Source organism: Ruditapes philippinarum, unplaced genomic scaffold (assembly GCF_026571515.1).
Source record: "Ruditapes philippinarum isolate M1 unplaced genomic scaffold, ASM2657151v2 ctg733_1_1_1_1, whole genome shotgun sequence".
In the NCBI taxonomy this organism is placed as follows: Eukaryota; Metazoa; Mollusca; class Bivalvia; order Venerida; family Veneridae; genus Ruditapes; species Ruditapes philippinarum.
In genome coordinates this window covers 676-72764 of record NW_026856433.1, presented here as the reverse complement: position 1 = coordinate 72764, position 72089 = coordinate 676, and the positions used below count along the sequence as shown (strand labels likewise).

Here is a 72089-nt window from a genome sequence, read left to right as displayed (position 1 = left end):
AATTTTGGTTAAAGTTTTTTGTAAAGTCAAATATCTCAATTATTGCTTGAGATATTCAACTGAAACTTACAATACTTATTTATAGTAACAAGGTACATCAGATTGACAAGTTGGATAACTCTGCCTACAATATTGACAGAATTATGCCCCTTTTTAACTTAGAAATTTTGGTTAAAGTTTTTTTTAAAGTCAAATATCTCAATTATTGCTTGAGATATTCAATTGAAACTTACAATACTTATTTATAGTAACAAGGTACATCAGATTGACAAGTTGGATAACTCTGCCTACAATATTGACAGAATTATGCCCCTTTGGAACTTAGAAATTTTGGTTAAAGTTTTTTTGTAAAGTCAAATATCTCAATTATTGCTTGAGATATTCAATTGAAACTTACAATACTTATTTATAGTAACAAGGTACATCAGATTGACAAGTTGGATAACTCTGCCTGCAATATTTGCAGAATTATTTTCCCCTTTGAAACTTAGAAATTTTGGTTAAAGGTTAAAGGTCTTCAAAGATATTTACTTGAAATTTTACACATGCACGTAGGGTCATAATTGGAGGGTCATAATTGTATGTCACTGACCAAGTTCCATAACTCTATCTTGCATTAAGGCTGATTCATATCCCCTTTTCTACTTAGTCTCTTGGTTAATGTTTACATGCAAGTTTTACATATCTCAATAACTATTAAAGATATTTATTTAAAACTTCACGTATGCATTTAGAGTCATAATTGTAGGTCACTGACAAAGATCCATAATTCTATCTTGCATTTAGGCTGATTTTTCTCCCCTTTTTCAACTTAGAAATTCATGGTAAAGTTTTGCTTGTAAGCTGTTATCTCAATAACTACTGAAGGGTTTGTGCCTTTTTTGGGACAATTTAAGCATTAATAATAATAAAGCTGTGATTTACTTGATAAAACATCTTAATAACAAGCCTTTGTACCTTTTCTGTCAAATTTATGTATTCATAGGTAATTAGTATTATTATACTCAATAAAACACCCTTGTGACATTACCTTCCGAATAGTCAAGCCAATACTGTATAATTAGACTCTCTCCAAGGCCTATAACTTGAATTTATAAAAAAAAATTAGCCCTTTTGTGAACTTAAAAAATTTAACATTATCAAAGCTCTTTTACTATCAAGCACTTAGAATAGTCGAGCGTGCTGTCCTTCCGACAGCTCTTGTTATTATTTAGCATTGATTTTTAATTAAAGCTTATGAATTTACAACTTCATTCTTAATGTAATAATGTCATCCTATAAAGTTGGAAAATTAGCATGATTTGAGGCATGCTATTATATTATTCAGCATCAGTAAATAGATAATCCAGTCTTAAATGCAAGAAAAATGTTTCTGTTGAAGAGGCTTTTGTGGATTGGGTTTCTGACTTAGAACCACTTGCCATTCATGTCTGAATCTTTGAATCCTACCAGGGATTTTTTTTTCTTGTTAGGAAAGCTTTCTAGGTGCCTCACGATGGGTCAGTGGTTTTACCTGCAAACCTGCTTGGTCAAAATTTGACAGTGGTTTTACCTGCAAACCAGCTGACCAACAAAGGGTTAGTGGTTCTACCTATGGACATGTTGACTAACAAAGGGACAGTGGTTCTACCGTCAAACCAGATGACTAACAAAGGGTCAGTGGTTCTACCTATGGACATGTTGACTAACAAAGAGACAGTGGTTCTACCGTCAAACCAGATGACTAACAAAGGGTCAGTGGTTCTACCTATGGACATGTTGACTAACAAAGAGACAGTGGTTCTACCGTCAAACCAGAATGACTAACAAAGGGTCAGTGGTTCTACCTATGGACATGTTGACTAACAAAGAGACAGTGGTTCTACCGTCAAACCAGATGACTAACAAAGGGTCAGTGGTTCTACCTATGGACATGTTGACTAACAAAGGGACAGTGGTTCTACCTATGGACATTGTTGACTAACAAAGAGACAGTGGTTCTACCGTCAAACCAGATGACTAACAAAGGGTCAGTGGTTCTACCTATGGACATGTTGACTAACAAAGAGACAGTGGTTCTACCGTCAAACCAGATGACTAACAAAGGGTCAGTGGTTCTACCTATGGACATGTTGACTAACAAAGAGACAGTGGTTCTACCGTCAAACCAGATGACTAACAAAGGGTCAGTGGTTCTACCTATGGACATGTTGACTAACAAAGGGACAGTGGTTCTACCTACGGACATGTTGACTAACAAAGAGACAGTGGTTCTACCGTCAAACCAGATGACTAACAAAGGGTCAGTGGTTCTACCTATGGACATGTTGACTAACAAAGAGACAGTGGTTCTACCGTCAAACCAGATGACTAACAAAGGGTCAGTGGTTCTACCTACGGACATGATGACCAACAAAGGGACAGTGGTTCTACCTACGGACATGTTGACTAACAAAGGGTCAGTGGTTCTACCTACGGACATGTTGACCAACAAAGGGACAGTGGTTCTACCCTACGGACATGTTGACTAACAAAGGGACAGTTGTTCTATACCGTCAAACCAGATGACTAACAAAGGGACAGTGGTTCTACCTACGGACATGATGACCAACAAGGGACAGTGGTTCTACCTACGGACATGTTGACTAACAAAGGGTCAGTGGTTCTACCTACGGACATGTTGACTAACAAAGGGACAGTGGTTCTACCTACGGACATGATGACCAACAAAGGGACAGTGGTTCTACCTACGGGCATGTTGACTAACAAAGGGACAGTTGTTCTACCGTCAAACCAGATGACCAACAAGGGACAGTGGTTCTACTACGGACATGTTGACTAACAAAGGGACAGTGGTTCTACCGTCAAACCAGATGACCAACAAAGGGTCAGTGGTTCTACCTACGGACATGTTGACTAACCAAAGAGACAGTGGTTCTACGTCAATCAGATGACTAACAAAGGGTCAGTGGTTCTACCTACGGACATGATGACCAACAAAGGGACAGTGGTTCTACCTACGGACATGTTGACTAACAAAGGGTCAGTGGTTCTACCTACGGACATGTTGACTAACAAAGGGACAGTGGTTCTACCTACGGACATGTTGACTAACAAAGGGTCAGTGGTTCTACCTACGGACATGTTGACTAACAAAGGGACAGTTGTTCTACCGTCAAACCAGATGACCAACAAAGGGACAGTGGTTCTACCAACGTACCCTTTGACTTACAAAGGATCAGTGGTTCTGCCTACAAACCAGCTGGCTAATGATGTGTCATAAGTGTTCCTACCTATGTAACTTCTGCTAGAAATACACAGAAGTGCACCTGAAGTCTTCCATCATTGTTAATGACTGAAACAGTAAATGTATTTTTAAAAAAAAACTGAAAAAAATAATGCCTTAATAGTTAAGAAGGAATATTTTACACAATATATTTGTATGTATGGTTTCAGTATATTATTACCACGAGGTTCTACAATTGTTCAAGACAGAGTGCTGTGATATGATTGTCATGCAAAGTGAGAAAGTAGACAGCGGGGAGAAATATATCCTTTCATTTCAGTCTACCGAGAAGTCCGGTGTTAGTCTTCCAGAAAATACAACCAGAGTAAAGGTATTTATTCATTATACTATAGAATGATGAAAATATTAAACAGTGTTATATATTATGCTGAAAGTTTCTTGATGCTTTTTTCTACTTTTCTGTTAAGATGTTTAGTATACATGATTTCTAACATTTACCCCGATGAAGTTTTCCTGGTTTTTGCCCAGCTTCAACTTTTTGAATTTTTCTAGTTGATAATTCGAAATAAGTAGTCAACTGTTTATAACCTGTTAAGAAACAAGGCATTTATTTTAATATTTTATCCCTGAACTTTATTAATTACTTATTGTCCCCCGCCTTTTCGAAGAAAAAAGGGGATATAGAAATAGGCTCTGTCCGTCCGTCTGTCCGTACGAACCCAGAGGTTCTTGTGTGACTTGGAGAACAATGGGTAACAGTATATTCTCTTTGATCCTCTGTCCGTCCGTCTGTCCGTACGAACCCAGAGGTACTTGTGTGACTTGGAGAACAATGGGTAACAGTATATTCTCTTTGATCCTATTCATTCCGTTTTTACTTTTGTGTCTTTTTTTAAGCCTTGTGTGACTAAAAATGGCCAAAAAGATCAAAGGAAAAGTCACATAAGTACTTTGTGAGTACGTCCGTCCGTCACACTTTCGTGTCCGGTCCTTAACTTTGTCATTTATCAAAGGAATCTGAAATAACTTGGCACAAATCTTTGTTATAATAAGACGATGTGTCATGCTCAACAACCAGACCCTTACCTTCAGGGTCAAGGTCGCACTTGCTCATTCAAAGTCAACATTGTCTATTTGAGGGTATATATTGTGTCCGGTCCATAACTTCCTTATCATTGAAGGGATTTTGTAAATATTTGCCACAATTGTTCATAGTAATGAGACCATGTGTCATGCGCAACAACCGGTCACCTACCTCCAAGGTCAAGGTCACACTTGGAGGTCAAAGATTAACATAGTCTGTTACAGGGTATATTTTGTGTCCGGTCCATAACTTTGTCATTTATCAAAGGAATTTGTAAATACTTGCCACAAATAGTCACAAAAATAAGATGATATGTCAAGTACAACACCTGCATCCATTCCTCCAAGGTCAAGGTCACACTTAGAGGTCAAAGGTTAACAGAGTCTGTTATATGGTGTTTTTGTGTCCGTCCATAACTTCTTCATAGATCAAAGGATTTTGAAAATACCTGGCACTTATAGTTAAAATGATAAGATAATAATGTCAGGCGCAAAACATGGGTCCCTACCTCCAAGGTCACACTTAGAGGTCAAAGATTAACATAGACTTTTATAGGGTATAGTTTATGTCCGAAATTTAACTTCTTCATAGTTCAAGGGATTTTGAAAATACTTGGCACAAAAAGTAACAATAATAAGACGATATGTCATGCACAACACCTGCACCCCTACCTCCAAGGTCAAGGTCACACTTAGAGGTCAAAGCTTAACATGATAGATTTTTAAATTCCTTGTTTCATTTTATTTCTTTGATAAATTTATTGTTGCATTTGCAGATATAGTATTGATCATAATCTTGGACTGAAAGCCCTGAGATCCATATCTCAATTTTTTGAAATAGCACAATTTTATGCCTTATATAAAACTCTGTTACAAATTCTTGTTAATTATTGTAATACATTTGCCCTTTCTGAACAGTTCATTTGAAAATCAAGGGATTTCAATAACAAAACACCCAAAAAATTGAGCTAGCAACAGTATAGAGCCTGGTAACACTGTACAGATGTGTAGGCTGGCCTGACTCAATACTGATGGCAAATGCTTATTACTTTCAATACCAGCAGGTCAGTGGTGAAGATGTTTCATCACCATATTTATATGCTTTGTTAAAAGGATAATTTTATGTAACAATTTCATAATTTTAATACATGTAATAAAATAAATGATATTAGTTAGTAATTATTCATCTTTTTTTCTTATCTGATATATTTACTTATATATTTACAGGTATTACCAAGTGGATGGATTTTAGAGCCCGTCAGTAAAGACAAGAAGATATTCACCATGGTTACCTACATAATGCAGGTATGTTAGCTGAAATATTCCGGCAGTCCAGTAGTCACATTGTCATACAACACATCCAGGGGGGGTTGCAAGCTCGATCCCCCCAGTACTTGAACTTATAATTGCTCTTAGTTTTAAAGCAGCACACCTCCAGATTCCTGCTAATTTTCATGAAAATTATGAAAATATATTGAAAAGTAAAATACTGTGAAGTGAACAAAGAAAATAAATTACATTTTGCAAACAAGACTTGCAATCCACGTCAATTGCCTAAAAGGATGTCAAAATAAGCAAAGATAGCCCTTACTGCATTATTAACACAGTAAAAATATGGTAATAGATACTGCAAAATCAGTCCTTAATCACACACATAACTTGTTAATTATTACTTGGCTCTTAAATCATTTTACTTTTCTTAAATTTTATATTTTTCTCAAGTTTAATTTTCTCAGAATATTTTAAATAAATTGGAGGCATGAAGCTTTAAGGATGAAAAATGTTAAACTAAGATAGTGGATTATCCCTTCACAATGAAAAACTAGTTGTTCCTTATAGACCTGAAAAATCTTATGGGCTTAATTATTCTCTAAAGATAACCATTTTTGTCTTGAAAAAATATCAAATGAAGTACAGTAAAAACTCGCTAATGAGACCAATGAAGGGACTTTACAAATCTGGTCTTAATAGCGGGTTGGTCTCATTAATGAGTTTGGTCAAACAGAAAACCAGGCAATATATTAAGGGATACCATGTACTGTACACATGTTTAATTCTGGGCTAACCTATTTCAAATGAGAATATATTAAGCATACACTATTATTTTTTTATTTTCATTTATTTTCTTTTACTTTTTAACATTATAGAATTTTTCTTGTCAAGAAACCTTGACCTTTGCCGTAAATTGGATGTCGTAAAATGTCGTAAAACTAGGACATCTGTTGTTTACAATACGTGTCAGAAAGATTTCAGCAATATACATGCATGTCAATATCAAGGTGAGAAAGTGTCCGCGGTCGTATTTATGGGTTTCCAAATGTACAGAATTTACGAAATGGGACTTAATTTACTGGTCGTATTACGGAATAACGGGGTGGTCTCAAAATCGGGGTTAGCGACCATTAAAATAAAGAATAAAAAAATCGGGTCTTTGAAAAATCGTTCGTATTAGCGGGTTGGTCTCGAAAACGGGGTGGTCTTAAAGCGGGTTTTTACTGTATCTCCAAAAAAGATAGTATACTGATTCTGATAGAATAATCAATTAGTGAAATGTTTGTTTTTATTCAAGTAATTTATCAACAAGTTATAGAAGATTATACTAACCAGACATTGATTGTGTAACTTCTTCAATACATGCACGCATATATATATTTATATTACAACTTTTATAAATCAATATACTTTAAAAATTAAATATTGGTCTCAGGGGTGTTTATTGGCTATTTAACACCTTTTTGAAGTTTTGATGTGGAATATGGATGTTGAGGAATTGACAACGAAGACGTTGGCCTGAGTGATTAATTTTTTAACATCAAAACAACAAATCCGGTGTTAAATAGCTGATAAATATCGCTCAGACTGATTTCTTAAAAAACATTTAATTTATAATAGTGTTAGGATAAGAATTCAACTATTTATCCAATTTATTCTTGCCTGGGAATTAATTCTAAATCCCGACAGGGACTTTAGATTCTCACTAACCAGATAGAAAAATCCTTAAATGTTACTAAAAATAGCGGTGTTGGAAAATCTTATCTCACATGGGCTTATCTCACACTCAACGTGCAGCACTTCTAAATAATACGCGATTCACTCCTATTTTAATAAAAATGAAACGTCAGAAGGTCAAAATGTATTAAATATTTGTGTGCTAATCTATTAAATTGTCTACGGAATCAAAATAGATTGATATTAACTTTCACACTGCAATGAGTCCTACTCAACCTAGATCCGCCCTTTTCAATAACGATCTGTTACTAAAAATAGCACACTTTAAAATATCGGAACATTCTTCGTAAAATCGGATATTATGACACTTTGCCTGAAAAACATTCATGTTTTTTGTTATGATAACGATGCTTCTTGATGACGAATCTCATTTTGATATATTTTAATTGAATATTCGGCCAAAATAACCGAAAAAGTAGAAAAATCTTTGCAAACGGTAAACGCTTTTTTGTCAACCATTGAAGTATGGACTGAAGTCCTTATAAACACTACTATTATGGCACTTTCTGTTTTTAATATCGATGTGTTTTATCATGATAACCTTGCTTTTTGATGAGGGATCTTATATGAATTTATTCTCATTAAATTTTTAACACATAAACTTGGTCAGAAGAATTTTTTGCGGACGTACACAATGCTTTTTAATCCTAAGCCCCGCCCCCTTTTCAAAACTACGCGTAGCAAGTAGATTCACTGATATTTGTGTGTCCAGGTGAGTGAGAAAAATAATCAACCATTGGGTTAGCTAGAGGATAGGGAAATCCCAACCCTCGGGCAATCGGTTCCATCGGGAACTCGCCAAGGCTCGTTCCCGATGGAACCGATCACCCTCGGGTTGGGATTTCTCTATCCTCTATCAAACCCAATGATAGATTCTATTATTCTTTCATGTGAGGTAGCTATCCAGCTAGCTTACAGAAGGTTGGTAGTTCTACTGAGATTCAAGCTTGTGCTTGAAATAATGCATGAAGTCGCACCTCAGATCACACTGGTAAAGCCTGAAAGTGTTCATATTTTCACATTGATGCAGTAACAGGTTAACTTACTACTACTAAATTTAGACAGAGTTAATCCATTCCCTAAGGTGATGGTATGACCTTCACAGTGTTGGTGTGACTTAAAATCCAACAAAATAAATAAACAAACTAGAAGGTAGATTGGTGTATAGGAGGAGCATTGAATGCTTTATACAGAAGCTGTTTGTATTAATCTCAGTTGCCAGATTCCCATTTAACAACCACAATTTACACTGGTCCAATAAAATGTTTCAACTGGTGTGATTACATGTTTCAACTGGTGTGATTACTTGTTTCAACTGGTGTGATTACATTGTTTCAACTGGTGCAATTACTTGTTTCAACTGGTGCAATTACTTGTTTCAACTTGTTACAACTGGTGCAATTACTTGTTTCAACTGGTGCAATTACAAACTGGTGCAATTACTTGTTTCAACTTGTTACAACTGGTGCAATTACTTGTTTCAACTTGTTACAACTGGTGCAATTACTTGTTTCAACTTGTTACAACTGGTGCAATTACTTGTTTCAACTTGTTACAACTGGTGCAATTACTTGTTTCAACTTGTTACAACTGGTGCAATTACTTGTTACAACTGATGCAATTACTTGTTTTGATACCCAGGAAGCAATTATCTGGCCTGACGTAAAGAGCAGGTCTTCAGTCCCTAAATATGTTTATACATTCATGATACAACAAACAAAATTATCATAATATTTTATTTCTCTTTTTTATCTAGATTGATTTTGGAGATATGCCAATGAGAGCTGACCGGTCTCCATATGAAGATCTCATCTCAAAACAGCCAATGAGCATAGCCTATCTTCGCCAGTACCTACGTGGCTGTGTGTACCCTAAGTGATAGTTGTTTACCACATAAGATTATTTTACATGTTGATCTTCAGTTAAAACTGTAAATGTTTACCACAAATAAACAATGAAATACATGTTAACTCTTGGTTAAATGGTGTTTATGTTTACCCTTGAGTAAAACATTGTACATGTGTACATGATTACCATAAATAAACATTATGATATATGTTTACCACAAATGTTCATTGTAAATGTTTACCACAAAATTTAGAAATGTGAGCATGTTTACCCCGAGTCAAAAATTGTTCATGATTTGTGTCACTTAAGTGCAATAACTGATTAACTTCTTTAAAATTTAGAAGGACTTAACCCGTTACTGCTCTATTGTGACAAAATTTATTGTGTTTACTGCAAGAATTCATAAAATCTTTCTTCAACATCAAAATCACAGATCATCACATTGGTGCAGTAATGGGTTAACTCCTTATATGAATTTAATAGGAGGTAACCCTTTACTGCACTGAGGTGATGAGACTATAGGTTATCGTATGATTGTGTGCCTTCTGTCAGTTTCTATTTCTTGCCACTTGTAGTGGTCATTTAATATTTATTGAATTGTGACACAGAGTTCCTATTGCCTTATTTGCCAGTATTTGCAGAAAGTTTTTGACCTTGCCTATCTTAAGATAAAACATTTAGTGATCTGTAACCTCTTGCCTATATTAGATACTACATTTAGTGATCTGTAACCTCTTGTATATATGAAATTGAAATTGATTAAACATGTATCAATACCTCCACATGTTGAATTTTAAATTATTTTATTAAAGTACATGGACTAATAACCAGATATCTTTTATGTACAGTCACAATATGTATTTTAATGCCGAAACAGCTTTGCATAAAGCTTAGCCTATATGCTGTTGTCAACCTCATGTATATTTACTCTTTCTTGATGATAAGTGTTCAGAATTTATGAGGAAGATGTTTTTAATTTTAGTTTTTACCACTTTTCACATATCTTTTGTAATTTTTGAAATAACTATATAGAGAAAAACGTCAGACAAGAGGAATACATAACATTTATAATGAATCCTATATTTAAAATAGTATCTCTAATATTTTTCTAACATGAAAGATATTTTTAACATTATGTTACTTTAAAGGCACATTGTAATATTTTTCTTCTTTAGAATGGGCAAGCATTTGTTATATTAAGGTTTTTAATATTTTATCTTTCAAACAAGTTAGATGCAGATCTCTTGTAGAAAGTATTTTAAAAATGGTGTTTTTATTTCCATTCAAAATACTATGTCACTATAAATGTACTTTTTTCTATGGACAGTAGAAACAAAAGATGTGTCATCTTTATGGCTTATGAGTTGTAAGAATTTATTTAACTGTAAGAGGACTCCAAAAATAAGAAGCTTTTGAGAAATAAAAATACTAGCATTTTCTAGGCCTACTGGGCATTAATACATGCAACATTATAAGGTAACATAACGCCCAGTCTTGTCATGTACATAGGTTTTAGTAACAAACATAAAGTTTAATATCTTTGCTTTCTGAAAGTGAACGATTTTTTTAAGGCCAGTATTTTATGCGGCATTCCTGCAAAGCTTTTTGTCATTGTTGATTATTAAACTCTTGTATTGTTGATAATGTTTAGAGGTGCATTTTAACATGTTACTGGTGATGTTGTATATAAGAGACTTTCATTATGTTAATCTCATGCTAATCAATGAAAAACTGTGTCAGTGAGATATGATATATATTACTCACTGTTAACTTTCTACTTCAAAAACTGATATGAGCCGTGTCATGACAAAACCAACATAGTGGGTTTGCGACCAGCATGGATCCAGACCAGTCTGCGCATCCACGCAGTCTGATCAGGATCCATGCTGTTTGCTATCAGTTTCTGTACTTCAAATAGGGTTTGTAAGCGAACAGCCTGGATACTGATCAGACTCGCGGCGCAGATTCGCAGGTTGGTCTGGATAAAAAACGCACTATGTTGATTTTGTCATGACACGGCACATATCAGCTTTTAAGAAATATAAAATTATCCAATTGTTTTTCATGAAAGCAAAGAAAACAAACATGATTTTATAATTTTCATATTACATCCATGTAGTATGTCAGATATACCATATTTATTCATTACAAACAGATATTTTATATACACTTACAACAAACAGATATCCAATATTCACTCATAGTATTATTCACTTTGATAAAATGATTATGGGGCATTAACTAACAAACAAATATCCCAAAGTCACTCATAACCAACAAATATCCTGCATTCACTCATAACAAACAAATATCCTGCATTCATTCATAACAAACAAATATCCTGCATTCACTCATAACAAACAAATATCCTACATTCACTCATAACAAACAAATATCTTGCATTCACTCATAACAAAACAAATTTCTTGCATTCACTCATAACAAACAAATATCCCATTTCACTCATAACAAATATCCCACATTCACTCATAACAAAGAAATATACCACATTCACTCATAACATAACAATTATCCTCTAAATGTGGAATACAGGGTTCATGTTTGGTAGCCTATTTTACAGATTTTATGATGGTTGGTTTATACTATAAATTTTACATTTCTTTTTATCGCTGTGCTGGTTGTATTATGTAGACACAAATACAGTCATGTAGATGTTCATATATGGTGTCAGAAATAAATATAAAATAGTTCTTCCATAATAAATGTCTTTAATTAGACATACAAATATATACATTTTTATAGTGGTTTGCTTATATGTTGAGAACTTTAATATACATGTATGCATCTATGTGACAAAAGCTACAAAAATCTTGCCATTTAAAAGCTTCATAAGTAAGTATTTGTTATGCCATTGACAAAGTTGGTCAGAGTTAAAATAACATCTTATTGGATGGAAAATAATATTTAGTAAGTTTGACCATACATTGTGATTTGTAATGAGATATTGAAAATATCAATGAAATATAAATCATATCTCACTGTTAGGACCCGAGGATGATATATTGAAGTTTGATTCTATACATTCAAATATATATATAATGAAGATTGTTTTACAGACAAAGATTTTCATTACATCATGGATATGATATGCAACATCTGACTATCTAAAGGGAAAAACTAAATGAGCCGCATCACGACAAAACCAACATAATGGGTTAGCGACCAGCATAGATCCAGACCAGCCTGCGCATCCGCGCAGTCTGATCAGGATCCATGCTGTTTGCTATCAGTTTCTCTACTTGTTATAGGGTTTGTAAGCAAACAGCATGGATCCTGATCGGACTGCGCAAATGCGCAGGCTGGTCTGGATCCATGCTGGTCGCAAACCCATTATGTTGGTTTTGCCGTGACGCGGCTCAAATAATGTGATGTAAGTTACAAATTTGATTCATTTTAGTGAATATGGCATAAATCTCACAATTTTTTAAAAAAAATATTTTTCCTCACTATTCTTTTAAACAAATCTCTTTTGTTAGTGAGATAGTCCATATATTGACAAACAAATAAATATCTCCGAGTATATATTCATCATTCCAAGATTAAACACTAAATATTGTGTAATATTATACACATGCACAAGAAATATCATCTGAAACAAGATATAATATATTATGTATGTAAATATCAGCAAAATTTGACAGATTTGTACATTGCCCTACTACAATATAAGACATTCTTCACTAAATCATTATAAGTGTATATGCTTATTTTCCATGATCAACAGTAATATTTTTGTATGTATTTGTAATTTCATACATAGGCTAAGATCATTCAGTATGTTTTGATAAAGTTATGCTCATATGCTTGTGTAAGCTAAGAGACTTGGTGACGTGAAATTGTAAACAGTTGAATGACATTGCTTTTGCTTTTATTATTATTTATTTTTTAGCTCACCTGAGCATGCTCAGGGTGAGCTTTTAGGATCGATGATTGTGCTATTATTTCAATGTTACCTAAATTTTAGTTTATCAACATAAGGTATCAGTAGTTTTATAGAGGTGATGTATTTGATAATGCTTTGAATACATTGCATAAATGACTGATGAACTCATTTCTGCCCAGAAATAGATTGTAACAATTGATTTTTGGCTCAGGCCCTTGTCAGGGTGGCTGACTTAAAACCACTCCCATATTGTGTCTGTGAATTCTATTAAGGTATTACTAAAGCTTCTAGCAGGTTAATGATTATACTAAGGTGCAAGATGTGCCTGAAAAGAAACACCAAGAAACACCAACAAGCAATATTTTAGATATCATCATAATAAAATTTTGACATTACTTATTAATGAAATTCTTTTGAGCAAATTCTTTCTTAAGAAGATTACTTTAAATGATGGCAGTAGCTGATAAGTAATGATTGAGCATGTCTATATACTGCCTCAAAATGAAATAGTCAGCATTTCTTCAGTATCCATATTAGGTCACGCTTATAAGACACAGTCTCTACTTTGAAGCAAATTCAGGATGGCCAAAAATGCGTCTTATGATTGAGAATGAACATTACCTTTTTAGTTTAATTAAAACTACTTTTTACATTTTACGGTTAGGATATTAAACAAGATTTTTGCTTAATTTATGCTTTTAAATATTAGTCCAATATTTTTTACTTTTGTTGATGTAAAGGTGCTAGTTATTTTTTTTTCTTTATTTTTGTATTTGTTCAATAGTAAACATTGCATATGCCTTAGTGTAAACTGCTTAATATTGTGTTCAAATTTGTATATGACAATTGTTCAAAAAATGATTCCCTTTTCAACACTTTGATGACTTTAATTCTGATGTATTAAAGCATAATATGTTCCATATTTAACCACAATTAAGACAAAATGGTTAAAAGACATACATAGTCTATGTTTTCTTTTCAAATATGCAGGGGCTAATATTTCGGATAGCATATTAGTTGTTTAACAGTGTCTTTAGGAGAAATCATTGTTGACATTAATTTAGCCGCGCAGTCTGATCAGGATCCATGCTGTTTGCTTACCAACTCTATTACAAGTAGAGAAACTGATAGTGAACAGCATTGATCCTGATCAGACTGCGCGGATGCACAGGCTAGTCTGGATCCATGCTGGTCACAAATGCACTATGTTGGTTTTGTTGTGATGCGGCTCAATAATTTTTCTTCCATTTTCAGTTGGAAAAAATAAGTTTAAACAAAAAACATTGTATTGTTGATTTATTTCTTAGCTAATAATAAGTACGGAAATGTACAATATTGCAAATGTCAATGACTTATTGCCTAAAGGTCATTGTTTTATAAAATCAATAATACAAAGTTGAAACAGAGTTTACAAAAAAACACATTACAATTCCAATTAAAAATATATTAACTTAGCTTCCAATAAGCCCTCGTGTCTTTTTAATTTCATATATTTTATGAATTTGTTACTATGTATTAATATTTCTTTGTTTGTGCAGATATGAATATGAACCAACTAATAATTGATTCACTTAAGTATATAAATGCTGCTTTTCATGGCTTCCATGATAGCATGCCTAAAAGTTTATTACAGTTCAACAAGTACAATAGTTTATTATTGCCAAGTACTATATAACCTCATATACGTCATAGCAAAATATTTGTAAATAAGTCAACAAATATATTGACTTGTAAATTAATACACAAACATGTTTGTCATAGGAGTATATGTCGAACCTGATAAATTTTATGTGGTATATAACAGTACAAATATAAAATACTCACTAATTGTGATGTTTTGAAGCCGTCACATATAAAGATGTTGATCAGACATGAATGTGCTTTAAATAAATTTGAGCCGCGTCATGACAAAACCAACATAATGGGTTTGCGACCAGCATGGATCCAGACCAGCCTGCGCATCCGCGCAGTCTGATCAGGATCCATGCTGTTCGCTATCAGTTTCTCTACTTGTTATAGGGTTTGTAAGCGAACAGCATGGATCCTGATCAGACTGCGCGGATGTCATGGATATTATGCCAAATGGGATTGTACCCAGCAAAGTCCATGAAAACTGAAAAAAAAGTCCCAGGTTGTGGTATATTTTTATTGGGTACTTTTTAGATTTTAACAAAATTGTTAATCATGATGTAATAGAATGAGTTCTTACATAAATACAATCTTAAAACAGATTATACTTGCATGTAAAAACGGAATGACATATTTTGCGTCAGGTCATATTTAACTTATGTAATGCAAGCAGTATAAATGATAGGAAAAGGCTAGGTTCATGAAATGTTGAGAATTGCCCTATCCAGAAATGAATTTTAATAAAATTTTGACCATAGAAATAATAAGTATCATACTTGGAGGGCTGGCAAAATCTGATTTTGACTTACATGTATTTGTCCGTTTTAAACTATTTCTTAACTTGTCCGTATGATATTTATATAGAAAATTCTTGAAAATTTCCCACTTGTCCGGAGAGGCTGTGGGACAACCTGGACAATACGGACAATTAATTTTGCCACCCCTGGACTTGTTTTTAAAATTATTAGTTTTGTTTACTTACAGTTTTCATATTTTACCAATTTGCTTGGCCAATATACATGTTTTGTGAACCTAGCTCTTTACTGGTTTATTGTATATATACATAATATGGGTTCCATGCCATATTGTTAAAACATATATATTTCCAAGTTTATCGAGGGAAGGTAAGTTTTGTATTCATTTGTCAATATTTAAGGTTGGATAACGTGATAAAGAAAATACTTTCCCTTTGCTATCTGCATTTCAGTCAATAATTTCATCAGTTTTGTATATACGGTTTGCTAAGTAAGCTATTATTAGATTTGTACCGGTATTTGTATGTTTGTTTATCACTTTTTTGCATCCCAAAGCTTTTATCCATTTCATCAAGCCCCTTTTTTTCTCACTTTGCCCCGCACCCCCATTTTCCTTTTCCTAACCCTTAACCTGCTGGTAACAAGAGTGATTAGGCTTTGCTGCCAGTATTTAGCTAGGTGAGACTACCCATGCAGTCTGACTAGGGTCTATACTGTCAGAAGCTCCATGTTTGTATTTTGATATTCAAATCACTTAAAACTTCAAATGGAATGTTCCTAATTAAAAGCTGGGCTAATGCATTACAAAAATTCAGCAGGTTACAGGTTAATATATCCTATGCTTTTAATATAAGATTATGTATTTCATTCTTCCTACTATTGTTTTGTATCATGGTTCTCATTTTCCCCTCTCTTAAAGTGAATTGGTCCATATTGGATGGTTTGCAATATGATAAATAATAATGTTGATAGTATTTAGTACAAAACATGACAACAAATCACAAAATAGATATATATGGTGTGAGATATATGGTCCGATATGATATATAGCAGATAATAATCTTTTCTCGAAAAAAATTTAGCCACCCAAAAAAACCAACATAAGGCCCAAGGACCATCCCTTTTCCCTTTCCCAACCCTATTAACAAGTAAGAAACTGAGGGCGAACAGCAGGGAACCCCTGATCAACTCCCGTGGATCGCGGGCTGGTCGGATCCAGCGGGTCGAAAACCCTTATTTTTGGTTTTTGTGGGAAACGCGGCTCTTTTATTTTTAAAATCCTACAAAGCTTTTAAACTCTTTTTAAACATTTTTGTTTTAAAAGAAATGTTTTTTAGAAGAATACTAAATGATACTTTTCCATTTTTTTTTAAGCAAAAATTTAAAAATATTTTTGAAAAAATTTCCCAAATTGTAGACCAATCCATTTAAAATGTTAAAAGGTCACCCCCGTAAACCCCAGTTCCTGTAATTTCAATGCACTGCATACTGAACAATGCAAATTATCAATGCAAATTTTGTAGATATAGCGTTTTTGATTTGAGCTGCATTTTATATGACGATTTCTCTGTAAAAATAAGTAAATCATTTTCATGATTTTGTATTAGAAAGCGTGTACACTTTGCCCTAGAATGCATGTAAAGTTGTTTGTTTTTCTGAAAAGTTTATGTATATTTAGATAATTTTTTATATGCTTTTAAATGCATGTTTCCAGACAAGTTTAGAAATTTTCAAGTAATTTTGTTTAGGAAAAATGATATATGATAATAATAAAGATTTATTACATAAATTCCATTTTAAGAGAGGACATAAACAATAATATTAAAGAATTTTAAAAAAGTCTTTTATGAAATAAAGCAAGCCGTTGTCTTAATTTTTGTTTTGGTTATTAAAATACAACAGAAAAACAAATCTAATAATCACTATCTTTGTTAACTAAGATAAGTGTTGATGTAACAGGACTAGTGTTCCAGTCAGTTGTAACCCTGGCCCATCCACCATCACATAAGGTCGGGGCATAGCAGGTGAAATGTGCCAAGTTTTTATCTATTGCCTGTCCCTGCCTCAATCTGGTCAATGCAGTGATTTTGTTTTGGCTCCAAAATGGATTTACCACTTATATAGCAGTACCAGGCTTTATGTTAAAATTTATTTATCCATGATTGCATATGACTGTCTCCACAGTGAGAAGTCTTTAGGAGGGGTTTGCAATAAAAATAAAAGTTCCAGCTTTTCCATGGAGTTAGAGGGGCATGGTTACAACTGATTCATGCATAGATATATATCAAATGTAAAAAAGATGAAATCTCTAATTTGCCGTATATAATGAAGAATGCTAATTTGAATTTGCTGTACTCTGCTTTCGAACTTTTGGCGGGCGTCGCTCAATGACATAACATCACTTACCTTGTTTTGTCTGAACATATTTGTATGTGTAATTAATGCCGCTGTAAAGCAGGTTAAAAAGTCGAAAGCTAAGGTTAAATTCAAATTTAGCATTTTAAAATGTTAATTATATATAATATTAATATAAACTGAAGGGAAATTATATTAGATTTCTATATTATACATGTATAACCAAATATCTGTATATAAAAGTGCATTTTGTATAAGTTAAGAAACTAGTCTTCCAGGGTAATTAATACTCAACCAATAGTTACTACATTGGATTTCTGGTGACAAAATAATTTGCCAGTGCCACCAATATTGAGACAGATTTTTTTACTGTAAATTATTTAGAATTGCATGCTTGTTGTCTGGGTTTTTTTCTGGTTTTTTTTTCTCTTTTAGTTATATCACTTCATTATATACCTTAATTTCTTGATTTATTAATTGTTTTTGTTATTTTACCTCTACCCTACTGGATTGATGAAATAATTTTCAATATCCATTTTCAATGTATAGGGTTTTAATGTTTAAATGCTGAAATTTGGTCTACACATATAATGCAATATCCAGAATAATGAAATTGGTAATAGCAACCTATTTTGTTTAGTGATGTGTAGAAAGAGAAGTAATTTTTGTTGTATTTGATATAAAACTTTTGACATGACATGTATATTTCTTACTGCTACACAACTTATTACAAGAGGAGTAATTTGATTATACATACACTTAAAAAAACAGCATACAACATCATTCTTTTTTATTCATCATTTTTTGTAAAGATATGTAAAAAATATTTCAAAGACATGAATAAACAGCTCTATTAGAAATGATCGAACCCACAGCTTGCACATCCGTACAGTCTGGCCAGAATCTCTACCATTCAGTACATTTGGTTCAATTTTCAAAACATCCTGTGGCATAGCAGAGGCTATCTATAAAACAGCTTTCTGTCTTTCAGTCAGTTAAGTTTATCAACGACCGGTAGCTGATATAAGTTAGCTGCTGTTAAGTCATGGTTCTGGTAAAGAATTTTCACAAGGCATTTCAGGAAAAGATATCATTTTAATGAAAAATATTCCTATTTTGGACTAAGGGAAACAACCTTTATTCATCTGTAAAATATATGAACAAAAATCACTAAGAGCCTTTTGTTGGCTTACTTTGTGTAGTTTGATAATGATATCCCTAAAATATCTAAAACATGTAATGGACTGTTCCGAATTAAAAGCCAGGCTAAAACCATTATACAAATTCAGGTTAAAGTGATCCATCTGTAAATTGTTAACTCCACATTATATTGCTTCTGTCATAACTGTAACCATGTACAAAAATGTTGATATTTTAGCTTGCAAGTTTTATTTATGTTAACAATGTATCAATTTGTTTTACTATGAGAGCTTGGTAATAAAAAATAAATATATTGCTTTTTTGTTTCAATTTCAATAGCTTTAAATATTTTTCCTTGTATTATATTACATTTGCGTAATATGAAAATTTGGTTTATACAGAATTTATTTCAGTTTGTGTAGGAAGCTATAAGCTTACAGACACAGTTTCAAATCCATTCCTGGAATAAACCAGTACTGAGCAATGACTGTAAAGTGTTTTGCTCAAGAAAACAATGGCTTGCCCCTGACAGGGTTTGAACCCACACAGCTAGCAATCCTTAGATTACTAGTCCGACGTGCACTCAGCCATACTGCCACTATTATGATATTTCCCAAGGCATAAATGCTATGAGTTTTTAATCAAAACAGAAATGCAAAGGATATAAAGCATGAGTGGACAAATTTTTTTTTTTTTTAACTGTACGGTGTTTTCATATCCATCCTTACGGTTGTTTGGAGGAACTAATAGCTGAAAGTGTCTTTGTTATTTAAGGATCATATATTACATAGGTAACAGAAAAAAATCTCTTACAAAATAGTCATCAATTACTGTTCTTTAAAATAGGTGCGGGGATGATTTTATACAGTCGCTAACAGCTTTATTAGTAATTAAAAAAAAAAACGTTATTCTTTTGCACTTTTGATATAAGCTGAAACCACTGTAGCTTAACACATGTCTTAGGGATCGTACTGTAGTATTTGTCCTCGACCCATAAATATTATTATAATATGACTTACTATGCCAAAAATGTAATCTATCTTCGCTTAAGATGTTGAATTAACATTAAAAATGTAAATTAGTTTATTGATAAAGTAATGTTCACTATGCCAATGTGAAAAACATATTTGAGGTTTTATTATTCAAATTTCTTGGTGATTTTATAATTGTTTAAAACCTAAAGAAGTCTGTTTTACATCTTGGGGGAATATAAAACTTAAGATGAAATAAATTTGAATTTAAATTAGTTTATTTAGATTTTATTTTGATTAAGCAGCTGATACATACAGATTGTTATTCTTGTGCAAGAGGAAAGCCCCTCATAGCAAAATGAGAAAAAAATGTCGAGTCATCTCGATAGTTATCACCATCAAAACCTTTTTACAATCTAAAATCATGTTTAATTCTTTACCACTTAGAATTAGCAATATCAGTTGACAATAAATCTTAATCTTAAATCTACATTAATAGAAAATTATGACATTACCATAAGATAATGGAACATTGGCCACTGAAAACATTTTCATAATCTGATTATGAAAATGTTTTCAGTGGCCAATGTTCCATCTATCTTAGAACGTCATCCAGCTACCTTGGGGCTTCTTATTCAAGCTGTAAGATATGAAGCTTTACTCTGGTGTTGATACCGAAGCTGTCAAAATTATCGGTGAGACCAAAGCAAAATATATGTGTGTAAATGTATGATACCCCTGCCTAATCATGAGAATCTTAAAGCAATAATTTACTGACGATGAACTCCAAATAATTATGTCCTCTCATTTCTATGTCAACTTGACATTTTGGAGTTATATGATGTAATGATGTTATAAAACATTTGTCAAAGTGCACGTGTAGATCATTAAATGGTTGAAGACAGATCTATAAAACATGGAAATTTGAAACTTTATTTCATTTTTATGCATGAAGTGTATTTTTTTTCTGGTTTCTCACTATTTCATGGTTTCTTTGTAATCAAGAGTCCCTCAAAGTTAAGTACACTGAAAGATGTTTAAATATATATGCTAACTGGCTTCAACTTAACATGACAATGTTATATTTGTGTAATATTTAATGGTCTTTGATTTTCAGATTAGTCTCTGAGAGACTTAAGTTGTGACATAATTCTAAGGTTTATCTGAATATATTTATCATTCGCGCAAGTTCCCTAATTATCTCCCTTTTCCATAGCTGTAAACGGTCCAATTAACCATTGTCAGTAAGTTTGAAATGTAAACTTCAGTTAAGAGCATTGTCATGACACTTAACACTTTTATCCTGTTAAACAAGTAATCTCCCTTTCCTCAGTTAAACTCATAGGTCTAATTGTCTAATAGGGTAAAAAGTGCTTAAATTTTAGTCTCTGTCTTAAAAAGTGCTTAAAAATGTAAAATAGTGCTTAAAAGTCCTTGAATTTGATTACTGGCTTGAAAAGTGCTTAAAAAGTGCTTAAATTTGCTGAAAATATGCTTGTAAATGATAAAAAATCAACAGTTGAAACAAAATAAAAAATACGATCCAATTTAGTATCAAAATCAATGAAATGTTTGTTTAAGGTAACAGTAAGTGGTTTATATATGCTTAAATAGTGCTTAAAAAGTCCTTGAATTTTGGCATTGGATGTCTGTATGAAACCTGAGGGATACTTTGATATCAAAATACTAAAACTAAGTAGCCAGTAGTATTAGAGTTTTGTGAGACTGCGTGGATAAAAGAAATACTGTTACAATACAATCAAATGTTATAAAGTATTCAATATTGTTTTGAAATTTTCTTGAACTACAAGAAACCATGATTTATAAGCAAGGTAACCCAAGATCTTTGATTCTGGTTCATTTCAGAAGTTAAATGTATGTTAATTTAACTAAAGACCACTTTAAAAAACTAAACTTTTGGTCAAGTTGATTATTAACAAATATAATCATAATTTTCAAGTAAATGATATAGTAAATACATTATTGAGTGGTAAAAGATAAAACTGCCTGCAAGAGTTTAAAACCCGTGTTCATATAATCATATTAATTAAATCCAATCATTGCAAAATGCTCTAAAGATTTTTTACCTTCAATACATGCTCTTTTTTTAAATATTTTTTATAGGTGGATTGATTAACAACTACAAAAAAATAATAAAAATAATAATAATGTAACAATGATGTACAATGTACTTTTTTTCTGAATTTGATACCTGAAAATAAATACAAAAACCAAACTGCCGGTATAAGTTGTGTTTTCAATGACCTTCATTATAATTATGTACATGTACCTAGCATACATGTATCAGATTATGCCCACAGTATAAGATCAAATTATCAAACCATTTAGCTAATAAAATGGTCAATTTACTTTTTTAAGAGCTAGTTACCCAGTAATTCAATCTATCAGTTTAGATATGTTATCATATAATAGTCTAAAGTGATTTTAGTTGAAGTACCAAAAATTACGAGGTTGTCTTGTTATTTGTGATAGTTTATTTGATATTAAAATGTTTTAAAATGTTAAACTCTTATAAGCACATTATACTTGCTATGTTAAAGCACTTCACACCAACAAAGAGTCAGAAGCTATTTCTCAATGCTCAAAATTGTTTACTAAAGTTTTATTACTATTTATTTTAATCTAATCAATGAAATTCACAAGTGAGTTAGATATAACTTATCTCACTCACTGTATCTCACTCATTATTCAAAATCCTGCATAAAAGTGATAGAATTTCATTTAATTTTAAAGTACTCAATAAAATATAAAGTTTCACAAGTGAATGAAATATAGCCTGTATCACTCACTGTATATACAAATATTATAACTCATTATTTAAATTTTGCATGAAAGTGTTAGGACTTCATTTAATTTCAATGTACTCAATGAGTGAGTTAGATATAACCTATATCACTCACTGTATATAATATTATAACTATTCAAAATCTTACATGAAAGTGTTAAGACTTGATTTAATTCAAATGTACTGAATGAAATATAAAGTTTCACGAGTGAGTTAGATATAACCTATATCACTCACTGTATATAATATCATTACTATTCAAAATCTTACATGAAAGTGTAAAGACTTGAATTAAATTCAATGTTCTCAGACACTGAAATACAGAGTTTCAGAAGTGAAATGGAATGGGATATAACCAATATCACTCACTGTATATATGTACTGAGACACATTGTTCAAAATCTTACACTGAAGTATGTGATCAACACTATTTATTTCAATCTAACTAACCCACAAAATACAGAGTTCCAGTAGTGAGTTATATGACTAATATCACTCATTGTATAATTTACTCACAAATATATATAGCATATTAAACAAACCTGCATTGACTTGTGTGAATGAATATCATATGAAATATATTTTACCTTGTTTTTTTATATTTTACTTGTTTTGTATGCTTGTGAGAACATTCTAACATGTCAGTGATCTATATATTATCTTTATTTAATCAAAAGAAACAAATATCCTCATTGCAAAACACTGGTTATATTAAGATTCATATCTTTACAAATTAATGCAAATTACCTAGTCGCTGAATAATTGTAGCAAATACGGTATGAAAGTTATTTCTCATCTTTTTCAAATTAAATGATTTTTTTTTTCTTCTTTCAAAAGCAATCACTTAAAAACCCTTCCCCCCTACTCACCCTACCACCCACCGGATCAGATAGAACTGGCATGCTGTAGAATTTGTAAATGGCACTGCAGCCAATATATAAGCTAAATATCTCAATTAAAACAGTTTATCCATTTTTTTTGCCAATACTTATATGAATAATTATTAAAGTCATGGTAAAAGAAAATATATTAATAATTTCAAAATATCTTTTCAATGCTATGTATCATAATTAAAGGAGCAAGTCTCCACTCCATATTCATGCTAATTTTTATGAACAAAACAGAAAGTTTATTTTGACGTATACAAAGTACATAGTCAATTACATTAATACATTCATTCATACATACATATATACAATCACAAAATCAATGGATAGTCTGCAAATTTCTTGAAGGTGAACAGTTTAATCTATTTTGTTTCCTTCAGTATAGGATTTGACATAATCAGTTTATTTTAATGACAATTTTGAAAAAGTATTTAAAAAATAAAATATTGTGATATTATAATTCAAGAAAAGTAATTTACACATAGCACACAACACTTACTTACCATGTACATTACCAAAAGTGGTCAAAATATGCACAAGTAGCCCTTACTGTCTTGGTCACGCAAAAGAATTATGTTAATAGATAATGCAAAATCAGTCATTAATCGCTCCTAACATTTTATTTATTACTTGAATCTTGAATCATTTTACTATTCTTAACATCTTAGAACATTTTTCTCAAGTTTGACTTTCTTGAATCATGTTGACTCATCTGGAGGCATGCAGCTTTAAAACATACATGCATATATATGAGTACATGACCTATTTCTGGATCAATTTTCTTGAAATTCAATTGCATGTATTATAAAAATTTAGGCTCAAACCATAATATTCTAATATATGATATCATGTATATGTGTTTAATTGTTTGGAAATGATAAAAAGTAAACAAGTATAAATTTACAATTTTTTCTTGTACAAGACTGACTTGAACCCACATTTATGTTACTAACAGAGGCTAATTCAATTTAATTTGAATGGTTAAGTGGCAAAATAAAATTCTAAAAGGGGGAAACTCAATTAGCCTGTCATTAAGTTGTATTGGTTGTTTTTTAAAAAAATTGTGTATCAAATTTTAAATTTCCCTTTAAAAGGGCCCCACTGTTTAAATAATTAAAAAACCCCAAAGGATTTTATTATGCAAAACTTGTAATTAATAATTTATAACCTGAGGCAAAGTTACAAAACTCTTGATATTTTAATTACCAACGTTCCGTTTTTCAAACCACTAAATTAAAATACTGTTTATGAATAACCTAGCATTGAAAATTAAAATATCAATTTTTACATGTAATATAAGAATTTGAAATCATAAATAAAATGAACTCTACTGTACCTGGCAGATCTTATCAAGTTTTTTACAAGTTTTGATTCTGCTGGTTTCTTTAAAGAAAAGTTTGGATTTTACTGCACAGGTAAATGCCATTATTTGTCAGTTTGTGGCAGTGGTGGCCAAGTGGTTAACATGTTGGAATAGTAATTCTAAGGATTGCTGACCCTATTGGGTTCCAACCCCATCAGGGCAAGCCCTTGAGCAAGAAACTTTACACTCATTGCTTTGTACTGGTTGGTTCCAGGAATGGTATTGAGAGTGTTTCAATAAGCTTATATATAGCTTCCTACACAAGCGAACTAAAATAGATTAGTATATACTATCATATACTATCATTGTCATTTGCTTTTTATTTCATAAATGGGTAAATATTAACTCTTACCCTGCAGGAACTGAAAGTGGATGGAATTTATTGCCACCATTATAGAGTCAGGTCAGCCTGGGCCAGCCTGAAGACATCCATGCAGTCTGACCAGAATCTATACTGCTGGTGGCTTACTTAAACAATAATGTTTTTATCATCCTGATATCCCAAAAATTGATAATGGACAGTTCCAAAAATGGAAGCTGGACAAGTCCATTTTAAAAAATAAGCAGGCAAAGGGTTATCTAAAAGCAGAACAACTCCAGTAGTTATAGTAAATTTTTATGAAATTTGGAGAGTGTTTTAAATAGCACTTTTTGTGTACTTAAAAGTTACATTTTTTTGTATTTCAGTCAAATGAGGTATTCAAATCACCTGAAATATGTTGCACCCTCTTACTAACTGCAGCTAGCAATAATTATGGTGATAAAAACAGTAAATTCCACCATTAATTTTAAGAAGAGCTTCATCCAATTTAAACATTTCTTTAGCTTTTAAAACATTTAATCAAAGCTTGACTTTTGAAATTTAAAATCTGTTCTGCTTTTATCATTTTAAGGCGTCTAGCTTAAAGTCTATAAAAAGATTTAGCAAATCTATACTGTTTGTTTCTTTATTACATAATTTATGTAGTAAAAAGCATTTTTAGCTGGATTACAGAAATAAAAGAAATATTGAATGGCTGCCATTATCTACAGTACAGGTAATTTTGTATTTATTTTATTCACCATATACTCACAAGGCTTACATTTTAAGTGCAAGGCTAAATCTGTTCTCATTTAGTGGTATTTAACCTGTCAAAATAAGCATTTATCACTCCACAGGCATGGCTTTATAAAGGAATACTTCTCCAAGTAAAAGAAATAGATGACATCATGTACAAGGTCAAGAGTGCCTCGTTATCTTTATACATACTTTACAGCATTTTGTTATCAGTAATGTCCCATCATATATGTAGAAATTCGATATTTACTGTTTATGCACAGCTTTTACCTTTGACCATAAGGATATTGTTTTCTTGTTCAACTCTACAATTTAAATGTTCCTGCCCGAGGGAGTAATACACATCAATGCAGGTTTGTTTTTATTTATTTTCTTCATGTTTTTGTGGTCATATGGAGTTGTATATTATATGTGTGAATCAGTGAATGATGGACAAATATTGTGGTGAACAAATATAAATTTATTACTAAATAGTGATACACTTAATTTTCTTAACTTGGATGTATTCATTTTAATGTAAGTATAAGAAACCTTTTAAATAGTAAACATCTTTTAAGATTGTATTGGTTTATTTGAAGAAAAAATGTTTCTTCATGTTTCTTCAATTTAATAGTATAAATTTATATATAAATTGTAGTTACATGTAATACACTTTGATACAATTTTTCTAAAAAAACAAAAAAAAACAACCTTAAGCTATTGAATTAAGCAATGAGCATGGTTAATGCTTTAAACAAATAAACTTTATTAACACTTGGTTAGTTCATGAACTCCAGGATTAATACATTTGTTTTTATTTCTGTGTGTTAAACACCTGTGAACTTTATACCATGAACGAAAGTTATTTTTTTTTAAGAATTAAAATTTAGCTCTAGATAAGGTAACAAAAATATTTTTAACAGAAATTGACCCAGTAAGGTGTTAACTCTATATGGAAATTAAGATTTGGTTTAAAATGTTCAGTTTAAATCAGATAACATTGACTGCAGTTTTGAAAGGTAGAAAATGGTTCACAATTGTTCATCAGAAGTTATAACACATGTTAAAACAAAATTAAAGCACTTTGTTTGGGCGTTTTAGCAAAAATTGTCAAAATGTTCATCACATGGAAAATTATAATAAACTGAAACAAGGCATAAAATGATTTCTATCTTTACTTGGTATTATAATACTTGAAAAATTAAAGATTATGATGCCAATTAAGAATGCTTATTTTCAATTTAATATGTTGATTTTCTAGACTGCTGATTTTCAAGAATCTCTTTCTATTAATGACTTTTGATAATGCTGATTTTTCTTTTATAATTTCATAAGAGAAACACAGTATTTTTCAACTTTGAGTAAAGTAAAAAGGCAATATCTAAAATATCACTTAAAGTTTGATATGGATTATCACTTTAACTTTTTCATCTCTATTTCTTTAATAAATGGGGAAAAATAGAGTTTTGCTTTAAACAGTTATATAAAAAGAAAACACACACACATGCACACACACACATTTTTTAAATATTTTTTTTAGGAAGACCCTACTTCAGTTGACCTTGTAAATGTGGGTAAGATTAGTACTAGAAAAAAGTATCATTTTACACTGACTTGTACAAATGTATTATTCAAACAATAAAGTTCAGTGACTAGTAGTAGTATAAAATTGACAGTTTAACAGGATAATTAGGTTGTATACATGGCCAAATGTAGCAAGTAGTTAAATAGTTCTACATTGAAAGAAGTTTAATGATATTTGACACTAAGTGACTGCAGATAATTAGATTTAAAAAGGAGGATTTCTTCAAGTTTTTTTCCAGACTTGTATTTGAAGGTAATTCTTTCTTCGTATTTGACAGTGACTGTTATGGTCATATTATTTATTCTATGAGTTATAAATGAAGGAAAAATACTTTTTATACGTGAATTCACAGTGACCAATACAAATTTACAAATTTTAAAGCTACCGTTACAGGATGATCAAATATATTAAGTTAATTAATCACTTTTTTTGAAGTCATCTATTGATTGCTTGTGGAGGATATCTATCATAAGAAATATGTAAGTAAATTAATCATAATTTATATTTGTTCGTGAATAAATCAATATACATTGTAATTCAGAATTATTAGGTTTATAAAATAAATTGAGGATTATTCAATATAGGTTAGGATTATTCATTATAATTTAGGTTTATTCAATATAATTCAGGATTATTCATTATTTTTTAATTGAGGATTATTAGATCAGTCGAGCATATTAACTCTAATAAGCATTTCAATACCGTATTTCACCACAGTATTTCTTTTACCAACCACTTTCAAAATGTATGCCATAATTATAAAGTCAGATGTGAGGTCAACAAATGCAAATGATGTCATGTTGACAACTGCTTCTCCGCCCAATAAAAATCAACATATATTTCTGTTAGCATGTTGCAAATAGATCTATATCAGTGTTCTTGCATTGTTGATTCTAGTACAATAATGTATAGGTTATGATATTTTAAGATAATTAAAGATTATCAATTATAATTTAAGATATACATGTATTTACTAGTATAAAGGATTATAACTATTTTATTACAATCAAATATTTAGTTATTAATGATTATTCATTGCAATTTAATTATGAGTATTACTAAAATCGAGAGTTATTATTATTTTATTATAATTGAGGATGTTCTATTTCTGAAAATGATATACACATGTACATGTACTGAATTCTAAGGTATTCTTAGTCATTAAAATCAAGTTTTTCAAAGAAAACCTATTATTTCTGAATATCAGATAAGTTTCTACTTCAACACCATTAAAAAACAATAAATTCCAACACATTTCATATTTCAATGTATCAATTAACTTAAGCCTAAATTTTATGGTCCAAATGATTGTAATATACAAGAAATCATTGCTGGTTAATTTTCACCCACCTTAATGCTATTGCAGAGATGATTGGAGATGAACTACATTATACAGCAAATATCTATGATTTAAAGTGTTGAACTTCAAATAGCTGCATCCCATCACGGACTTTAATTGTCAATTAAAGTCCGTGATCCCATTAAACATTCTCGAAATTAATTAAAAGGACAGTTATTTTAATGTATGTTATATATATATATATATATTAACAAACTTCTCAAAAGTAACTTACAAAACATGGGGAAAATGATATATTGTTAGCCCAGTCCCAAATATGTTTTGCATTACCTCCCCTGTTGTTGCCATTTTAAGGTTCATTCTCATGTCTCAATATATTCATAAAGATGCATTTCTGCAATATAATTAATGTAAACTAATAAAATGTTTTTACCATTAAATAATACATTGTCAGTTGCAAACATTTAAGACCCTGGTCATGGCTGCAAAGTAGTGCAGACAGGACAGATTCTTAGCTTGTAAAGCAATAATGTCTATATTAAGTACTTATACGAGTAGCTACTACAGTCTATGTTAAAATATCTTTATTTACAGGAATTTTATTAAAGGTAAGTCTACTGTTGAATAAAAAGGGGAGCAGTGGCTTATGGGTTCGAGCCCTACTTGGGTTACGACCATGATTTCTCATAATGACACCAGTACTGGTTAGTTCCAGGAAGCGGACTTGAAAGTGATAAATATAAGTTACACGAACTTGTTTCACCACCGAGCTAAATGAATATGTTTAAACTAGAAAAAAGGTATGTCGGCATATCATGCTGTTCAGCCGTATCTTTACACTCTGGTAGGTGAGCTTTAAAAATGTCAATGCCATAAACTGTTATTAAGCCTCTTGTTCAGACTACTCAAGTGAAGAATAATCTCACATGCATCTGTTACCTTAAATCTAATCTTACATCATCAAGTAACATTTACAATACAAAATCAATATAAAACTTGCTACTATATTGGAGCTCGGGATCATTGATTTGAAAATTGAGTACCACTCTAACAGGTGCTAGAGGGGCGTGAGGGATGTTGCACTTTTTCATTATTCTTTATGTACAGGCTTAATCAAACCGTGTCTGCAATTTTCATGTAATTATGCGAATTTAATACTACCAAGGGATCACTTTTTCAGATATTTATAAAGTATATTGATTTTTATGCAAATGAAATAATGATTCCAGACCGAAAATTTGTGTTGCCTAATTTGTATTCTATAATTTTATTTAATTATTTTTTGGTTGAAGAAAGATGGGTTGGTTTATTTTGACTAAAGTTTCTACACCTTGTCATGCTTTATCCCATGATCTCCTGATGATGACTTTGCCCGTGTAAATGTAAAAAATAAACCTTAAACTTGAAAAATCAATAAATGACAAATATTTTTGCAAACAGCAACAACAACAACAAGAAAGATTTTTTTTTTTCTATTAAAAAAAAGTAACAAAAAAAATGAAAATATAAAAATCAAGAAATAAAAAGTTACATTCACGATTTCTTTATTCTCTTACAGTGGAGTATCATAAATAAACGTTGTAAGTTTGACTGACTCATTTTGATAGTAAGGTTAACCATAGTACGACGATAAAATATTAATTATAATAAAACATATACCGTACCTGACTGCACATAATATGGTAATAATGTTCCGTTTGATCTTTTCTTTTTATATGAGGCAAAAAAAAAAAACAACTAAACATGAGCGATGATATCGTTATATTTGTTACTATATAATGTATGTATACAAATTAATTATTAAACCATTAAATGGATATAACTAAGTTCATATAAAATTGATGTAACATGCTATAATTTTTAAGAGACTATCCTTTGGATATGTGTCTCACATAAAAAGGTAATAATTGACATATGCATTTATAAAGCATCTTTGAGGTACCATAAAAATACATTGTCTAGTGAAACGAGTTTTTCATTGCAACTTTTTCTTAGTGCAGACTCATCGACTAGCCACGTGGCAAGTTTAAATTCCTGTAGACATTTGAGGGTATAGACTCATCTCTTGACCACGTGATATGTACATGAAGAAATCTTGGAGGTAAAACTAGGCCCATGGGAGCATAACTTTATCATAATTGATTGGTTAAGTAAGATATGAGCGCTGAAATATATGAACAGAAAAGTCAGCAAGTAAATATACATTTCCTGAAACTTAGAGTTACAGGAGCTCAAAAAGAACGTTGATACAAGTACAATTACACGGACTAATTTTGTTAATGATGTTCGTCAGAAATGTTTTATTCTTAAAGGTATTCTTAGTGATAAAGGTAATATAATTTGCATATTAAATGATCTTTATTGTGTTATTCTAACAATGCTATATATTATTTTGTGACAGCTGACAGATTGGGTTGCATTGATGACACTCCTGTAACACCGTCTTGTAGGTGTATCCTCAGGTAATCGAACAAGAAATCATCGAAGTGGGTTAAAACAACAATCGAGCACAGGACGGACGTGACATATTTTATAATTACTCTTACAAATGACAAATTTGATGGATTAATTATGTCTTTAATATACATATAGTACATTGTTCGAATAAAAAGTTTACGCGTTGAATTCCAGTTTTATATATAATTAGCATACTGAATGTTATTTACAAGTGTTGGTTTTAATGAGTGATAACGACTTTAGACTTTTAAAAAAAAGTGTTGAAGGAATTTAAGCGCAGTTCTCTACGTTAACGTTTTTTAACGGTGAATATTTATCTAAGAAAGGGAAAAAAAGTATTAAAAAGTATTGAAGTGAAGCATAATTAAACAAAGGAACGTGTTTTAATAGGGGGGAAACGCTACAGAATCTATAGAAATAGTGTGAAAGTGTTAAAATGGCAAGAAGGACCTTGGATATCAACCCAGTTTTCAGCCACAAGAAGTCGATAGCTTTGGTCGACACGGCCGAGGAACTTGTGGACAGCTTAGATAATTTGTCCGTTTGTCTTAAACATATAGATGAAAGACATGTTCAGGTAAAAATATTTTTTAATTTTCCCCGTACTTCACTTCAGTGTTGATATATTTTTCTGGTCCTTCGGGATCGATTCCAGCACTTTTTCATGTAAGTGTTGAAAATTGGGTACCACTCAAGCCGGTGCTTGGGGTCGTGAGGGATGTTGCACTTTTTCATTATCCCTCGTGTATCTTTCTTTCCAAGCCCTCATGTATATAGACTCACTTAGACCGATTCTGCAATATTCATTTAATTTTTATTGTGATTAATGCTTCCGAGGGATCACACTTTGTCCAAATTTTTATGATACAACTAATTTTGTTCATAAGTGTGCGCACGTATTTTTCGTGCTTTTTTTAATTGTTTCACTTTGCCCTGGGGTGCTATTAGTGGTACTGCTGCGTTTGTCATCAAAATTTTAGCGTCTGATATGTTTTTTTAAATTTAAGCTACATCTTATTCAGATCAGATGGATACATGTACGTTCCTGTTGAGAAACAAAACGTTCTAAAGAAAATACAGCGTCACTTTTTTGTAATGACGTTGCTAAACCAAATTATTATGTCAAGAATGAATTAAATAAGAATTTTGTATCTAAATATGAAGTTTACTGCAGAATGGAGAAGCGTCAAAAGGAGAAGGAAGTTTATATGAAAAACTGAAAGAGAACCTCGAAACTGCACGAGACCTCACTGACACGTTGAAGCGGGAAAAATGGCGGCTCAGCAGACGACAAATGAGTGTAGAGTTACGAATGGGAGAACTGGAGGATTATAAGTCACATCTAAAGCAAGATATGGTGTGTTGCTGAAATACATATTTATTTTCTTGAGAATTTCTTGGTTGTTAAATATTTCATCATATATTGTAAAGTGTACGTCTAAAGGTCAATAGGCATATACTTATTGTCTTATTGAAAAATGATTTCCTACTTGTTTTGAGATAACATCCATGTTATAATGATTGTAGTGAATTTTGAAGTAAACTATTTACCATTGGTAGCGTCATTCTGTAGTATATGTTCTTTCATAATTTTATCATTACTTGAACGGTGTTACAGACGGACATGAATCAGACAGTGGAGTCACTGAGCATGCGCATAATTCAACTGGAATACATGCTTGTCGAAGCCCAAGAGTTGCAGGAACATACTGAAGCTGAAAGAGCTGTCACACAAAAGCGCCTAGATGAATCAGAGAAAACAATAAAAGGTGTTGCTTTATTGCTTAACCCTTAACCTGCAGAATTTCTTTAATTCACTTGATAAACTTCCATTTTGCAGGTTCCATCACTTTAATCAGAATCGTGAAAGTGTTACACACCAGACATGCGTGTTGTTGTATTTTGGAGTATACCCCGAGTCAAAAAGTTTGAATGTTTCTTAAATATGTAGTTGGGATTGGGCCAAGGTTGACCCCCGCCATCAACTGTCTGAAAATGGTTCCCAGACAATAATGACATGTTTTTATTAAATTAGGGATAAAGCAAGCTTGCGTGGAGACCTCCTTTGAGACTGTATTTTGACATCCTAGGGTCAAGGTTAATGTCACTATTATTAAAAATACAAAAAAGTCAATTACTGAAGATAGGAAAGAGACGTTATCAAACTTGGTATATAGCAGGTTTATGTGAAGACCTTGCTTGAGATTGCTCTTGGTTAAATTCACTGTAAAATTGTAAAATGGTTTGTGGTTGATAAGTATAATTTGGAAACAGACTTGGCTTATCAGTTTACTCATACCATTATATTATCATTTTCTCTGTGACTTTTATAATGATTTCTTATTCTTACACCATATTAAATATTTGGGGAATTGGGCACGTGTCATTTTTACATTCCGTGCTAATTGATGGATTTGGCTCAAACATTCTGAGTGTGCGGTCTCTGCTTGAAGTGGCTATTTTTGAAAACCTGGTTTCATGGCATTGTCATGTTTCTTGTTATTTTTTAAGTAGCAGATAGTTATTTGATAGATTATAAGTTTTCAATTATCCTTTTTCATGAACAGATTTGGAAGACAAACAGGCGAAGATGACCGAGGAAATCCGACTGCTTAAACTTGAAAGGAAGGACTCCGTTTTGAAAAGGCAACATAGTGAACTTACCGACAGGATCGAAATTCTCATGCTTGAAAATAAAAGCCTTAAAGAACTTATCCGCGAGAAAGAAGACAATGAACAACAACAAGAGGCAACTACTAAAAGTTTAAGTTCTGACTCTAAAGTGAACGGACAAACTGAAACAGAAAATGAAGTGACTGAGAACGGAAGAGCATGTCATGAAAATACGATGGATCAGAATAGCACGAAATCCTCGCGTTCATCAGTGTTTACAGAGACCACGGAAATAGCTTATGTATAAAATTGACGACTTGTAGAAACATCATACAACTTTGGAAACGTCTTCCTTGAAAGTGTTTTGTCTTATTTATTTTGTCATTTGAGTCATTGTGAACTTTGGAAATATTGAAAACAGATTCAAAATGTGTTCTCATTTCTGTAAATGATATTCATCCCTCGAAAAAGATTTTCTGATTCTCTGGTCGTTTCCGGAATGAATATGGAATCCCGAAAATGTTGAAATCCGCGGAATATCCCTTAATCAAGAAAGAAATTTGCATGCTTATATTTTCAAATGCAAGTTATTTTCACCATTATGAACTAGATTTAAATATTTTATGGTCAGAGAATGTGTAGGTTATATATCATGTATAAATTTATCATAAACGCGCAACAAAAAAATAGCATTACAAGTACAATAGAGGCGTTAAAGGGAAACAACTAATATTATATATGAACAAACTTCTATAGCCTCCCTTTAACTTGAATAAAATAGTAAAACGTGTATGCATAGTTGTCACTTTTTTCCTCAACAAAATGATGACATATCACTCTGTGTTACAAGTTTGGCTCAGGGTGATTGATCACGTGACATATATTTACGGTAACATTGGGTTACCGCTATGCTCGTACGCGTATAGACCCTTTCATTTAAGGGGGCAGGGGACATATTCGAATGATGGCCCCGGTCAAATTTTTTAATAACTCAGACATGGTGTTTTGAAGGTACTGATAACTTCTGATATTTCTCTGTCATTGTAATTCTTTCTTGTTTGTGTGTAGGAAATGAGGAGTATTTTTGGGTTTTTACCCGAAACTAAGCATTTTGGTAGCTTTGTATGTATTTCTGACTCTCCGAATGGAGGTGAAAAAGTTAAAAATCAAGCTTTGACAGTTGGCGCCAAACAAGTAAGAAATTTCAGATAAATTTTGTGAAAAATCTAAACGTATGACAGACACTTTATTTGTCATTTCTGAAAATGCCATAGCTTGCACTGCGTGTTACTGATATTTTTAAAGGAATCGGGCGGATTCTTGAGTATGCTGCACCTTCATGAAGATTGCCCATATTGGTATATTTTAGGTGTGATTTTGGCTGGGTGGGGGTAAATATAAATTGCTGTCAGTCATTTTTTGAAGGAGCAATGCATGCAAACTATTATTTTCTTCAATGTATGTCATATATCATTGAATAATGCTGTGCAACTGGTTATCTGCATGTGAAACAGATTTTGAAATATTTGGAATTGTGTTTCTGGTCACACTGAAATACAATTTTTTTCATTTTTAGGTCCCCTGCCCCCTAAGCGATAACAGTCAGGGAAGAGTTACTTTCCTTACCGGATGTGACGTAAATGGGGTAAAACTCAAACTCCTCGCAGCGGTTACTTCCCCTGATATGTACAGTAAAAGTAGCAAAGCGTGACGTAACCGCTGTGAGGAGTTTGGCTAAAACTATGCAGGCCGCATAGAATGTTAGCTTATTGAAAAGTTAAATGCGTAAATACTGACCGTTCAATTATGATTATAACATGTAAAAATTAACGCATGCATACATAAATTCAATATCAAGACAATAGAAAAAAAAAAACAACAAAGATTGGGAACGGAGTGAAACAGCGAAATTTCAAAGTGAATATATTTATATTAGATCTAAATTTTCTCAGGATAAAAAGCTAGTAACTAAATCAAATTTTAATATTTTATAAACACCCATACACACTGAAATTGCCTATTTTAAATTTAAATGGCCATTTTCTACTTTTCTGTGTTATTTCTGTCATTTAGAAAATTCCGGCGTTTGTGACAAACATGAAAATAAGATTGCCCCATCTTTTAATGATTGTTTTTCAAGCTTTAATAGAACAATAACAGAATGCATTATGTCAATACTTACTGATTCTTTTTCATTATGCCGTATAAAAATATTTCAAAGAACCAGTGAAGGATATAGATCTAATTTTATGATTATTCCGGAAAGAACGAAAACCATGAGGCATTGACTTTTATTATTTTAGATTCGCAACAGACGATAGATATTAAAAATCTATTCTTATGGCTATAAAAATAAAGACCTTTTCCCAGTAACTTATTTCATAGATAAATAGATGTGTGTGTATAAGCGCCACTGGGCCGTAACATATTAATTAACAGGGTGCATATGTTGTATATACAAGCGGCACTTGGCTGTGATATCATAAATCACCTGGGTGCATTTTTTAGAGTTATAATATTACATCAGATTACGTCACTTTTGTTAGTTGTCAAACTATTTATGATCCAAATTTTGTTATGGATCATCCTAGGGACTTTATTGGTCATGCCTTACTGATTTGATACTCGATCAAGAGTCCTACCAACTGGCACAGTCAAAAATACGTAAAATTATAATTCAGTTAATAAAATTAACGAATTTCTGCGAACGTGTTTCACAACTTGTTTTTTTTTTTGTTGTTTTTTTTGTGATTTTTTTAAATATTTGATAAGCAGAGTATAAATTAAAATGTTTCAAGTTGAAAATATTACTTTATTTTTTTTGAGAGTGCATTTTTTGCCGACACAAATAGCTAGTATACAGTCATGTACATTCAAAAGAATTTTTACTTTTTATGCCTTTACATTTTTTTTGAAATTACATAGATTTATATTGTTGTTTGTCTTCGTCTAAGTAATGCTTAAATCAAAATGATTTTTAATAAACCAGTATCTTGCAATTAAGGTGACAACGGAGTCAATTATCACTGAAAAAACCTAAAATGAGATTTTTTGCTTAGTAGATTTATCAACCATTTCTGAACACATTCGTGATTTAATTTTGGAAGCAGTTAGTCCAAAAAATGTGTTTTTAAACGTTTTTAAACGGTACCTGTACCATTTTTATCTGCTATTCGCGTAACCTGTCAATTATCGATAACGCTCCGCCCCCCCCTGTTGAGGCATCAATGAGGGAAATCGGTAGTTCCATATATCCGTGAATTACCGGTCCATACTGGTCCATACTACTCGTAATTCATGTATCGTACAAATACCGTACATCTTTTATGAATATCGTCTACCTTTTATTTAGCATTTTTTATAAAATAAGAAATTGTCGGCCAATGTACGTAACATATCGATAAAACATAAACAATTAAGCATAGCGGCAAATCGCACGACCACGGGGTTGTTTAAAAATATGGTTGCTAAAATATCCATAATGTGTGAAAATAATTTGTCTGTCCCGTTAATCTGATAGATATTACATTGAGTTTATGGACTTTTGAACGGATTCAATGGCTTGCTTAACATTCAACCTCGTTTTCTAACAATGTCAAGTAAAACAACAACAAAAACAGACAACTTTTTATGTGAACGCCTATATGACTTGCGGTACGGTGTCCCTGACAAATTTCTAAACCATTTTAGATTGTTTAAGGATGATTATTTCTCTATGAATCAATAAAAAAAATATTGATATATATTATCAGTGTATGCTTTGAATAAATTGTTCGCCAGTAAATCGAACACAGTACTAATAAACCTGGGACAAAGTATGGAATTATTGTATACCCCAGTAGAAACTAGATCTCTATGCCGTGCGTAAATGATTTTCATGATAATAGATGTCAAGAAGATCAGATCATAATTATCGAGTGATACCTTTTATTTCTATTAAAATATGTCAAGCATTTAAATCAATTTGGAGGAAAAAATATATAATATCCCGTTCTAATTTGTACATCTACCATGGACTTTAAAAGACCGTCAGAAGCTAAGTTTTTTGTTATTTTAATTTATATTTTAACGGAAATTCATACACGAATACACAGACAGAGTGACACTGGTATAATATAATAATAATGCTGATGATAATAATAATAATCTTCAAACGTGAAACAATTAAATACCCCGCTAACGGTGCGCAAATACGTTCCAATACCCCCCCACCGAGTGCCTCAAATTTTACCGAAAGTCACGTGACATGTGAGACCGATACCAGACGAAAAGTAAATCACGTTAAGATTTGAAGAAATTTCTGTTATAAACTGATATTAATCAGCAAATTTTTAATTGGTCAGATGACACTGGGTCATAAAATGTTGTTAGAGTATGTTACCGCAACTTGTGACCCTCTCTGGTGCGATATTTGTGTATTATGCAATTATTTAGCGTGAAACGTAGGGGTCCGAGAGAGAACAGCCGATTTATGACACTTCGTTTGATGCGGGTCGGACTAACTTTGAATCGGCATAACTTTTTTAATAATCAAGCAATTAACATGCGGTTTAAAGCACATGAAAGGGAATTTATTTACGGAGGGAACATTGTCAGGGATTTTTGTTTGCTCAATCAGCGACTTAATTATCTTTAATTACGTAATATGTATGGTGAAAAAAGTCGTATAAAATGTTTGACGTTACGTAATATTTTTTTGAGAAAAGATAGAAAAAATTTGAGACACGGTTCCCCAGATATTATAAGTATGTTTATTTTCCAAAAGTTTGATGACAAAAAAATAAAAATTGACTTTGATATGACGATTTAAAATTTTATGATTTTTATTAAAAATCAATCATTTACAAAGGCATTTTTTTCAAATATGTTATTTTTTATGATGATCAACGACATTTAATGCACAAAGATTAAATAAATAATAATTATTACTAAAATAAGTTGGTTTAAATGACATTTATGTGAGTACCACGGAAAGTGTCTGTTGTCACCTTAATTATTACGCAGCCTTTTTTCGAAACTACCTGAACGAACATGGTAATCATGATCAGTTGCCCAGCAATATAGTCTACTATTAAAACAAATCGTTAACCTTATTATAGTTAACATTCTTATTTATTCATTTCACCATCCTTTTTATGTAATATCTTATTCAATTACACAAAATTTTGGCAATTAAAGAAAGGATTAAGATCTTTATATCCCTCTATTATTGTACTTAATCTGGGACACATCGTACATCCCAGACTTAATCGTATCGGCATTGTCCACTGTATCCCCCAATGACGTCATCCAAGGGCGACAACTTGAATACGGTCTTAAATGAAAGGGTCTATAAGCGTCTTCCTTCAAGTTAATTTTTTAAATACAGTTTTTAATCTAAGTGTGGGATATAATTATAATCCCGCCTTTTTCCGGCTTCATCTACGGCAATTATTTGCCGATTTGGGGCAGGAAATATGGCACTCACTAGCCACATATGCAGTTATTTTACCAAGTACAGTTTTTCCCTATCATAAATGAAGCATATGCTCGCCCATATGGTTTTATACCGCGCGCGCGCGCGCGCGCGCGCGCGCGCGCACACACACACACACACACACCGCTATGCTCATTTTTCGTTTTATCCTTCAATATTTGAATAATAAACACCATGTTTTAGGCTCCAGTGGTATATATGTTTTTCCAATGTAGCTCTTGTACTTTTCCAGATACATGTATGCTTGCAGAAATTGTGACACATATTTTCATCAAAATATTGCAACACAGAAAAATTTCTACAAGCATGAGTTTAAAATATTTTTTTAAACTTATTTGAGATAGCGAATATTGAATTAAGGCTGGGAAGTCAGTAAATTACGGTTACCACTGGACTCACATTCGCTTGTTTCAAGACAATATCCTGGGCCACATTGTCAAAAATTTGGTTTAAGTGGATTGGCACGTTTTCCCAAAGTATTTCACATGTTGATAAAATAATAGAAATGCATCATTTGGATTTTCCTTTAAAAAGGTTTTATTGAAAAGGAAATGCTAATAACATTTTTGGTGATTTAGTATGAACATTAATATAATGAACACAATATATTGAGATATATATAAATATTTTATATCGGATCATGTATCTCACACTTTCCAACAGCATCCATATAAATAAACATTGTGGTTTGTTATCAATTTTCAACAGCTCTATTGGCTTCCATGATCACTTTTATTCTCTCAAGAATGATGCTGCGTATTCGACAAAATATCAATGCTTATCATATCGACAAAATATCAATGCTTATCATATCGACAAAATATCAATGCTTATCATATCGACAAAATATCAATGCTTATCATTTCGCTGTCCTTATGATGGCTAACTAAAGAAAGTACATTTTCCGTTTGTTTTGTTTGACTTTACGGCGCACCAACACAATTTAATTTATATAGCGCCCAAAAAGGAAAGCTGATTTTGGCTAACCTCAGTGTTACAAACTTAAAGCAACACCAAGGGTCAAAACCACCTTGCCTACTGGAGGTAAGAGATACATAGACTCCAGTTATTCAAACCCATTTAGATTCTTATAATCACTTAGAGGAAAACGGTGACAGCAATTCTGATGCCTCAGCTCTGAAAGATAAGCCCTAAGCCACAAGGGAATACTGCATTTTCTATTACAAGGCTATGTTTTGAATGTTGTGATACGACAATGAACAATTAAGGTTTTGAAGACCGACAACAGCAAAAGTTTGGACCACAAAATTCACCGGCACAACTGTTGTACTTGTAGACATACAATCCCTTGGAACCGTCAACATCTCTCAGCAAAACTTGTGACCCTCTATAAATGTGTAGAGAATTGATACATGTTCCACTGAAAAAATACATGTATGCATGCATAAAAAACAAATATTTATCACATATAATATATATCACATAGCTGCATAAAAATGTTAACCGCATGTTAAAGGTGAAAATATATAAAAATGAATATACTGGAACTAATTGGTTTCTGTAAATCCGAAGAAATGAATCAGTGTGGTAATAATATGGTTACTGCTTTAGAATTACTTCTACGTTTTCATGTTCGACCTGTATCATATACTTATTGTACTCCATCTAACCTCGTTTTCATTTTCAAGTCGATGTGAAGCTGCAAAACCTATATAGGCGCTACAGATTTAACAGCTGCGTACACGTCAAATAGAAATCAGTATTGCAGTAAAAAATGTATAATATAAACCTCATTTTATCGCCAACAAAATTTCATAAATACTAGTAAGCAGCTTTCAAGGGTAATTGACGAATCAAAATGAGTTAAACAATTTTGCTTGGGCCATAAATGAGACAGTATTGACCAATGACTGTGTCCCTGTGATCCATGTTTTTATACATGTCTGAGTGAAGATTTCCTTTAACATATATTTCAGTAGTTTCAGTATTTACCCTATTTGCTTACACGTCTCCTCGCACGAGACCGACAGCGAAGAGCACCTCCGTCTAACAGCGTAGATATAGCCGGCATCTGAAAGCGCCGTGCACGTGGAAACTGCCATTTGATCGGCGAAATCGTAGTTAACACCAAAATTATCATCTGTTCCATAACTTTTAATGCAACCTATGAGATTTAAAAAAAAAACGGTGTACTCTAAATCCAAAATACTTTTAAATTCTCCTAATTCGAAGCGGCTGTAAACAGAGAGGGGAGGGTGGCACACGTTTAAAGTATTAATCTTTCAACCAAGCTAGGATCGTGAGTTCGAGCCACGTTGAGATCACGACCTACTTTTTAATATGTCACCATCACAGATATCTAGACATCAGTTTTAAAAGTGATTAAATTAAGTTATAAAATTTGCACTTTAATCCCGTATTTTGGTCATTAACTCACTTGTGTTGAAAAGCGAATTATGTACTACTTGCTAAAATAGTTTTTACTGGGAATGTAACTTCTGCGACGGCTTCATTTTGTTAGCAGTGTCCGTTTATTCAGATTCTGACCGGTCATAAATATTTAATACTAATGGAAAAAAAATATTTAAAAAATGATTAAATGAATGGGCAGTGTTTATACTGTTAGTGATAATATTCCATAAACAATTACATGTGTAATATTATAACCAACCTGCGAATTGTACAGCATTGCATGGGCGTTCCTCAGTCTCTTTTTGATGACCCTGTACGACCGACTTTGAATTTGTCTCCCTTGAACGATTCTGTAAACGACCACCGTGTTTACCAGTGCAATTCATATAACAGTCGCTCCACGTGCTCCAGGGTCCCCATTGAGCCAACTCGGAGTCTGAAATCATATATTTGTTTGTAGCCAAAAATAGGGCACCATAACGACACAGTTAGGCGTTCTGGCGCCGCTTGATGCTTCGCCATGGTGCCACCGTATTGCCGCTGTGGCGTTTGTTGTGCCATGGCACCCCAATAACACGACGACAAAATGTTGCGGTCAATGTCGAACTGGAGTCGTTCTTTCATAATGTCATCACTATTTATATAGCAAACTGCATTTTAAGCGACTGGAAAAGACGGCATGTATTATTAAATCATTTTGCACTAGTTATGAAAAAAAATGCTGCGCAAGGAAAAGGTATAAAATATTATATAATATAATAAAACTGTTTATTAACTATAACTAAGTTTTCTAAGATCTCACAAACCTGTCAGTTTTAACTGTAGATCATTTATAAGGGCGTGGAGTTTCCCTTGTTCCTCTTCAATACGTTTTAATTCATCTGACACCTTTAAAAGACATGCATATGTATATGGAAAATTTATTTTGTTGTTATTTTACAAAAGACAAAACATTTCAACTCTTGATGCCTTAGAAATCATAAAAAGAATACTTTAGAAATAATGATTCTTAATATAGCTACTTTATTTAAATGTATTTAAATCAACCAGTTATCTAAACAGATAGGTAGCCAAATATGGATGCATTGAAATTGAATGATAAAATGTTTCTACTGTTACTATTTTAGATTTTTTCCCTAAATCCATCTTTAAAGGGTTTTTTTTGTGAAAAATAAACGAAAAGATTTCTTCCTTTTTTTTCTTTTTTTGACAGAGCCCTATTGACCGAGCATTCACTGGTATCAAGTAAAGATAACTCTTTCGGTAATATTTCAAACTGGCGATTCTGTTACTTCCCTTTACTTGTGCCGGCTCGCCACGGCGAGCCGGTATTACGTTAGGATTTTACTGAGAAACAACCTAAAACTCCGAAACCATCCAAAAATTTAATCGAAGCTTTGCTTCCAGCTTTCTACAAAATTTATCTATCAGGGCTAGGATCCAAAATTATTTAGCCAATCAAATTTGATCTTATATAGCGTCAAAAAACCTTCAATTTTCACGCCATTTTTAAAAAGCAGCAAGTATTGTTTTGAGCGCAAAGATATAATGGTGATTAAAATGTTTGTGTTCATGGATTCTTTTCAATAAATCATATTTACATTGACTTTTGATTTAGCGATTTCACCAGTCCTGTTTACTTTGTAGTAAGTTTTCGTTTGGTTAATTAACATGAACGACATCTGGTTCTGTGCATTTTTTTCTTTTTCCTTTTTTTCCGGTCATTTCATCCCTTCCGGTATATAGTGTATGTATTTACTGGCCGGGATCCGGGACGCCCGGGATCCGGGATCGTATAAGATAATAGAAGAAAATACTAATAAACTATATATGTGTTGATAATAGTCGTAATGAAAGGCCATTAAACGTTAAGTTTTTTTTTATTGTATGTAATGAAAGTTAAATTGATTTAACTTAGGATATAGATATATTTAGAGCTATTTATTAACAAAATCACAATACTTATAATTATATGCCTAATTAATTGGAAAAATCAAAGACTATATTCTTGAATTGGTCAAATCCCGGGATCCCTATATGTTTTAATACGATCCCAGCTTTTTCTGAAAACAATATTCTTGAACTGTCCAATTCCTGGGATCTCTTTATTTTTTTAATATGATCCCGGCTTTTCTGAAAACTATATTCTTAAACTGGTCAATTTCCGGGATCCTATTTTTTTAATAGGATCCCGGCTTTTCTGGCTGAATTGATTGACAACTTGTGTTTACTTTAGAACTATTATAGAAGTCGGTGTAAAAAGCTCATCAGAGCTTATGTTTATTGTTGATGTATCCGACTTGTAAATAAAATTTACTTGACTTGACTTGTATCTGTCACTTATTCCAATACTAAATAACATATTACAACTTAACTTCGTATAAAGAGACATTTTTATGAATTCTACTTATCTATTTTTTTCTGGTCAAGGTCAACAGGCCATATAGTAAATGTGCATAGACATAGGGACTTCATTCTATCTGTTTACATGCATCTTCATATATACTCATATTCCTCTTTGTTAAACTGAGAGAACTGGCTTCCTTAACTTTATATGTCACTTTTATTTTGATGTTCGCTGAAGTCTTTTCAGCTAACAGAACTGTCATTTTTACATTTAAACACGCCCCTGGAAAGAAATTACGAAGCGAGTCGCTACTAGCTTTTTTAAAAGCTAACCTTGTATTCCTCTCGGATACCAATATTCTCATCGTCAAGATATTCACAAATAGAATAACTAGAAAAGATAGTATCTTTTTTTCACCGGCTAATTTAACAAAACTTAATTAATAACTTCAAAAAAAAACTTGTTTTCCTTACAATTTGAAACCTCTCCTCTGGTTGAGTGCACAGGCGCTAGTCACATAATCAAATATTTTACATAAACGTCTATATATGTATATTAAGATATCTTATTATAGTATATAGCCCATATAAAACTTTAAAAAGTTTGTTTTTAAGCACCTTTGGTTGAGTGTTAATCAAGCGACTATGGATTTGTTCAAACTCCGGCTCCGAAATAAAACCATCACGATCTTGGTCAAATGCTTTAAAACTCTTATATCTACTGTCCTTATGAATATTGTCACTACCATCGTTAGTATTTACGACTGCATAGTACTGTACTTTTCCTACCCAACACGCAAGTAAACCAACCGATATACAACATATCCAAAGCAACCATTTAAAACACTGATATATTTCCGCTTTTGTTTTCAGTATTAATTCTTCCAGTTTCGCTGTCATGTTCTCGTCTTCCTGTTTCGACATGATTGATCGCAATATAGCAATCGCAACTACTCGGCCCTTTCCGTCAGTCCGAGGCAGTTCCGAATGCGCAATATAGTTGATTCCGAAGTTTGACGGAAAAGGCCGAGAAGTTACGATTGGTCAAATGTATGTTATGAATGAAATCTGGTTATCACATGCGTGAAAAGTGGTATCAAATGAATGAAATTTGTAACTACGCAATTTAATGTATATTGTCTGACGAACACAGCAGATTTAATGGTATAAATGATGAAAACGTGTAAAATAACCCTTACCATGTATATGCATTTCTTTAAACTTCCTTGAAACTTTAAACTTTAAGTTTTATAACATATAGGGGATAAGAATACGACAAGGGGGTATTGTTAGATTATTTATATTAAACGTGTATTATAATAATGACAAAGTGGGGGGGGGGGGGTTAGGAATGTTGATTCGTTAGGATTAAAAGTATAGATAATGACTGCTGTTGGAAAAATAAAATAGAATGTTAATACTGGTAACTTTATATAAAAACCCGTAATTTGAATAAAATAAAAGCGTTGGCCTAATAAGAATAATAAATATGGTTGAAAAGTTGATCAAATTTGATATTCAATGTTGTTTGTTACACAGAATAAAGATATCCCTCTTGTATAGATTCTTATTAAGTATAAATGTGATAATACTGAACTACTATACTTTTCGATGAAAAAATATTTATACGCATATCTTACCAAATATATAAACGTTATAATGATGTCTAATTTGAAGAATGAATTATGTTTTAGACCCGTTTTGTGTGGGAGAGTAGCTTGAAACATATATACTAACATTATTTTGTATAAGTCATGCCTAAGTAATTAAAATCATTCAATTATCTTATTGTTCACCAACTTCCCAATTATAACACAATTATATGACACGTCTTGGTCATCATGCTCCTATTGAAGAAGTTTATGAACTACCATATGAACATCCCCCCACAAGTCTAATCTCAGTTAGGCCAACCTTTTAAAGGCATTAACAATCTGATTACCAGTCAGAAATAATAACGCAAACTAATATACATGTAACCAAGGTGAAATAATTCACTTATAACCATTAAAAAATAAACAACAAACAAATTACACTTTGTTTTGCCTTTAGCATGTACAATATTACTAGGGCCTTTTATTAAACAAATCATTTTATATACATGTATGATATAACAATTCAACAATCTTATTTCAGATGAAACACTCTTGTATCAGGATAATAATATGAGCCGCGTCACGACAAAACCAACATAATGGGTTTGCGACCAGCATGGATCCAGACCAGCCTGCGCCTCCGCGCAGTCTGATCAGGATCCATGCTGTTCGCTATCAGTTTCTCTACTTGTTATAGGGTTTGTAAGCGAACAGCATGGATCCTGATCAGACTGCACAGGCTGGTCTGGATCCATGCTGGTCGCAAACGTATTACGTTGGTTTTTTCAGTCCTTAGTCACAAGAAGTCGATAGCTTTGGTCGACACCGCCGAGGAACTTGTTGACAGCTTAGATAATTTGTCCGTTTGTCTTAAACATATAGATGAAAGACACGCTTTTTCTTTTTTTGTCAAAATTTATAACATTTGTGCACGTATTTTTCGTGCTTTTCACTATGACTTGGCGTAATAGTGCTGCTGCTGTTAGTTTTTAAAGTGTAAGCGCCTGATAGCTTACAATTATTTTATATTAAAAAGCTACATTTTAATGAGATTGGATAGGTTATACATGTACATACATATAATAAACAAAACGCTCTAAAGAAAAATGTGCTATGTACAGCGTTGACGTAGCTAAACCAGAGTATGATGTCAAGAATGAATTGAATAAGAATTTTATCATTGTATCTAAATATGAAGTTTACTGCAGAATGGAGAAGCGTCAAAAGGAGAAGGAAGTTTATACGAAAAACTGAAAGAGAACCTCGAAACTGCACGAGACCTCACAGACACGTTGAAGCGGGAAAAATGGCGGCTCAGCAGACGACAAATGAGTGTAGAGTTACGAATGGGAGAACTGGAGGAATATAAATCACATCTAAAACAAGATATGGTGTGTTTGTGTTTTTGCTTTTTTTTGGGGGGGGGGGGGGGGGGGGGGGTACGTCACTACGTCACATCGACACAGTATAGGTCATATCGCGACGTTCCAGCTTTACTGGTGGAGGAAGGCCTCAGGTGCCCTTCCATGCATTATTTCAGGCACGAACGGGCACCTGAGTAGAACCACCGACGTTCCGTAAGCTAGCTGGATAGCTTCATCACATGAAAGAATCCAAAGTCCCTGTCGGGATTCGAAGCCACAGCGGTGAGGGGCAAGTGGTTTGAAGTCAACGATCTTAACCACTCGGCCACGGACGCCCCCCCCCCCCACAGGTGTGTTTGTGAAATACGTATCTATCTATCTAGTGTCCTGTGTATCATGGTAAAGGTCAATCGGCCCATATTTAAACAGCATTTGTATATGATTTCCTACTTGATATTACATCCATATTATAATGATTATTAGTTTATATCGTTACATGTAGTTTAAAAAGGTCAGCGTCCTTCACATAATCACAACTAGTAGGCGATCTTTGCTCATTCATGTAAAATGTTTATTTTATAGTACATTATAGTACTACCGTTTGTTCCAAATTCAAAATTGCAAAGTTCTCGGGCGTGATACAGGTTAAATCACAGGTAAAGTTTGTTACAAGCACCTGTGGGTTAAATATGTTAAATCATCATTCAAGTTTGGTTTTTATTCTCACAAAAAAATGTCACACTATGGTTTACTATTCCGATTACAGTGTATCATTTTTACATCATTTTATATCATTTTGTCATCAATGAAAACATTAATGCACTAGTATGATCTTTCATATTTTTATTACACAACGGTGTTACAGACGGACATGAATCAGACAGTGGAGTCACTGAGCATGCGCATAATTCAGCTGGAAGACATGCTTGTGGAAGCCCAAGAGTTGCAAGAACATACTGAAGCTGAAAGAGCTGTCACACAAAAGCGCCTAGATGAATCAGAGAAAACAATAAAAGGTGTTGCTTTATTGGTAAACCCTTAACCTGCAGAATTTCTTTAATTCACTTAATTAGCTTCCATTTTGCAGGTTGGTCTGACTATGTTCTGGTAACATTATGCTCATCACTTTAATCAGAAGTGTTAAAGTGTTCAAGGGAAGTTGATATTTTTATCAGACATGAATACGCTGAACATTATTGTCTTTTGGAATTATACAAGTTTTAATTGGTGTTTTACCTCTAAATCCTACCGTCAGTTAAGGCCTTAAGACATAAATACCCACGCTTGATCATGTATTGATAATAAAAAAACGCCATTAATTATCGTTCCTCAGTATTGTCACATGTTACTTTTTATTTGTAAATCTTGCCTTTCTTTACGTTAAGGTTTGGTTGGCCTGTGCCACTTTTACGATAAAAGGTATGTCTCTTTGTTATTATCGTAGTACAATTTACAATTATTTTGATTAACAGACACGTGTTTCAATTTTCAACAGCGATTACTTTTTCCCCTCAAGAATGATGCTACATATATGTGTGTGTGTGTGTGTGTGTGCGTGCGTGCGTGCGTGCGTGCGTGCGTGCGTGTGTGTGTGTGCGTGTGCGTGTGCGTGTGTGTGTGTGAGGGTGCGTGCGTGCGTGTGTGTGCGTGCGTGCGTGTGTGTGTTTAAGTCATATGGCGCCGAAACAGGAAAGATGATTTTTGCTACCCTCAGGTGTTACAACTTTAAAGCAACACCAGGTGTCAAAACCAACTCAACTTCTACAGGTAAGAGATGCATAGACTCCAGTAATTCGAATCCATTTTCTGTTACAAAGAAATGTTTGTGACACGACAATGAACAATTAAGGTTTTAAAGACCGACAACAACAAAAGTTTGGACCACATCCACCACCACAAGCGTTGTACTTGTAAGCATATAATCCCTTAGAACCGTGAACGTCTCTCAGCAAAACTTGTGACCCTCTATAAATGTGTAGAGAATTGAAACATGTTCCACTGAAACAAATACAAGTATGCATGCATAAAAAACAAATATCACAGTAATGCTGCATAAAAATGTTAACTGCATGTTAAAGGTGAAAATATATAAAAATAAATATACTAGAACTAATTGGTGCCTGTAAATCCAAAGAAATGAATCAGTGTGGTAATAATATGGTTACTGCTTTAGAATTACTTCTACGTTTTCATGTCCGATCTGTATCATATACTTATTGTACTCCATCTAACCTCGTTTTCATTGAAGCTGCAAAACCTATATTGGACGAGGCGCTACAGATTTAACAGCTGCGTACAAGTCAAATAGAAATCAGTATTGCAGTAAAAATGTATAATATAAACCTCATTTTATCGCCAACAAAATTTCATAAATACTAGTAAGCAGCTTTCAAATCAAAATGATTTTAACAATTGTGTTTGGGTCATAATTTAGAAAGTATTGACCAATCGTTATTTACATTTAGGGAATCATGACATTGTCCCTGTGACCCATGTTTTTATACATTATTGAGTTATATATTATGATGTAGATTTCCTTTAACATATAATTCAGTAGTTTCAGTGTTTACCCTATTTGCTTACACGTCTCCGCGCACGAGACCGACAGCGAAGAGCACCTCCGTCTAACAGCGTGGATATAGCCGTCTACTGCAAGGGCGGTGCACGTGGCAACTGCCATTTGATCGGCGAAGTCGTAGTTTACACCAAAATTATCATCTGTTCCATAACTTTTAATGCAACCTATAAGATTAAAAAATATTTTTAAATTTTTCTAAATTTAAGCGGCTGTTAAAAGAGAGGGGAGAGGTGGCACACGTCTAAAGTATTATCCTTTCAACCAAGGGATCGTGAGTTCGAGCCATGTTGAGATCACGACCTAGTTTTTAATATGTCACCATCACATATATCTAGACATAAGTCTTTAAAGTGATTAAATTAAGTTTTAAAATTTGCACTTTAATCCCGTATTTTGGTCATTAACTCACTTGTGTTTAAAAGCGAGTTATGTATATACTACAAGAACTTGCTAAAATAGTTTCTACTAGGAATGTAACTTCTGCGACGGCTTCATTTTGTTAGCAGTGTCCGTATATTCAGATTCTGAATATATATTTAATACTAATGGAAAAAATATATTTAAAAAATGATTAAATGAATGGGAAGTGTTTATACTGTTAGTAATAATATTCCATAAACAATTACATGTGTAATATAATAACCAACCTGCGAATTGTACAGCATTGCATGGGCGTTCCTCAGTCTCTTTTTGATGACCCTGTACGACCGACTTTGATTTTGTCTCCCTTGAACGATTCTGTAAACGACCACCATGTTTACCAGTGCAACTCATGTAACAGTCGCTCCACGTGCTCCAGGGTCCCCATTGAGCCAACTCGGAGTCTGAAATCATATATTTGTTTGTAGCCAAAAATAGGGCACCATAACGACACAGTTAGGCGTTCTGGCGCCGCTTGATGCTTCGCCATGGTGCCACCGTATTGCCGCTGTGGTGTTTGTTGTGCCATGGCACCCCAATAACACGACGACAAAATGTTGCGGTCAATGTCGAACTGGAGTCGTTCTTTCATAATGTCATCACTATTTATATAGCAAACTGCATTTTAAGCGACTGGAAAAGACGGCATGTATTATTAAATCATTTTGCACTAGTTATGAAAAGAATTGCTGCGCAAGTAAGAGGTATAAATATTATATAATATAATAAAACTTTTTATTAACTATAACTAAATTTTTTCTAAGATCTAACAAACCTGTAAGTTTTAACTGTAGATCATTTATAAGGTCGTGGAGTTTTCCTTGTTCCTCTTCAATACGTTTTAATTCATCTAACACCTTTAAAAGACATGCATATATATGGAAAATTTATTTTGTTGTTATTTTACAAAAGACAAAACATTTCAACTCTTGATGCCTTAGAAATCATAAAAGAATGATTATAAATATAGCTACTTTTTTAAATGTATTTTTAAATCAACTAATTATCTAAACAGATAGGTAGCCAAATCTGGATGCATTGAAATTGAATGATAAAATGTTCCTACTATTTTAGATTTTTTTTCCTAAATCCATCTTTAAAGGGTCTTTTTTGTGGAAAATAAACGAAAAGATTTCTTCCTTTTTTTCTTTTTTTTTGCCAGAGCCCTTTCATCGCTGGTATCAAGAAAAGATAACTCTTTCAGTAATATTTCAAACTGGCGATTCTGTTACTTCCCTTTACTTGTTAATCATATTATACTTATTCCTCTCTGATACTAATATTTCTCAATAACAAAATGAGTCAAGATATTCCCAAATAAAATAAATAGAATAGGTAGTAATTTTTTTACCTACTTATTTAACATAACTTGATTAATAACTTCATAACGAAACTTTTTCTTACAATTTGAGACCTCTCCTCTGGTTGAGTGTTAATCAAGCGACGATGGATTTGTTCAAACTCCGGCTCCGAAATAAAACCATCACGATCTTGGTCAAATGCTTTAAAACTCCTATATCTACTGTCTCTATGAATATTGTCACTACCATCGTTAGTATTTCCGACAGCATAGTACTGTACTTTTCCTACCCAACACGCAAGTAAACCAACCGATATACAACATATCCAAAGCAACCATTTAAAACACTGATATATTTCCGCTTTTGTTCTTCCAGTTTCACCGTCGCGTTCTCGTCGTCTTGTTTCGACATGACTGAATTCGTAAAAAAAGATCCGGAAAATAGTCCATATACGATAAGCTTATGTAGTGCCGATTTGTATTGAATATCAACAAAATAAAATCAATAAATTTGTACATGTAAATCTCGTTTATAAATACCAATATATCGATTCCGAAATACAATATTCAGATGTGGTTCAATAATCAAATTATTTCGTGTAAATATTTTTGAAGTTTAATTTCTGCACTTTTATAAGATGGCCACGTATGTCATAATTTGCTATTTAACCTTCAAATAGTGCAATCTGATATTACTGTTTTGTGAGTATTTTGTGGTATCAAATGAATTAAAACCTGATATCAAATGAATGCAATTTGTAACTACGGAGAAAATAAAAACAGAAACCAGTTATATTGTCTTACAAATTCAGCTGATCGAATGATATTAATGATGAAAAGTGCACAGTGTGAAATAAGCCTCGTCATGTATATGTTTTTTTTTTAAACTTTCTTGAAATACTAGACACAAAACATTTCGTTTATTACATACGCTTAATCAGAGTTTTTAAAAAGAATTATGTTTAAATAACCCCGGTCTTATTTATAAAGTTTTTAGTGCAATCATCTTCACATGTGTGACTTTGTGATTTCTTTTACACTTTTATAATAGAATAATTAAGAAGTCCCATTTACCAGGAGAATTGCGTGAAAGTCTTATAAGCCTTCCCCATTCCCCATTCTTCGTGTAGCACCCTGTTCTCTCTCTCCCCCTCATCTACCCCCTATCCTTTGCCATTACTGCCTAGCGCCGCCAACCAAATATTCACAATTATGAAAATACATGTAAAACATGGTAATAATGTATACAAATGTATTAGCAACCGGAGAACTGAAAGAACCGTCTCGGGTGTTAGTTCAGTTCAAGGGCATTTGGAACTGCCTCGGCTATTACTATAATAACCTCGGAACAATACGGATTGAAAGTAGTTCTACCACGTGGTTTACAGATGTAAACAGAAACAGAGATAATGTAAAACGAATGTATATATTTGACATCTAATGTTTGTTCCGGTACTCTTCTGCTTGAAAATATGTCTGACAACAATTTGTAATTTAAATATGCCCACTGATGTTCAATTTGAAACAAATCCTACTAAATGTCAACAGGTTGTTTTTTTGTACTTTCGGTTTCTACAGCCATATTAGTAAATATATAAATAATGTATTGTTTGCTTTTGTACCTATAAATTCACTTATTTTATGTGGACTTTAACTACATATATTGGAAATAAACTTGTCAACAACTCCCAGCATTAAATTACTATTTGTTTACATGTTTAGTTTCTAAGCGTAGGTTACACCGGAATACCGTATCCGTTCTGTGTATTCATACTATTGTGTTCGAGGTCCTTATCCGAAGACTGGCGGAAAGGGCCGAGTAGTTGCGATTGGTTCAAGGGAAACATTGTGTTGTTTTTTGTATTTTCTGACCGAAGGTCAGTAAATACAAACTGACATTCAATCTCTGACACAGAATTTCACGACAAACCTAACAACAAGTAGTTCTCAAAACAGCTTAAAACTAGCGATTTAAAAGAAAGAAATATTTTTATTTTGTTACAAGTATCCAACAAATTACAACGCATTCAAAGTTTAAAAGTAGCGTTGTCTTATAGAATTGTCAATAAATGCACAATCACAAATTACGCGGATGAATTTGATTTTAATCAATGAAATTTTTAGCGATGTCGATTACCGAATACTACACAAATAAATCTGACTGCCGAGTAGTGGAATATATACATGTAGATGACTGTTTCGGCGAGAAAATTTTCGCTAAATTATTTACTTCAATTTTAAACAACAGGTTTATCCTGAACAAAATACCTCAAAATTAGTAAGGATTACAATGGAAGTTCTAAATTTAGAATCACTAGATTTTATTCAGGCATTGTTTATATAACTTCTCCGTGGTGCAGGGGTAATGCGCTCGTCTGGTGTGTGAGAGATCTGGAGTTCAAATCCCAGTCGATGCAATTTTTTTTAAATTCTTTTTTAAGTGTCTCTGTTAAGGAAGTACCCATATATCAAGGATAAAGTTTTGGCTGCAAAAAAAAATGAAATAAATTTTTTTTTGTTTGCAACTCTACTGTAGTTATGGAAAAAACCCCCGTAGAAAAAAACTTTTTGGTGTTTTGCAAGATGAATTAAAACTTTAAAAAAACCTTAACAGGAAAATTTTACCCCATACAGTTTTCCCAGTCCCGGTTTTTTTAGGATTGCAAGGGTTTCAGAAAAAACCCCCAAAAAAGCTTGCCAGTCCCCCCGAATCAACAGTAATATGTTTTTAAACATTTTTTATTGTAAAAAGAAAACTAGGAACCTTTTTTTAAATTTTCCCCGGGGGCCTATAATATTACCCCCCTAGGGGAAAAATTACCAGGTTGGAATTTTTAGGGATAATGGTGGGGAAAATAAAAAACCCATTGACGCAAATTTGGTGTATTAAAAGTTTACGTGAGGTATTTTTTTAAGGGAGCGTTTCAAAATGATTTCTTTTTAAAGAAAAAAAGATAACAAAAGGCCAAGCCAAATTGAATGACTGCAGTTATTTCTACTACAAAAAGCCCTTCATAAGTATTTTCTGAATATTTAATTTGATTCATCAGAAGATTTCTCGACACCAAGCTGGCGGAGCAATCTTGGAACTTTGTTTTTAATAAAATCGTTGTATAATAATTGACTTTCCCTAATCATGTCAGCAAACGGCCTCTTTCTTCTTCTCCGACTCATTGTGTGGGGGGTTCTTCTTGCGACGTTGAAAGTCCATTAGCAATGTTTCCCCTAAAATCAGCTGATGTTCCTGTTTGATTATCATGTACCCAGCAAACACCCGACGTTGACCCAACGTTGGATCAACGTTGAATTTTGGTCGCGACGTCGGTGACCTTCATACAACGTCAAATCGACGTTGAATCCCCGACGTCTAGCAGACGTTTCATTTTGACGTCGACTCGACGTCGGGTTTTGGTCGGTAATCTGACAAAAGGTGAATTTAATTTATGAAACCAATATATATATAAATTAAAGCATAAACAGCGAGAATTTTAAGTTTAAGTTTAGAAAGGGAACATTATATATTTATTTTCTCCATCAAAACAACAGTATCACGTGGGTGGCTAACGTACGATATTCGATAGGTGGCGCTCTGTAAACGGATAGTCGCAGATCAGTATGAAATATATTTGCTCTATTTTCGTTTAAATAATATCTTATCTCCTCGAATTAGTTTAAGAAATGTTTATATAATTTACAATGAAGCTGTTATCATTTTTGAGGGCTTCATTTTATAGTGGTAAATAATTTAGTAAATTCGAATTTGCGACTTATCGGATTTGAAATTCAATTGTATTGGCGGACAAAAAAACGACGGGTTGACAGACAAAGTTGTATATTCCAAACAAAAGAAAAAGGTAGGCAAACATTATATATTGTTTTTCAATGCTAATTTACCGCATGTTTGCATGGATTCGATGGTTATTTGATCATTGAAATGTTTGACTGGTAAAACTTAATGTAACGTGATTTCGCGAGATAAATATTTTTGTTTCCACGTAAGAACACTTCATCATTTGCTATAGAACAGTCTGTATTATCGGATCATTTTTCCCACACTATATCGCCATCCCAAATAAATGCACAATCAATGGTAGGAAATATCCTAGCAATTGAACTCAATAAAACGTTAAAACCAGTACGTAAGACTCTCATTATTCAAATGCTGGTAAATAAAATTTCCTCATTACTTATCAACGTGAATTTCCCTTATATGAGGGGCCAATCATTTACACATGTATCAGATGCAGTTTGATTTTGATATCTGTGTAGTTGTTAAACTACTCGTTGTTAATTGAAGTACTTTACCCATACTGTTAGCATACCATGTGTTTCTTATATTATGATAATGATTCATGGCATTTGATACATGTAAATGATACGACTTTGGTAAGATATATCTGAAAGCACATTGTATTTGACTAGCTATCTTTTTACTAATGTAATCAAACAACATTTTATCAATCAGAAAACACATTATCATAGTTATAAATCAATAAAAGTAATAGTTTGTTAATTAGCCTGCTTATCAAGATTTCAGGACTTTACACCTCCTGGACTTTTCACCTTTGGTCTTTACACCTCCTGGACGTTTCATCTTTGGTCTTTACACCTCCTAGACATTTTTTTTGTGGTAACATATTTACTAAGAAATTTAACAATTTGTGGTTTTGATACATAATTGTTAATTGAACGTACTGCAGTTCAGCAAATGATATGAACAAATACTCTTTTTACGAATTATTTTACCACTGAAATTATATATACATTGTACATATGTTTAAAGAGCCTCTACTAACATTGCATTTATTACTAACCACATTTATTCATGTTAACATGAAATTTGTGTAATAAAGGAAATTTGACTTGACTTGACTTGGCTACTTTTTTTATAAATATTATTGTATACTGTATGGATAAATATCAGTAAACTTGTTTGACATACCTTAGTTGTTACCCTTAATTGGATTATATTGAGTGATAATTGAGATAACTCAATATCATATAAATTTGCATGATAGACATTGAGAGAATATTTGTTTTTTGAAATTTATAATTAAGAAATTTTATTTAAAAAATGACATTCTTGTTCAAATAAAATTTACCTAATATATGTATCAATGTATGAAAAACAGATAAAACAAAATTATCAGATTTACTAAATTTTATTCAGAGTCAACTACAATATCTACAATGTATGCACTTTACAATAACATAACATTAAAATAAACACTGTTATTTTCATCATATAATTTTATTTCCTATTTTATAAAAAAATAATAAGTATAAAATAAAAATGGTATCATATTTTATTCTAAATATTTTATTCTAAATATTCAACTATCATTTTGTCATTTTCATTTTTTGTCTTTTTTATTCATTAAGATAAATCTATTACAAAAACTTGCTGAAAATGCTTTAAAAAAATCAAGCTAGAATGAATTTATTACCAATTATTTCAAATAAAATACTTTAATAGAAAAATACTCTCTTGTAAAAAAAAGTTAAAATATTAAAAATCATGTAAGTAAATAAAATAAAATGTACTAACATTGAATTTTCTTTTATATAATACTGTGTGTATATAATACAAAATATTGAAAATCTATAATAATATAAAACATTTCAGACTAATCAATTATAACCCATAATGGTATTTACTTCATATATTTATCAAATTTAAAAAGTGGAGGTGAAAAGACCAGGGTTTTGAGGGTGAAACGTCCAGGGGTGAAACATCCAGGAGGTGTAAAGTCCAAACACCCTTATCAACAAGTTGTATGCTCGTATCATAAAACGTTTTTACACTAAGCCAATCTGTCCTATATACACTTAGCAGACCAGATCATGCTGGGCAGAGATGATATCTATAAAAATGACAGTAACATGTGAATTTCTTTGATGTTGTATGAGCATTTGTACAAAGTACATTGAATATAAAAAATAACAATATAAATTTTTGCGGGAGTAGAATTAATTTCATTTTGGTATTTGTTATATATCAGTTTTTCATGCGCTTATGAGTTAACTAAGATTAATAGTAATTGGATTTTGCCTATTGTATTAGACAAACATCCTTCCACCACATGGTTAATTCTAAAACGATTATATTTCGTCTTTCAGATTGTGAAGATTATGATAATTCAACTTGTGTCAAATGTTCAGGAGGAAGATGAAAATATTTAGAGGAAAAGAAAAATGAAAACCTACCAAGATTTTGAGACAGGTATATTTCAAAATATTATAGAAAATACAGTGATCTAATTACCCTTGATTTTATAATGAAATTCACGAAGCCATTTTTATCAAAATTAATAGATATATACAGTAGGTACACGAAACTACATGGTTTAAACTAAATTAAAAGTAATAAGTATCTTTTTAAGTAGTTTGTTAGAATTTCGTTTAATTATAATATGTATAAGTGATTTATTTCTTGCACTTGTAACTGATTATTTTATTTTTTTTTAATTTCAGAAAGTGTGATGAGATCTCAGGTTGGAGACGGTAATGATACGCTTAAAGTATGCCCCAGATCGACAAAGTGTAGGAGGACGAAAGAAGCTAGAATACTAATGAAGATACATGAACATTGCTATTTATAGTTAAAACAAAATATTCAGAATATTGTTCCATTTAACATTCAGATCTAGATTCAGTTATAAAATACAAAGACAAATATACAATCAGTGAGTTGGATAGATGATTGAAAAATCCCAAACTCAGAGTGATCAGTTCAGTGGTGATATAAGAAAAAACACATGCATGGATGTTTGCTATATAAAATGTCAGTGTTAATATTCAAGAAGGATTTTGTTTATCTTATTTCTAAAACATGCTTAATTAATACATGAAGCGTTATTAAAGTACATACCGTCAAGCTTAATAGTTTCAAAAAATATTATGTAAATCTTGCATTTGTTATAGTACCACATTTCTTGTTATGTACTTGTGATTCCGAGTATAAAATAAATTGCTAAAATTATAAGAATGCTTATTTATTAACCCTATTAAAGAGCTTCAAAATGAAAAAAAATCATATTCTAAAAGTTTGGAATGAGGTTAAATCATGGTCAGAAAATTTGGTCAGATAAGGTTGGCATATGGTCAGATAATGGTCAGAAAAGGTTGGATTATGGTCAGAAAAAGGTTGGATTATGTCCAAATAATAGTCAGAAAATGTTGGATTATGGTCAGATAAGGTTGGATTATGGTCAGAAAAGGTTGGATAATGGTCATTTTATGACGTTGTATAGACGTCGGTTTCTGACGTCTAAAAAACTTTCAAATCCAACCTTCTGCCAACGTTTACCCAACGTCAGGGTCTAACGTCAGTACAACGTTGGTACAACGTCTTTTGTTTGCTGGGTATTCTGGTGTGACTGACATGCTATACTTGACTGGCCTCGTGTTTTTTTCGTGTCGACCCCGGCATTCTGAAGATTGCGCCATAGCATAAATAGATAACAAAAATTAAAGTGTAAACCGATCAGAGAAGCAGAAAATGAATTATAGTGTGATAATTAGAGATAAAATGTTTTGTTATGTCTGTTGATGTTTTTTCTCCCCCTTACTTTTGATATAAATTATCGACAAAAACTTATGTTACATTGCTCACGTGAACCCCGTGCAAAAAGATAATAGTACTTTATGAAGTATGGATTAACATATTTCAACACATTTTTTATTTCGAATCAAAATAAATGTTGAAAAAATAATTGTTTTAGGTAACAATGAACAATGAATCAATCAGAACAATAAGTTAAATTTTACCGACTTATTAAAGGATCCCCCGACATCACCAATTACTTTGAAGTTGAAGTTTGAACTTATTTACATGATTTATAATTCATTCGACCAACGCCTAACCCGACACTAAATATAAGTTATAGACTTTTTTTGAATCGTTAAAGACATTTATAGTGGTAGAAATGTGTTTTCTTTTATCTCTTCACATCGGTACAATGTACCAGTTCTTCCAAGTGACCAGGGAAAGACATTTCTAAATCTGTTAGAAACTCTTCGTACTTCATAAACTGTCTGCAAGAAACAGAGTTCTTCTTGTGCTTATGTGGTTTCGAACATACCAGAAGTTTATGATGTTGTCGTCATTGTTCAACATATCAGTGCCGATTGTGATTATGCTATGGAAATAAGGTTGCGTTTCCGGATTTTCTCATGAAATCAATAGGCCTATGAATGCTGTTATATTGGAGACATCGTCATGATACTATAAGATATATACGAAGTAGGTTTCTTGGTCACCAAAACGATGCCCAGCAGTATCACATGTTTTATGAGATCAGCACTGATTTTGCATTTCCAGAAGAATGCGTTGAACTTGTCGAAAAATTTATCCCACGTATGACCATATAAAGACCCCATACACGTCAGATCAAATACGCCGTAAATAGGGTCCTAAACGAATAACACGGTATAGCAGAGATTAAACGTTACATAACAATTTCTAGTGTGTGGATATATTCATAAAAGTAATGTTCGTCCAAGCATTGCATGTATTTGAACTTATCTAAGGTTATAGAACTTACTGTATGGTTATTCATTAGAATAGTAAATATTTTGAGATAACCCCCGAATATTTTATCCGTTGTTCGTCTCCGGCTATCGTTATCCGTACAAGCTGAAAATCTCTTATAAAGAGTATAGAAACACGAGGACGCATTTAAAGCCCGAGCCCGCAGGTTTTAATGCACGGGAAATGGTTCATTAGCGCTATTCTTGCCTTTAAGTAGAAGTCTTAGTTGGTAATTCCGTATTTCGTTACCTGTATTTCGTATAAAGGAAACATTGATTGTGCCAGGCTTTTCAAGTGCTAGTGCGATGTCATCTAACAACTACTGGGACACTGTTTCTACATTGCGCCAGGTACGAGGTATAGCAAATCAAAGTACAGATGGGCTGGCAGAATAATAATCCAGTCTACCACGTAATTTTAAATTGTTAAAAAATTGTTAAATTTTTATTATTTCTTTTGTTTAATAATTTCTATATCTTAGCGACAGTAGAGTGCGAAATTTGAACAGCGTTATAAGAAAATCGGCAGAAAATGCTTAAGTGATCTTCGTTCGAAATGATATCGGCCTTCGTGGTCAATTCTTCTTACGCACCAAAACACCAAAACTCCAAACCGGTGTTAAATATTCGAAAAAGACTGCTGAGACCGATATTATCTTATCATCACATTACGTAATGTTAGCTGTACTTTATTAAGGACAAATAAAACATGGACAACAGCATGCATTGTCCATGACCGTCCATATCAACACAGTCTACAACATTTTAAACAAGTTTCCGAGATCAGTTGTCACAGAGAAATTACTTCCCGCCCGAGGCTTGGACCAGCAACCCTTGTATGCTCTCCGTATTGAGCAAAGTAGAGGAAACGGGCTAGTTTTTATTTGTTTGGGTCGTCAGACCAAGATGTTCTTATTTGCAAATGCCGAAAGTAGTCCAAACTCCTCGAAACGGTTATTTCGCTTCATATGTACATTAACGCCGAAAAATTAGGGGGAGATCATTGCGCGAAGATTGTCAAATGACAGGCTCATTAATTTTCGTAACGAAAAAATAGTTCCCGATTGGTCGAAGATTTCTAATATTGTATTATTCTTTATAGATATACATGCAATATATTCAGCCTCCAAATGTTTATTTTACTTCAGTTTAAACAATGGTTTCACCGTGAAACAAAAAATATATCGAAATTAATAAGGGTTACAAACTCTAATTAAGAATAATATGGTATTCTTTAGGCTATTATCTCATAACTCGCCCTAGTTGAGTGATTTACACGCTCGCTTTAGAAGCAAGAGGTCCGGAGTTCAAAATCCCAGTTTAGGCAACTCATGTTTTTTTTTGTTTTTATTTTTGTTTTAACATTGAATTGAATGTCAGTGTTGCAATTAGTCTTATAGCCAATTTACTATAGTTATAACACTGGAAACAGAATTTGGTGACACTTACCAAACAAATTGGTTTATAATCTCACAACCTTCACCTTTCTTACATTCTGAGACCCAAACAAATTCAGCGCCTTCTGTGCTTTGATTGTACATAGTTTTGTACAAAGTTTTATATAAGTTAACACATAGTCCTTTTGAAAAAGAAAGCACTCCTACATTTATATAAACTAGGTGACTATCATTGATGTGAATGAAGCACAGGTGCTTTGTAAACTAGAACTTAACCCAAAATAAAATCAAAACAGCAGTAGCAGCATTTTTACATGTTTTTTTTACATCTTATGTAATAGAAATAGCGTTTATTGTCACGAAAACTTTATTATTAAAAAAAAATTAAAATGATATAATTATTATGCATGCGAAAAGTGTGTACATTGTGGTTAGTAAATATAATTTTTCCTACGTAAACAGAACGGCAAGCACCAATTTAAATATCGTCTAATATACTAGTATATCAAATTTGTTTCACGTATAAAGTTAAGTATTTTTACGCATTGGAACAGTTCTTTCCATTTATTTCACGATCCTCAAGTGTGACGGATTCCGTTCCACTCCTCATTGGTGACTTTAAATGTTTTGGAAGTTTTGGGATAGACTCAACCCCATACGCATGCAATGACCACTTCAGCAAGGTTGATGTTTTCGGCCTTGAACGAGCGCTGTTCCAGGGGGCAGACTTGTGTGACTGGTGTGGGGGATATATTGCTTGAACCGATGGTGAAGCGCTATAAACATCTGTCATTTCGCGGACCCGTCTGAGCTGTAGTTCTGAAGGTTGTCTTCGTTTCCGCTTTGACTTTGCCCCGGTTTCTTTGGGGAAAGATTTGTGCCTATGTTTGCGAAGAATGCCTCGATGTATTTCAGTTTTTATTTTTTTGCTCTAACTTGAAGTTGTTATTTTCATCTTTATTTTTTTCTCCGGTTCCGGCTAATAGCAAGCCCCTTCATTCCTCTGCGTGAACGGCAAAACCCCTGGGTTTTAACTCGTCGAAGTATGAACGCATCCCCCCTATCATAAGCCCCCGGGGCGGGGAACCCTTTAGGTTTGCGATTTTTTGGGGCTTTGCCTTTTTTCAAAAATGGCCCAAGTCCGTTTTGGGGTATAGGGGGATTTCCCGGCAAACGCCCTCAATATCCCCCCTGATTCCTTTTTTCGTTTTAAGGTTTAAAGTAGAGGCCAAATTCACTTTTGTGGGGTGTTTTATCCTTTCTGCTTTTTGGTAACGGCCCTCCCTCGAATCTTTAAAAATGGGGTTAGTGGTTTTTCCCGATTTACCCCCTTTGTGTTTTTTAAAAATTTTCGTCATTTTATTTTGGTTTCCCCAAACTGGGTTTTTTTTGGGGTGGGCTTTCACCTTAAAAAACCCCTTTGCAAACTTTTGGAAACAATATCACTATCATCGGAATCAAAAGAACCTTTGTAAAAACACGATTGATTCTGATTTATGTTTGATTAAAAGGGGAGTTTTGTTTTATTGGGAAAGTTTTGGGAACTTTCGAGTTGATATAACTGTAATCTTCTGGAATATCTTGATCGTCTCGAAGATTATTCGGTTGGTTTTTATGCACTGATCCATAAGAAATCATAGGGCTTTTTCTGTATCTGGTCGCCCTTTCTGTTCTGTGAAAAAACTTATTAAAAAGCCCGTTGGAAAAAATAGTGTTTTTCTTGGCCCAAAAAAATAGACAGGAAACCAACAACAGCCAGAAAGGGAAGGGATGCAATTTTTGGGGGAAGTAAAATTTTTAGTGTAATATAAAACCATAAAAATTCACGAATGGTTTCCTTCTGTTTCCCAAAAAAAGTATTTTCTTGTCACTGGGGAGGATTTCCCTGGGAAAAAAATAATCAAGTTTTTTTTTCAGAAAAGTATTTACAATGTAACAGAGGGCCCCAAATGAAAAAGGACTTTGTTTATTCCCAATTTTAAAAAGATTGATTTGAAAAAATTTAAAAAAAATGAAAATATATATAAAATAATAACATTTTAAAGTTATCAAAAAGATACATTTTATAGGAAAAAATAATATGAAGAAAAAAGGTATGACCCCTGCAGGGCTCGAACCCACGGTTTCTGAGTTGAAAACAAGATACCTTAACCACTAAGCCACCGTACCCATTTTTAAGATGTTTATCAAAGTACAGTGTATAAGTCTAGTTAGACTCCACAGATACTCTGCACTGGTCCAGCTCTATACTTTGGGAGGAGGCTATGTGGTGGGGTGGGGTGCAAAGTATTGTTTTGTAATTTCAGTTTTAGCAATTTTCAGATTATCTTGTATATTTTAGGTGTTAAAACTTTATACCTTTGCCTTCTTTAATATTTTAATATGTTCTCTTGAGTTGAATATTAATTTAATGATCAAAAGGTCGGTTTTATTATGTAAGTCACTCCAGTTTATTGGTACACTATCTGAATGGTACTTAAAAGCCAATAACTTTATTTCAAATCTAACAATCACGGACGAAACCAATAAAGACGATGTTTATCACAAATGAATAATTTCGGATTTTATAAACTTTCAACATTTCACTGGGCGTTCACCTCATAAAATTAATACTTTTTAATAATTACCATTCAATGAAAATAATATAAAAAAATCTCCAAATTAAAATATAATTTCATCTGGAATGCATACATACATATACAATGTATCCTTTCATTCTAGTTAAAATCTTGTCCGTACATGTATATAGATTAAGGGTTTGTACATAGATTAAGCGTTAATTAATTTAAAGAGTTGGTTAAATTTCAAAGTTGTATTTATATAGCCCGAATGACATAACTGTAACCTTTTCGAATCCGCTTCCTAAACTAACCAAAACTAGTATCACATAAGCTAGGCGAGGTATTGACCTGTATTTGGCTCGAACTCGTGAATTATTTGTTGACAGGTAGACATGCATGGGCCAGGACTCGGGCATATTGACTAAAAAGTATCTTCAACGTGTTTCATTTCAACATGACTCTTAAAAAAGGCATTGAATCAAGTAGCTGTTTGCCTAGATTATAAGTCGGCATGCTTTCTGACTATGAATGAAGGATCACTTTGTCATTGTAAATGACTTTCTGATTTTTTTTTATATTGATCAGTGCGACCCTATCTTAAACTTTCATATATGTCACTTGTGACATTATCGTCTTGAATCTATTTATTTTAAACGAAAATGGTGAAAAGGGTAAAGGCAATGATCTTACCCGCTGCTACCACAGATATCCAAGTTATGTAGAGACATAGCTTTTCTTTCTTAAATATGGTCAGGTACAGGCAACCATTAGCAACACCGCTTACAAATAATAGAATGGCAAGTAGCAGAAGACATGCTGTTGTCTGCTCAACATCTGAAATAATTAAGCAATTTTCAAGAAGATCTAATTTTGTTCTTTTTCAGAATTTTGTTCTTTGTCAAGCGCGATACTTGAAAAAGAAAAAAAAATCGGTATTTATTATACTAAGAGACGATGAGTAATATTCAGTTAAGGGATACAATTATATTGACTGGAGACCCCCCACACCCCCATCCCCCCAAAGAATCAACAACAAAAAAAACGAAATAAGCTACTAAGCATTGAAATAAACAGTATGGCACCGAGCTACAACGGTAGGCTCAAAAACAAACTATAGGAAGGGCTCTAATGCTATTTGACTTCATTGCATTACGTTTACTATTACAGTACTTGGTAACCATAGACGTTTACTTATTTTGAAAATTTTCCCCATCACTAAAATTTCTACTATATGCAGTTTTGCATTTCATTATGCTTTTAATCACCTTTATTCTAGTTAGACATATTAGAAAATGTAGACGTATTTATAAACATGTTAATAAACACGTTGATACCTGAATGTGACTCGACACTTCCACATCTATCTGAGTTCGACACATCAGACGACACTTTATTACAGAATTTCCAGAAACCATAATAGTACGTCCACTGAACTTGATGACTTCCGGTTCCGTCAGTGAGAGTTAGGTCCTCATCGTAATAAATCCAATATGGAAGCGCAAACGCCAGGATCGAAACCAAACTACCTACACCAGAGGCCCCGACTCCGACCCCAGTATACGTATTTGACTTGTCCACAAGGGGCATAATGAAACTACGTGTTAAACAGACATTCACTCTCTTATTTCAAGCAGCCTTTGATATCCAATATCGTATTAAAAATAACCTTATTTATGTCGAGCTTTCGGTTATTTTCTATAAAAATCAAAATTAAGTCTTTTTTCACGTATGTAAAATCTTATCTTTTCAAGTTCAAATCAATTCAGAGATAATTTCATTTTTTACACTAACAAATAAAGAAAGAAAATACAAAAAATAAAATATTTTGAATACCGCGTTCCTATGCTACAAGTATACATCTTCCATCATAATAACACGATATTTTATTGGATGATTTGAGCCGCGTCACGACTAAAACAAAACAACATTTTTTTTTTTTTTTTTTTTTTTTTTTTTTTTTTTAGTGCGTTTGCGACCAGCATGGATCCAGACCAGCCTGCGCATCCGCGCAGTCTGATCAGGATCCATGCTGTTCGCTATCAGTTTCTCTACTTGTAATAGGATTGGTTAGCGAACAACATGGATCCTGATCAGACTGCGCGGATGCGCAGGCTGGTCTGGATCCATGCTGGTCGCAAACGCACTATGTTGGTTTTGCCGTGACGCGGCTCATTTCACTAACATGAAATCTGATATACTGTGGACAATCGAACTTGTTTGCTTCTTGATTGATTCTGTCAAGAAAGTATTTGAACAATGAGAAGTGTATACACCCAACTAGAGACATTCCCAATAAATATAATAACGCTCGATTTACGTTTGTGTAATTATAAATAATTATGTGAAAACTTAAAGTTTAAAGGCTCGGTTTGTTGAAATTTTATTGATAATTTTCTTTCGAGTGTTATATTAAAACAGTTATAGCGGAAAAATAAATATTAATTGGGCGGGAAAAGCGCATATTCAGAACCACTCCTACCAATTAAATCCCACGTGCTTTATCCCGCCGATGTTTGTTAAGATATTTCACTATGAATTGTGCAACAAACTATACAAAGCTTTACCAAACTGAACAATTATTATTATTAATAAGAAATCCACACGCAATACAGTCTATATGTATCAACTAAAATTGTGCATTCGATTGGAAAAATAAAACGTCATTCACTTATTAGCTAATTTTGTAAAATATACAAAGTTCGATAGGTTATGTATTTATGAATTTAGAGAGAAAAAAGACTTGACTGAAAATTGTTGGAAAGTTTTTATTTATCAAGACATCTGCATATCTTAATCAGACAAAGAAAGTGAGCAGTAAATAATAATTACATGTACCAATAACATTTGTTTCAAAATGAAAAGATACCGCAAATGTATTTTTTCATAAAATAGTTTTACGAAACTAATAAAACTGTTTCAATCAAATTTCCATTATTGAAACTTGTGTTATATTAAAGTTGCATGCCTCCAGATCTGATGAACCAAAATATATCAAGAAAATCAATCTTGAGAAAAGTGTACAAAGATAAAAAATATTCACAATATGATAAATTCAATACTTATTTTGCAGTATTTATCACCATATTTCTACTGCGCGACTATCGCAGTATGTGCTATTTTTGCTGTTCGGACCAGCTTTTTTGTTAATTTTCGTAGATATTTAGTTCCGTTTGCAATGTGTAAATTACTTTCTTTGTTCACTTGACAATATTTAACTTTTTAATACATTTTAGAAATGTATGTGAAAATTGACATGCTGCTTTAAGTACAAATTAATGAAATTATATATTTTACTTTAGTAGAAGTTATGCATGCTTGTTGATATATTAATAGATACATAATAAATAATTTAAACTTCCAAAATATAAAGGTAACCATTTTAGCCACCCACATTGAAAGTTACTGCATTGAATTCCGTTTCAAAATAGATGCAAACGATTGTTTGATAACATCCCAATGAATTTCTACACACGCACGCACACACGCACGCACGCACACACACAACTCTAAAAGTGAATGTATTGTATTTGTTTCTCTGAAGTTAAATGTAGTTTGTGACCCTGCAACCCCAGAATTCACAGGCGTAATTATTACTATAGCCTCCTTCTGTGGGTTTATTGCGCTTTTGGTAACTTTGTACACGCTTGTATTCTATAAAAAGTGTTGTTTTTTTAAAATAATTTCTCTTCAACTGTGGATGTACAAATGTAGTATTACTCGACAAATTTGTTGTTATAAATGAAAGTTTTATCCTTAACATTTGGTTATAAGTTCACATGTTGGTTATAGATATTAGAGCTGGACGGCGGCCTTTGTACGGACAGACTGGAGCTCGAACTGTTGTCTTGTACATGTTCTGTAATAGAAATATATAGCATGATTTTAGTTTAAAGTTTAACTCTTTTTCAGAACAGTCAACCTAAAATTGTATCAACATATTGTATACCGCTAGCTCTATATGTTCAATTTTGCCAATAAATTGGAGATATGTATACGTCTGAAGTCAATTTGCAAACGCTACCCAAAGTCAAAAAATGACAGATTTATAATGTACCTTGCGCATTATTTTTGGCCTCTTCCATGTAAATGTTCCTAACATCAGGAGCAGACCAGCCGTCATAGAGCCTACAGCACTGAGGAACGCGAACCAGAATGCTGCACCGAAAAATTCTGGTTTGAAATTTGCCGTAGTTAATCCACCAATGTCTAGGACAAGGACGGAAGCTTTGATCTGGTACAGTGACACCCCGACTGCTTGACAAGCACCTGTCCAGAATATTTACATAAAAAATTAAAAGCTGTAATCGGCGAAATGTCCTTCATTTTTTTTCAAATTAAAAATCACGCTGTATTCATATGCTTGATATGAGTTTTAAACTATCAAAACACACTAAAATAATAAGTTTCCTAAGAAAACTGAACACAAAAGATTCATTCCAATTTAACAGATTTCGCGCATTCACAGCTGGCCGTTCATTTGGTAAAATTTAGAATAATTTTTTGTCGTATAAATAATTGTGTGAAATGGGTTAGAAACATAAAAGAAGAATATATACGGGTTATCATGTTGCAGCTTTAAGATTTAGAAGTTTCTAATTTACATTGTGTACTAAACTTTCATACCTGAGGCCAATGCCAATAGTGTTGCCCCAATAAGTAGAAATAACATGTTCCAACATCGGCGATTTAAAATCACATTCACGATGGCGACAGCATTAAGCACAATAGAAACAATGAATGTAATTAATGTCGTCTGTTCCCAACCTGATGAAAAAAGATATAATGATATCTGAATTATTCAAATTATTATGTTAATTAAGAAAAATGAAAAAAGTCAGCGTCTGCGGTTTTGCAGAATGTAACGAAATTGAAATCGGGCAAGGTACAAGAGTCCCATTTTGGGACCATTGGTTAAAATAATAAAGTGGTTCTGGAGATATGCGCTATAGGTGTCTTAAAGACTATTATAAACAAGATCAACAAGGAAAGGCGGCGTTCAATGACAAAGTTTATTGTCAGTCCGAAATACCTGAACATACTTGAAACAGTATGTTTTACGGCTTAAATGGCAAAATGACGGCATTGCCTATATTTCAAAGAACAAACGCTGACTGGAATTAACTAGATCTACATGTACTCGTACATAATGTGCTGGCAAAATGACGATGAACTAGAATCAGAATTTTAACTTACCAGTTAACGACGAGTAGTCCTTGGCCTTACATTCATCTGTATCAAGATGAGTAGCTTTCATCTTCAAGCAGTATCTTAGCAACCCGTAAAAATACGTCACATCCGTGTCATCCGTCAGTCCGGCGACGGTGGTCTCCATCACATCGTTTACGCTAACCCAGTACGGTAAAGAGACGGCCAGGACAGACATTAATATAGAAATTCCGCACAGGACGCTTCCTGGGATAAGGAACCATTTGGAAATATCTTTCCGTTCTTTCTTGATATGATTTATGATAAATTTCCGTTTATTTCTCCACATTTTAATAAGCTCAAACTAACCGTTAACTATATTTGTTTCAAAGTCACAAAAGTAAGAGAAATAGCGGGTTCTTTCAGTACATTATTTAGAAGTTATTGTTTCAAATAAACTAAAAAATGCCTAATACCGACTCCTTATATAAATGTTGTTCGCCAAGATTTTAGCTGTGAACAGGAACAACTTAATATAATATAATATTGTTTTTAAAAATCAGATTTACATTGATTTATAACTTAACCATTTGGTCTCGCATCGCTCACACCCCAAGTATTGTATCAAATAACGGGCGGTTATAATGAAAACCTTTGTTCTGTTTCATAACAATAAATATTAGAAAACTAATGAAGCAGAGGCTTGTTCTTAAATATATATAAAAAAAATCCTTCTCTTAAATGATTTAGGATCGGGTTACCCTGCGCTGAATCAACTATAATATTGACGAATTTTAGGTAGAGTCCTAACGCAATATTAGCAAAAAATTATCCGCAGGTCGCTCAATTAAATTTTATTGCGAGTCAGATTTATAAATGAATCAGTATGTGTCTACTTCTTGAAATGGAATCTTTGCAGGCTTGATTTAAATTATAGGTTAATATGGTAACAATTTATACATTTCACATTATAATGTGTACACTTATACAGTATACAAGATGCAAAGTTTCTTGTCAGTCCAAAATACCTGAACAATGTTCACCACTTTATTTATTAGATGATATTGAATTAGTCTAGTTATTGAGCGAGGTAAATATTATAATTATATTATGCGAGCTTCTGACGCGTCTTTACGCTATGTTTATATAACGCAAATGACGTCACATCTAAATATATACAATCCCGTGCATAACCGTTTTTACGGAGTCGAAAAAGTGGCACGAATATGGGGAGCATAAAACCTGGAATGGGCAATGACAACAAAAATAAAACGTGTAAAGCTAGACAATTATTGAAAATGCCCATGGAAGATAATGGAAAAATCGACGTCTCTCGTGTGTTCTACCATCGGCATAATAGTAATATTCAATCTAAACATCAGGTATTTACCATGATAGTCGTCTGGAATCTGCAGAATTGACCCTATTTAATAGTAGATTCACAATGGGTCACGCCAAATATTTTAAATGGACCTGCCCATCTTCAACTTGGACAACACTTCATCTTTTTAGGGAGAATTTCAAAATATGTACTGAATGTAAAGCGAACAGTGCGGACCATGGTTAGACTTTACGGACGTGCCAACAGATCTTGGTTCACAATGGCCACATGTACATATTTTGTAGCAGTCAGCAGTCTAAGGTATAAACTGAGATAGAGACCTATTCATTTTTGTTTCTTTCCAATTAATATACCAATATATGGAGTGTACATAAAATCTAAAAGCAAAATAAAGGCAAAGGGACAGCAACTCATAAATAAGCTTAATTTTAACTACATGTGTATATAACTTATTATCAAGAAAAACTTTTTAACCTGTACAGATTTCACGCCTGTCACTAATATGTGGACTTTGTGCTTGTAAACTATAGCAAAAAGATATAAAAGAAACAAAGAAAAATTTTAGTTGGTTAATATTTATTTATTATTGCAAATATATAGCATACGAGTATCCCCTCAAAACAGGTAAACAAACCCAAAAAGTTTGAGATTTCTTAACAAGATAAAACAAGATTGCATTTGAGAAAAATGCTATGCCACCGCATGGTTCAAATTTCATAGCTGTACATCAAAGGACAAGAAAGTAGGTCACATCATCAAAATCTAGGTCAAAATTCAATTTACAACTAAAACTGTGCACATGGTCAAAATGTCATTGCTGTACATCAAAGGACAAGAAAGTAGGTCACTGTCCCCTTGGGCAAGACATAATTTTGACCCAAGGGTTTAATAACAATCTTGATACAGGTCCACCAAGCAACATTTTAAGTCAAATATCTAAGCTATAGCTTTCTCCCATTAAGTAAACATTTGTTTTATTTTCTGTTTTTACTACGTGTACATAATGAGAATCACTGCCCCCGGGCAGGGCCAATTTTTGACATTTGAACAACTTTGGTAGAGGACCTATAGATGATGTTATATATCAAACATCAAAGCTCTATGCCTTGAACCTTCAGACAAAATTTTTTTTTCTCACTATATGTACATAATGAAAATCAATGACCCCCGGGGCGGAACCAATGTTGACCCCAGGGCTATAATTTGAACAATCTTGCTAGAGGTTCACTACACAATGTTTCATGCAAAATATCTTAACTCTATCCTTTGTAAATTTAGAGAAGATGATTTTTTAAGTTTTAACTATATACATAGAAGATAAACCTATGGCTCCCAGGGGCGGGGCTAATTTTGACACAAGAGGCAAAATTTGAACAACTTTGGTAGGGTACCTTTAGATGATATTATTTAACAAATATGAAAGCTCTTAGCCTTGTACCTTCAGACAATAAGATTTTTTTTGATTTTTTACTATATGTATATATTGAAATCAATGACCCCCAGGGTGGGGGCGATTTTGACCCAAGGGCTATAATTTGAACAATCTTGCTAGAGGTTTAAAACACAATGTTTCATGCAAAATATCTAACGTCTAGCATTTGTCAATTGCTAAAAGATTTTTTTTAAAGTTTTTACTATATACATATAAGGAAAACCAATGACCCCTGGGGCGGGGCCGATTTTGACCCCAGGG

At 32.8% G+C, this 72089-nt stretch overlaps 7 protein-coding genes and 1 long non-coding RNA gene across 9 annotated transcripts in view; 4 read left to right on the top strand and 4 right to left on the bottom strand.

Moving 5' to 3' along the window:
• Positions 1-9944, top strand: part of LOC132746518 (uncharacterized) — a 28102-nt gene extending 18158 nt beyond the window's left edge. Inside the window, exons 12-14 of the mRNA XM_060735701.1 lie at positions 3433-3596; positions 5537-5614; positions 9075-9944. Of these exons, the coding sequence (XP_060591684.1) occupies positions 3433-3596; positions 5537-5614; positions 9075-9197 (365 nt within the window). The 3' untranslated portion in view covers positions 9198-9944. The remainder of the gene's footprint in view (positions 1-3432; positions 3597-5536; positions 5615-9074) is intronic.
• A 16130-nt stretch (positions 9945-26074) lies between these two features.
• Positions 26075-34400, top strand: LOC132746512 (major antigen-like). Of its 2 annotated transcripts, none has more exons than XM_060735694.1 (5): positions 26075-26386; positions 31299-31931; positions 32529-32711; positions 32973-33123; positions 33922-34400. In XM_060735694.1, the coding sequence occupies exons 2-5, from the start codon at positions 31791-31793 to the stop codon at positions 34272-34274; spliced, it is 828 nt and encodes a 275-aa protein (XP_060591677.1). In that variant the 5' UTR covers positions 26075-26386; positions 31299-31790; the 3' UTR covers positions 34275-34400. The 2 variants fall into 2 exon arrangements, with proteins under 2 accessions (XP_060591677.1, XP_060591678.1); XM_060735695.1 differs by lacking the exon at positions 26075-26386 and adding an exon at positions 27828-27849.
• Positions 34401-39956: 5556 nt separating this feature from the next.
• Positions 39957-45185, bottom strand: LOC132746511 (uncharacterized). The gene is made up of 5 exons (XM_060735693.1): positions 44781-45185; positions 42623-42704; positions 42076-42252; positions 41397-41568; positions 39957-40824 (listed from the first exon to the last, which is right to left on the bottom strand). Exons 1-5 carry the CDS (start codon positions 45084-45086, stop codon positions 40668-40670), a joined length of 894 nt encoding a protein of 297 aa, XP_060591676.1. The 5' UTR covers positions 45087-45185; the 3' UTR covers positions 39957-40667.
• A 731-nt stretch (positions 45186-45916) lies between these two features.
• LOC132746517 (uncharacterized) lies at positions 45917-48693 on the top strand. The gene is made up of 3 exons (XM_060735699.1): positions 45917-45924; positions 46956-47148; positions 47987-48693. Exons 1-3 carry the CDS (start codon positions 45917-45919, stop codon positions 48161-48163), a joined length of 378 nt encoding a protein of 125 aa, XP_060591682.1. The 3' UTR covers positions 48164-48693.
• A 162-nt stretch (positions 48694-48855) lies between these two features.
• On the bottom strand, positions 48856-52575 carry LOC132746516 (uncharacterized). The gene is made up of 6 exons (XM_060735698.1): positions 52494-52575; positions 51524-51879; positions 50895-50976; positions 50347-50523; positions 49692-49863; positions 48856-49119 (listed from the first exon to the last, which is right to left on the bottom strand). The coding sequence occupies exons 1-6, from the start codon at positions 52573-52575 to the stop codon at positions 48966-48968; spliced, it is 1023 nt and encodes a 340-aa protein (XP_060591681.1). The 3' UTR covers positions 48856-48965.
• Positions 52576-54683: 2108 nt separating this feature from the next.
• Positions 54684-58782, top strand: LOC132746510 (uncharacterized). Its single transcript, XR_009627990.1, has 3 exons — positions 54684-55273; positions 57540-57642; positions 57894-58782. It is a non-coding gene; the product is annotated as an uncharacterized LOC132746510 (long non-coding RNA).
• Positions 58783-61886: 3104 nt separating this feature from the next.
• Positions 61887-65800, bottom strand: LOC132746515 (uncharacterized). Its single transcript, XM_060735697.1, has 3 exons — positions 65244-65800; positions 64600-64743; positions 61887-62209 (listed from the first exon to the last, which is right to left on the bottom strand). The coding sequence occupies exons 1-3, from the start codon at positions 65494-65496 to the stop codon at positions 61887-61889; spliced, it is 720 nt and encodes a 239-aa protein (XP_060591680.1). The 5' UTR covers positions 65497-65800.
• Positions 65801-66765: 965 nt separating this feature from the next.
• On the bottom strand, positions 66766-69506 carry LOC132746509 (uncharacterized). The gene is made up of 4 exons (XM_060735692.1): positions 69103-69506; positions 68533-68673; positions 67964-68175; positions 66766-67765 (listed from the first exon to the last, which is right to left on the bottom strand). The coding sequence occupies exons 1-4, from the start codon at positions 69401-69403 to the stop codon at positions 67682-67684; spliced, it is 738 nt and encodes a 245-aa protein (XP_060591675.1). The 5' UTR covers positions 69404-69506; the 3' UTR covers positions 66766-67681.
• Between the last annotated feature and the right edge of the window lie 2583 nt (positions 69507-72089).

Excerpts from the sequence above, each read along its gene's own strand:
- LOC132746512 (XM_060735694.1), top strand. The coding sequence starts at position 31,791 with ATGGCAAGAAGGACCTTGGATATCAACCCAGTTTTCAGCCACAAGAAG. Across the intron at positions 31,932-32,528 it reads TAGATGAAAGACATGTTCAG|AATGGAGAAGCGTCAAAAGG; the intron begins GTAAAAATATTT and ends AGTTTACTGCAG. Across the intron at positions 32,712-32,972 it reads CACATCTAAAGCAAGATATG|ACGGACATGAATCAGACAGT; the intron begins GTGTGTTGCTGA and ends ACGGTGTTACAG.
- LOC132746515 (XM_060735697.1), bottom strand. The coding sequence starts at position 65,496 with ATGCCCCTTGTGGACAAGTCAAATACGTATACTGGGGTCGGAGTCGGG. Across the intron at positions 64,744-65,243 it reads AAGTGTCGAGTCACATTCAG|ATGTTGAGCAGACAACAGCA; the intron begins GTATCAACGTGT and ends TAATTATTTCAG. Across the intron at positions 62,210-64,599 it reads GATATCTGTGGTAGCAGCGG|AAACCGGGGCAAAGTCAAAG; the intron begins GTAAGATCATTG and ends CTTTCCCCAAAG.
- LOC132746516 (XM_060735698.1), bottom strand. The coding sequence starts at position 52,575 with ATGAGGGGGAGAGAGAGAACAGGGTGCTACACGAAGAATGGGGAATGG. Across the intron at positions 50,977-51,523 it reads CAGAGGAGAGGTCTCAAATT|GTGTTAGATGAATTAAAACG; the intron begins GTAAGAAAAAGT and ends TGTCTTTTAAAG. Across the intron at positions 49,864-50,346 it reads CAATGCTGTACAATTCGCAG|GTTGCATTAAAAGTTATGGA; the intron begins GTTGGTTATTAT and ends TTAATCTTATAG.
- LOC132746517 (XM_060735699.1), top strand. Across the intron at positions 47,149-47,986 it reads CACATCTAAAACAAGATATG|ACGGACATGAATCAGACAGT; the intron begins GTGTGTTTGTGT and ends ACGGTGTTACAG.
- LOC132746511 (XM_060735693.1), bottom strand. The coding sequence starts at position 45,086 with ATGTCGAAACAGGAAGACGAGAACATGACAGCGAAACTGGAAGAATTA. Across the intron at positions 42,705-44,780 it reads TGATTAACACTCAACCAAAG|GTGTCAGATGAATTAAAACG; the intron begins GTGCTTAAAAAC and ends TGTCTTTTAAAG. Across the intron at positions 42,253-42,622 it reads TCTACAGTTAAAACTGACAG|ACTCCGAGTTGGCTCAATGG; the intron begins GTTTGTGAGATC and ends ATATGATTTCAG.
- LOC132746509 (XM_060735692.1), bottom strand. The coding sequence starts at position 69,403 with ATGTGGAGAAATAAACGGAAATTTATCATAAATCATATCAAGAAAGAA. Across the intron at positions 68,176-68,532 it reads ACTATTGGCATTGGCCTCAG|GTGCTTGTCAAGCAGTCGGG; the intron begins GTATGAAAGTTT and ends TATTCTGGACAG. Across the intron at positions 67,766-67,963 it reads GGCCAAAAATAATGCGCAAG|AACATGTACAAGACAACAGT; the intron begins GTACATTATAAA and ends TTTCTATTACAG.